This window comes from Quercus robur, chromosome 2 (genome assembly GCF_932294415.1).
Source record: "Quercus robur chromosome 2, dhQueRobu3.1, whole genome shotgun sequence".
In the NCBI taxonomy this organism is placed as follows: Eukaryota; Viridiplantae; Streptophyta; class Magnoliopsida; order Fagales; family Fagaceae; genus Quercus; species Quercus robur.
In genome coordinates this window covers 38,249,591-38,321,679 of record NC_065535.1, presented here as the reverse complement: position 1 = coordinate 38,321,679, position 72,089 = coordinate 38,249,591, and the positions used below count along the sequence as shown (strand labels likewise).

At 34.0% G+C, this 72,089-nt stretch overlaps 5 protein-coding genes across 5 annotated transcripts; 1 reads left to right on the top strand and 4 right to left on the bottom strand.

Annotated features, from left to right (window-relative positions):
* Positions 1 to 17,558: 17,558 nt before the first annotated feature.
* LOC126698670 (uncharacterized) lies at positions 17,559 to 17,867 on the bottom strand. The gene has a single exon (XM_050396053.1). The coding sequence runs from the start codon at positions 17,865 to 17,867 to the stop codon at positions 17,559 to 17,561; it is 309 nt and encodes a 102-aa protein (XP_050252010.1).
* Positions 17,868 to 22,341: 4,474 nt separating this feature from the next.
* LOC126698662 (pectinesterase inhibitor-like) lies at positions 22,342 to 22,869 on the bottom strand. The gene has a single exon (XM_050396044.1). It carries the CDS (start codon positions 22,867 to 22,869, stop codon positions 22,342 to 22,344), a length of 528 nt encoding a protein of 175 aa, XP_050252001.1.
* Positions 22,870 to 29,237: 6,368 nt separating this feature from the next.
* Positions 29,238 to 29,780, bottom strand: LOC126698655 (pectinesterase inhibitor-like). The gene has a single exon (XM_050396036.1). It carries the CDS (start codon positions 29,778 to 29,780, stop codon positions 29,238 to 29,240), a length of 543 nt encoding a protein of 180 aa, XP_050251993.1.
* Positions 29,781 to 35,704: 5,924 nt separating this feature from the next.
* On the top strand, positions 35,705 to 36,433 carry LOC126698639 (uncharacterized). The gene has a single exon (XM_050396014.1). It carries the CDS (start codon positions 35,705 to 35,707, stop codon positions 36,431 to 36,433), a length of 729 nt encoding a protein of 242 aa, XP_050251971.1.
* A 9,038-nt stretch (positions 36,434 to 45,471) lies between these two features.
* On the bottom strand, positions 45,472 to 63,217 carry LOC126713608 (protein S-acyltransferase 8). Its single transcript, XM_050413399.1, has 5 exons — positions 62,775 to 63,217; positions 51,108 to 51,293; positions 48,290 to 48,598; positions 47,935 to 48,168; positions 45,472 to 46,321 (listed from the first exon to the last, which is right to left on the bottom strand). The coding sequence occupies exons 1-5, from the start codon at positions 62,811 to 62,813 to the stop codon at positions 45,809 to 45,811; spliced, it is 1,281 nt and encodes a 426-aa protein (XP_050269356.1). The 5' UTR covers positions 62,814 to 63,217; the 3' UTR covers positions 45,472 to 45,808.
* Positions 63,218 to 72,089: the final 8,872 nt, after the last annotated feature.

The window sequence follows — 72,089 nt, the reverse complement described above, 5'->3', positions numbered from 1 at the left end:
TTCATAGTTAGATTCTTGATATGTCCCATCAGGGGCTTTGAGTAGACTTAAACCCAACATTTTCCATGTGACGAAGTGACTTCTATGAGAGAGATTTAAAAAAATCCAAATTCCCTACCTGATCGGGATTTGAACTTTTTTTATTAAAAGTGTACCAGTTTATACAACAGTTTTAGAAATACTGGCGGAAAAAATTATAAAAATACATAAAATGTTATTTAAAAATTATTTAAAATTAAAAATATATATTTAAATTTACGTACCAAATAAGACCATAATTTCTATAACAACTTTGACATTTCTAGACTCTGACCAAAAAGGGAAGAGGAATTACCGAATAACAAGAGAAAAGGACTAACATCTTTTTTTTCTTTTTTTGTAAATAGGACTAACATCTTTGACATTTATATATTTATAGATTTGGACATCAAATTTGTTACAAGAGGGCCACTCCTTTACTTAACAGTTGTTCTAACTACCATGTAAACAAATTTAATTTAATAGGAACAAATGGTTCAAGAGTTCCCATCACCATTGCATCCTACATGGAGAACTTTTATTTTGGACTAAGAGATATACAACATTCTACTCACGTGAGCAGAATGAGTGGGATATTGTATACCTTGGTGATATAAAGGTGAGTTTGGCATCAGCTTATAAACTTAGATTTTAACTTTTAATTTTTATGTATAACTTTTTAAAACTTTACCTTTTTTTTTTTCTTATTTTCTCACTTTTTCAAAAAATTTCAAGGTACAAATATACTTTAATGCACTTTGGCAAAAAGTTTTCAACAAAAAGCTAAATAACTTATTCTCAAACAGACACAAAATATCATCTCCTCCATAATCTCATTAACCCGAACCTTTCAATTCTCACCCATGAAATAAACACAATGTTCATTTTTCACCAATAGGCCTGGGAGCTAGTAGGATTTAGTCGAAGCTCACAGAGGGGCAATGACTCACATATGAGATGGAGATTGCTGGATATAAATGTGTAAGTAAAGTCTTGCATTGAATAATGATAAGAATAATTAGTGGTTAATATAATATAGTTGAACTCATACTCATTAGGTTTAGATCTTTTGGGTTAAGTGTGTCTTTATAAATTATATTAACTACTCAATAAGTATTAAGTGCTTGTGGAGTGTGGGAGGCAAGGGCCGAGATTCAAGTTTTCAAGAGGAAGCTTCACACATATATACACTTAAATTAAGTTAGAGTAAAATTTCTATCTTGTATAAAAAAAAAAACTATTCAAGGAGTTTTCCTAAAGTGTTTATCTTCACAACAACAAACTTTCACGCCATTCTCTCCTCACCCCAATTTGATCCCTCCCTCCACATGTAACCTTCAAATTGGTGGATGGGTGCCAGTCAAGTTATCCAATGTACATTGCCACCAAAAATCCCCGCCAACCCACCCACACAACCAAATTATCGAATGCCCATTACAAAATCATCACAAAACTTGTAAGACTTTAAATTGAAATTTCAATTTTCAAACTCCCATTACCCATCACAATTAAAAAGAATACGTTAAAATATATATATATATATATATATATATTAACTAGATCAAATTTAATCTCGTCTCATGACAAGGCCTCATATCAACTCGACAAATCAATAAACTTTGATGAAATTGTTAAAGAGAGAAAAATTACAAATCAACATTAAGAGAGAGATGAGAAAAGAATGATAATTCACTTAACAGAAAAATGGAGATAGAACCACTGCACACCCTTGGTGCGATGGTCACTCCACAAAATATAAGTGCTTGTAGGATGTGGGAGAGTAAGGACCAAGATTCAAGTCTCCAGGAGATAGTTTCACATATATGTGCACTTAAATTAGGCTAGAGTAGAATTTCCATCTTGTAAAGAAAAAAAAAATAGTATAAAGAAATCTAAACTACCAATAATATTAAGTTACAATCCATACCTAAGCATTTGTATGTAGTATCGGCCTGGTTAGGTTAAACAATAAACAGGTGTGAAATTTCCTCACTCGACACCCGACCAACCGTAAAAATAAAGTACTTAATTTCAACACTCATTCGCTAAAGGTTTCGTTTGAGAGTTCATAAAGGAATGAAATTGAATAATCATAAAGGAATAAAAAGGAATTGAATGTATTTAAGTAAAGGGAAAAAGAAATGAATGAATTAAGTAGTCTTGTTTGTATGTTTTAAAATAAATAAATAAAAATGAATGAAAGGTAAGTAACCTTATTTGGAAGTAATATGAGGCAAATGAATGAAATCATTTTATGAAAATATTACCATAAGAGCCCTATTTTAAAATAAATTGCTGAATATATGAGGGTATTTTGAAAGTTTTAGTAAAAAAATTCATTAAATTTAATTTCATTCTCTTCAATTCCTCCCAATTTTAGGGGGAATAAAAATTTGAGGTTTTGAGGGAATAGAGAAGAATGAATGTTCCATCATACTAATTTTATTCTCTCCCACTTAAAATCTCAAACAAGGACCTCCATTAAAACTCCCTAACAAGGGATGTGAAGAATATTCTAAAATTATTCATTTCATTATTTTCCATTTCATTTCTTTCTCTCCTCCCAAACAAGTTGTAATGTTTCGAAGTCAACTATTTGTTTTTGGATTAAATAAAACAGGTTATTGAACACTCCTAGCTTTAATAATTTTGTTCATTTCCTATTTAGGATCCCAATTTTCTCTTCCTCTCATTATTTTACCCAACATTGTTTACTCTTCATTCTTAAACAACCATTACATTTATAAAAAAAAAAAAAAACTTATTATCTTGGGTAAATTACAAATTAAACCCCTAAAGTTTTGGGTTCTTTGGATTTTACACTCCAAAGTTTTTAAAATTTGATTTTACACTCTGAAGTTTGGTTTCATTAGCAATTCATCCCCCACGATTCGTTTCTACTATTAAATGACACGTCATTATGCTAATGTGTTTTATTTTGCCAAATCAACCCCAAAACTACATCGTTTCAGTGATGACCAAGAGAAAGTTGACACAATCAAAACTATGTTGTTTCGACCTAAATTTAAAACACAAATCTCTAACTTAAACGACACCGTTTCAGGCCAAACTCTAAAATATAAAACATAACCCATGGAAGGAACAGTGAGGGAACAAATCAAACCCCATAAAGCAACAGTGAACCAAAACCTCTCTAACCTAAACTCCTCGTCTCTTGACTGATTGACAGTACCCGCCACTTAAGAATGTTCCATTTCTTCACATCACAATGGATGGTAGTCATAGTATGCTTCAACCCAGTATGAAGGTAGTGCAGCCCGTTGACCATGAACTCATAGAATAAGATCATCTTTGATCTTGATACATTATCCGGTGAGAGGGACGAGGTTAAAGTGGCGTAGCTAACAAAGCAATATAACCTCGATCCTTAACTCGTCAACTCCATCGCTTGACACACGCTTTATTGCAATGTTTATGGTACGGTTATAGTCATCAATAATAAAGCCCTTATATATTTTGCTAAATCCCCTTTTATCGCATTTTAACCATAACTAACACACAATAAAAAGAAAAAGAAAAAAGAAAAGAAAAGAAACATAGGCAGAAAATACTCCAATAATTTACACAAAAAACCCCCCCAAAAATTTGTCAAAGATAGAAAGAGCAAACCCAATCATAGCTATGAATCCCTAACAAATCCAAATCCAACAATGACAAGAAAAAGCAAAATCCAAAAATAGGGAGAAATAGAGCTGGAGATAAGAGAAAGAGTTCTCATTGTGGTTGTTGATCTAGTCGAGCCGATAGTTTTGAGGTGTGGGTTCATGATGGGTGTTTGCCCTGTGAGCTGGGAGGGAGCAGCCTACATGGGGTTTTGATTTGGGATTTAGAACTTAGGCTAAAACGGTGTAATTTTAGACTTTGAGTTTTGTGTTTTAACATTGGATAAAATGATACTGTTTTGACCATGCCAAGTATGCGTTTATTTTTCATTGAAACAGTGTAGTTTTGGGGCTAATGTGTAGACATGGCAAATAGACGGGTCGGGTTGGGTTGACCTGTATTTTTCATATGATTTTTTTTTTGTTAATAAATAAAACAACATGTATTTGCCATTTGAAAAGTCATGCAACAAATTACTTAATGTAAAATGCATTACTTTGAATTCACCACTTACATTAAGAATGAATTCAATTAAACTTATTAATACTTATTCAATAATTTTTAAATGATACAAATCCCAACATTACTAACTAAAACAAAATAACACAAAAATAAGTAAAACAAATACACAAGTTTTATTTTTACACAATATCAACAAAATATAAAACAAAATTACAAATAATTTATTGGATAACTCATTTGACAAAGAATAAAAATATATAAGAAATTTACAATCTTGAAAATTAATTTTATAATCTATTATCAATTGTGGTTGACACTCTATTTCAATTTGAGAATATACATTTAAGTTTGATTGTTTACTTATTTATACATGATCTCTTTTATGAATATTATATCATTGTTAAGTAACACACACTTTAGGAAATATTATAATTTATTTTGAAAAGTTGTTTATTTGGACATAAATTGTTAGAAAATAGATCTAAACATTCATAATTTATACTAATTTAATACTTTGGCTTCACTTTTTTCACACTTATAAATGTTTCTCACACATGTCTACAATTTTAAATCTATATTTTTAACTCTATTGTAACTAAATTATCTTGGCATGTACTTTTCTATTTGATATTTAAAAATCTTTACTCATTATAGAATGCTCAACCATTCATCTTTCAGTTCATTTGCATGTAGTTATGTAAATGTCTCAATTGTTTTCTTAAAACTCACAATAAACAATTAAACCAATATTATCTTTATTTATTTATTTTTTTTACTAAAAAAAAAGTTTTAAAAAATGGTTCGGGTCTCGGGTCGGGTTGACTTACAAAAAATACGGGTTGGGTCACAGGTCAACCCGCTTTTTGCTTAGGATTGGGTCGGGTTTGAAAATTCTGACCCGTTTTGCCATGTTTGCTAATGTGGCAAAAATAAAATATGTCTACACTGTGATGTGTCAATTAACAGTAGAAATTATCTGAGAATTGCGGATTGCTAACAGAACAAAACTTTAGGGTGTAAAACCAAATTTCTAATATTTTAGAATGTAAAATCCAAACAATCTCAAACTTCACCGGTATAATTTACAATTTACCCTATTATCTTTTTTTATTTTTTGATATAAGATAGAATTTCTATTCTAGCCTAATCTAAGTGTATATGTGTATGAAGTTTTTTATTGAAAACTTGAACCTCAACTCTTGCCTCCACATCTTACAAACATTTATACATGTGGAGTGAATAGTTGTTGGGCCACAATATTTCTTGCTTTCATTTGTAGCTTTCCTTTTTTTTTCTTTTTTTTTTTGCTGAATCACTAGCTTTCCTTGTGTTTCGTGAAACATGCATTTTCCCTATTTGGTAATAAATAAGTAAACGTTTTCTGAAAACAAAAAACGTGCTTTATACTATTTAGATTGCTTTATATTTTTGGTGAGCTCTTCCCGTTCATATTGTCGTCCTTTCGAGGCCCTTAATACATATGCATATATTCCTATATTTTTATAAGTTACTTTTTAGATTGCTTTATATTTTTGGTAAGCTCTTCCCGTTCATATTGGCGTCCTTTCGAGGCCCTTAATACATATGCATATAATCCTATATTTTTATAAGTTCCAACTATATGAAGACAATTGGATCAAGTCCAAAACCATCAACTACAATATTTTTTTTTTTTTGCTGAATACTACAATATTTTATTTTGAAAAGAAGTTAACTGGAAAATCGCATCGACAACCATTTCTGCATACCAATACCTGGATTACTATGAGCGTATTTGGATACTGTTCATTTCGTTAAAATTGAAAAATTATTGTTAAAAATATTGTAAATAAAGATAAAAGTTAGTTAAAATAGTATAGTAAAGTTTATAAATAATACCAAAAAGCACAGTAAAATCAATAAATAATAGTAAAAATAAGTTGAATAGTGAAATAATTTTCATTTTTCATTTTAACCCGAATGCACACTAATACTATTATTATTAAATTCATGTCTGTCCCTATTGCTTTAAAAAATAATAATAATAATACTAATAACAAAAAATTTAATAAAATATTTAATTGTATTTTTTTGGGTTACTTGAGATTGAAGTTCACGTTTTATTCACTTTCATCATTCTGTTGATCTTTCTGTTTTAAGAAAAAGAAAAAGAAAAGATCTATTCAGTACTTAATGAGATCATGCCCACGTGTGGCACACTTGACGAAGAACCCATTCCAAACGTGGACCCCACGTTCGACATGTGGCGCCGCCAGTCATACATGGTAATTGGCAGATGATGCAATGCATTAAAATCAAATCAAATAAAAAATAACCCAATAATCCTATGTTCTAGTAAATTTCACAATGCCCATAAAAAAAAAAAAAAAAAAAGTAAATTTCACAATATTTGAGATCCTTATATATGCGATAATTATTTATTTTTACTGTACATTATAATTTGTGTATATATATACAAAAATATTCAACAACAATAATAATAAAATGATACATAAATAGTCATCATTTTTTAAGCTTAGTATTATACAGGAGTTATTTTTCTTTAAAAAAAAAAATTAGATACATAATATAAAATTAAATAATAATTAAAAATCATTTAGACTCAATTTGTATTCTAAGACTTAACATTTCTCATTATAAATTTTAGTCAAAAGGGTTTTTTTGGAAATGGCTGTGTGTAGATAAAAGTGTTGAGAAAGAAGAAAAAAATAAATAGCCGAAAATGCGGAAGCGTCCACATCAGGGGATAGGAATTGGGCACAGACGTGTCAGGTTTGAAGAGCACGAGTTGATTCTTGAATGTTCAGTTCATACAATAACGATAATTACGGACGCGTGCTCTAATTTGTTTTCCCTACTTGCTTTTTTATTTTATTTTATATATATATATATATATTAAATAAATTAAATTAAATTAATGTGTTTTTGAGGTTGGGAAATGGGAATGGTGGTGGGACCGTGGGAGGCATTACTTGCTTACCTACCCATTTTTTTGGGTAAAGAGCAAGAGCATAGTGGAAGGAACTGGATTCTCTTACAGTTCTCTGCCACCTCAATTCTTGTCTTTTCCTTCATAAAAAAAATTAAAAAAAAAATAAAACACCAAAATCAAATTTCAAGTTGGTCTTCTCGAACGCTAGTATTCCACATCCAAATCCAATTCATTGCGTCAACATCCATTAAGCTTAGTTTTCACTTTTCAGGCTATCTTACACTACTATTATTGTTTTTTGGTTCATTATCTACAGCTCATTTTATTGCTAAGATTGTTGTTAGGTTTAAAAGCCAATTTTCTTGTAATAAGCATGAAGCCTCTAAAGTCATCCCGAATGCTTGCAAGGCTGATTGCATTATTGTAAGCACTTCTGTTTGATTTAATGAAGTTTGCAGGTTATTAAAAAAAAAAAAAAAGGAATCTAAAGCAACAAATAAATATTCATGTGTAATAATTATTTGATTACATCTTTAATATATATAGAATAATTATTTCTTAGTAACAATTATTCTTTAAATTGAGGAAAATTATTATTTTTTAAATTACTATATTAGCTATTCCTTAATATATGTAACAAATTTTAAAATTAATATATTTTTAAAATATATAAACCTCCATATGTGTTATTACAACTTTTTTATTCCTAATAATAAAGATTACTATTATAGATTCTAAAAAAAAAAAAAAAAAAGCTTTTATACTAACTTAATCTCCATTTAGTGTTTTAAATGTACCCTTAGTTTCCTTGTAAAAGAAAACAAGTAATACCACTAAATTATAACGCTCTTAGCTGAAAGAATTGTAGTTAAAACAGTGGGGATCAATAATTTAATTCTCATCAAAAGTGAAAATTTTCAACAATGAGATGTTATGAACGAAGAAGGGCCTATTCCGGTATTTGTCAATTTGTTCTTGGAATTATTGAAGTGCAAATGCCTCACTGTACAGTCAAAAACTCAAAATTGTGAAAAGCAAAAGCAGCCAAAGTTTTTGGGGAAAAGAGCATTCACATCAACCAGTTTTTAGTCAAATTTAGTCTAAAAATTCCTTTTTGTTAGGTTAGCTAACCTACTATCTATAAACAATTACAATAGTTTCAGTCCTCCACTAATACTCAGATACAGTAAGAACTATTTCTTAGGTTCGTTTTTTAAAATTTTATCATTTAAATTTTTTTTTATGTGATAGAAGTGTATTTTTTAATTAAATGGCTATATAACTAAATTTTAAGAAAAAAAATCTAAAGAACAACACTTAAAGTACTCTACATAAATTTTGTCCTTATTCTTTTACTATTCTACTTTAATATTGTAGCATTTTCTTTCTCCTTAATCATATTTTCTTTCGGCATTTGCCAATTTGTTCTTGGAATTATTGAAGTGCAAATGCCTCACTGCACAGTAAAAAACTCAAAATTGTGAAAAGCAAAAGCAGCCAAAGTTTTTGGGGAAAAGAGCATTCACATAAACCAGTTTTTAGTCAAATTTAGTCTAAAAATTCCTTTTTGTTAGGTTAGCTAACCTACTATCTATAAACAATTACAATAGTTTTAGTCCTCTACTAATACTCATATTACTATTTATTAGGCTCACCTTTTAAGATTTTGTTATGTAATTTTTTTTTTATACGGTAGAAGTATATTTTTTAGTTAAATGGCCATATGACTAAATTTTAAGAAAAAAATCCAAAAAATAATATTTAAAATACTCTACATAAATTTTGTCCTTATTCTTTCACTATTCTACTTTAATATTGTAGCATTTTCTTTCTCCTTAATCATATTTTCTTTCGGTATTTGCCAATTTGTTCTTGGAATTATTGAAGTGCAAATGCCTCACTGCACAGTCAAAAACTCAAAATTGTGAAAAGCAAAAGCAGCCAAAGTTTTTGGGGATAAGAGCATTCACATCAACCTCAATGAGTTTTTAGTTAAATTTAGTCTAAAAATTCCCTTTTGTTAGGTTAGCTAACCTACTATCTATAAACAATTACAATAGTTTTAGCATTCGAGTAAGACTTAGATACAGTACTTAGGTGCTGTTCCTTAGGTCCTTTTTTTAAGATTCTATTATGTGAATTTTTTCTCATGAGATGAAAGATAGTTGAAATAGTACAGTGAAACCCATAAATAGTACCAAAAAGTGTAATGAGACTTATAAATAATAGCAAAAATAATCTGAATAATAAAAAAGTTGACTTTTTAACTCAATACCAAACACACACTAAACGTGGCTTTAGCTAGGCTAACAAGAACGCTTTAATACCATTCATTTGTTCCGGATGTTCAAGGGTTAGTTCATGTCCTGAAATTATAGGACAGATAGGACTAGGAGGCTAGTAACCGAAACTCTGAGGTCACTTTTTCATAATGTTCCTCAGGAAATGACCCAAACCAAACTTGGTTGATCATGCATTAGCTTTACAGGATGGTTGCCCATGAAAAGACAGGTCCACAAATTGGTTTTGCACCTGCCACCAAATTGAAATGAACGGGTACAATTTGGGCTTAAACAAGCGGTCCGCTGAATTTTGATTTCAATTCTCTTTTGTTTTATTTTAGAGTACTATTCATCATTGTTTAGTTTTTTTTTGTTTTTTTTATCAGTATTACTACTATTCATCATCCTTAATATTTAAGAATAAAATTTAACTCTAAACATGTTTGGAACTTTATGTTCAAACCATCAATAAGAAGATAACATTTATCTTTGTCATATACAATACACATAAATTAACACATTTTATTTCCTTATTAATAATTGGAACCCAAGGTTCTAAGACTCCAAACATATTTGGAGTCAAACCTTTTCCAATACTTAATAGTATATTCTTTGATACCGGTACATAACTAGACAAATGCCAAACTCCTTGGTGAGCAAAAATGTTCTTTTCAAGATCATGATTTATGGAGTCTGAGAAGTGACATTCAGACCTTCGCATAATTTCTTTAAAGTCAAGCCTCCATGTCCCAAACAAAATGTGATAGAATACTATGGACCTTAGTCTATGGAGTATGGACCCCCTTCTTGGTGAAGCTCATGCCGCCCTTTCGGCTCTCAAGATGTCAACATTCCATTGTATCCCATTCGTCCATATTGAAGAGGATTCCCTTAGTATGATAGAAGTCCTTCAAAATCCTTCTATTCATACCTAGGAATTCCTTTCCCCATTTTTAACTTCTATTTTAGCATCCTTGAACCCCCACTCTTGTTGAGATTTTTGTTTTGTAAATAGAGACCTTAATTTCATAGCCCATAATCTTGCTACTTAGGTTGCTTTTTGTATGTGAGATGGGCCCATAGAGATATCTTCCCTACTGCTTGGGTTTCTTGCCCGGTTTCTATATATATATATATATATATATGAGATGAGTTCAAGTTACACTGATGAAGAAGAAATTCAAAGGTAAATTCTCCTGTAGGTGTCTTCCACGAGAGAGAGAGAGAGAGAGAGAGATGATGAAGAAATTGAACATTAGGCTGGATAAATTTTTTATTATTATTTAAAGATAAATATGGGAGAAAGTTAATGCGGTTTGATTACTTATTTCTAGGACAGTTATGATATGACACAAGTATTTTTCCACCCTTAGATTTTAATAAAGATCAATGATCAAGAAAACGTGTAACTCTTGTAAGGTTAAAAAGAACAAAAACATCTCACCCAAAGCTTCTCCAAATACAAACAACAAAACAACTTTACAAATTCCCAAAAATCAGCCATATAAAAAAAAAATATATATATATATATATATATTCATTGTAAAATAGGAATCCTCTTCCATGTAAATAAGACTCCTCCAAATTTTTAAAAAATAAAAAAAGGTAAATTAATTTTTACTAAATCTTAGAGATTTTTATATTTTTCATTTAAATTTTAAACTTTCAAACTGTTTCTTTTAAATCACAATTTTTCTAAAAAAAAGTTTCATTTAAACCTTCTATCACAATTTGAATGTTTCTTGTTAATGTATATAGGTTCATTGGGCTCTAGGCCCAATTTTATTGTCTTACATTACAAACATATTAATATAGCACACATACTTGAACTAGAATCATGTCTTGCACTGCAGTTATATACCGGGGCAGAGCTAAAGGGAAATTGCCCCCTTGATTACCCCCCAAAAAAACGTCTTAAATATAGGCATTGAGTTTGCCCCTGAAAAATTAGTTTGTCCCATCCCAAATAGATGGTTTGATACAATGATATATTGATTCCGAAAAAAATAAAAGAAAAGATCCGTTTAGCAAGAAAAAAACTAAAAACTAAAAACTAAAAAGATAAATATGATATATTATTATTTTTTAAATCAAACAAACAAATAGATAAATTATATATGAGGGACTCACAATTTTTTTTTGAATAATTTAAAAAAAGATAAGTAGAATATTTTTTTATAAAAAAAAAAAAAATCAAACAAACAAATAGATAAATGACCAACTCAAGGCATTCTTTTTGGTTAAAAAATTAATAAACTCATTGAACTGTAGGTCTTTAATAATAATTGAAATTCAATTTTCTTGTATCATGACATTTTTAAGGTTTAAATCAAATTCATATTTCTCATTGTACTATAACTCAAAGTAGTTGACCCATATTTTGAAGTTAAAATAACTATAGAGACACATGCACATACACACTCTCTCACGGCAATAAATCTCTATTGCCTCTATCCCTCCACTTGTATTTTTTTTTTTTTTTTTTTGTCAATCTCCCAACATTTGCATAATTTCAAATTTTGAGTTTTTGCTATAAACTTAAATTTTAAATAATAAGAAGAACAGATTAAGAAATTTTAAATTTATATATATTTAAAAATAAATCAAGGCAATGAATCGATATAAAATTTTCCATGTATATTACTATACTTTTATCACTTTTTACTTTGATTCATTATTTATTTTATTTTTTGGGAAAACAAATTAAATATTTAAACTTTAATACTTAAATTAATCTCTTAAATTGATTGTTATTAGCTATGATTTGAGTTTTTTTTTTTTTTTTTATATTGATAATATGAAATATAAGCATGGGTTTGGATCCAAATCAAATATTTATATATGTACTTGAAGTTTATTAAGATTTTGAAGAAATCTAAGCATAAGCATGGGTCTAGATCCAGTTCTATGTATAAAAAATAATTTATATTGACGAATACATTATTAAATAATTGTTTATTGATATTTTTTGGATTAGTTTTGCTTTCAAGATTGTCTTTGAATCTTGTCCTCCTGAACTAAAATCCAATCTTTGCCACTACTCACAATGCATTCTATATAAAGACAATCATGTAAAGTTTATTTCTATGAAATATTAGTATTTCTAACATTATAGCAATTAAAGACAATGCATCACATTAAAATAATGTTACTTTATCAGAGAGAGAGAGAGAGAGAGATGAAAACTAGGAGAGAAGAATAAAAAATAGAAAAGAATAAAATGCATAAGCAAGAGTCATCATGTGTTTTTAGATGATATTGTAGTAATATGTAAAAATGTGAACACTGATACATAACCAAATATAGGTATATTTTTGGTGATTTTGTGCTACAGTATCATCTAAAATGAATTTATATACATGTTTCAGCCACCACAACAAGGAATCTTGAACACCATAGACCATGGCCACTATCAACACCGTCGTCTACTGTGCTTCAATCATCTAATCGCCACCACCAAACAATAGATCTCTTGTTGATCAACCCAACCACATAAAAAATCGCAGTCATTAGATGTCGAATGTGCCCTCACATGCCACCTGAAGATTCTTATGGTCGTCCATGCGCCACATCTATTTTGCGCTAACGTCAATTGCCACATGTCACTCAATGGCTGAGCCATGTCAGTAACATGTCATTCGATCCAAACTGAACCGGGCAGCCATTGGATTTCTAGGTGTGATTGATCACCCATTGTCTAATTAATTTTAATTACTTAATTAACTAAAGGTCATCCTAAGGGCTCTTAAACTAAATAAGGTAGGTGAAGTCTCAAACTAAAGAACTTAAACTCGAAAGCTTGATTTCATGCGGTGAATGTGTTAAGCATGATAAAATGACTATCCAAATGATGATACCTCATTTTGATTTAATCTCAACAATTTACATTTTGGAAAATAACTAAGATATTTGGCTTTTTTTTTTTTTTTTTTTGGTGTGTGTGTGGGGGAAAAAAGGGTTTATTTGCAATCAACATATGGGTATACTATATAGATAACTATGTGAAATTATTTACATATAAGTAAGCATGTGAATAAATATATATAACATGGGAGATTTTATATATATATATATATATTTATAAATAGGATGAATAACTTCTTACTACACGTAAAATAATATACGCATGCCTAACATGTAAATGTTAAATATTACTACGTTAGAATGCTATATATACATAGCTTACTATGTGAATATTTTTTAGAATACTAAGTATTTTAACACACACAGAAAGAGATTAGAAAGTCTTAAAGAAACTAACAGTAGTGTATTTCTAAAAAACCTAACTCTTAGAAACATAATAACAAAATATATAACAAGCGAAAACAATAAGCTTTAAAGGTAAAGAGATTACCATTTGCCCTTAAAAGCATTTTTAATCTACGAAAAACATTCTCCTAGGGGGTATTTAAGAGGCTAATGGAGGTTTACTTTAGTGCTGGAAAATATTTAAAAATGAGGACTTTGGAATCCTAGACGATGTTAAAACAGATGATGGAGGATGATAGTTGATTATTATTAGTTAATGTTGATGATGAAATAAATGGGGGAAAGGGGAAATATTTAAAGGAAATGGGCTGGGTTGGGCCTGCTGGCTTGCTCATTTCTAGAAGCTTAGAGGTCATTCCGGTCCCATTTTTTTCCCTTTCTCTGGTTCTATCTTTGAGCAATTATTTGAGAGCCTTTCGAACTCAAATTTTTGCGTTCTTGCTGTCATCATCAGAAAGGTCTTGCAATCTAATTTCCAAGGGTACCTGCATTATTCTATTTAGAGTAGCGGATGCGAAGATATTTCAGGTGGAAGAAAGGTGGTTAATGTGTGGGTTTGGATAGCAATTAATCCGGCGTTTGCGTTTTCAAAGCGCGTTTTCACCTTTTTTTTTTTTTTTTTTTTCTCCCGCATTTGTTGACTTTGAGAGACAATATTTACTGTTTATGAACCGTGTATACACTGTTTATGCACGGTGCATATAAGTGTATACACGGTGCATATACTGTTTATACGTTAAAAAATATTAAAATGGGTCACACGATACTATTCATACATTTAAAAATTATTTTGCTACAGTGTTTTCAGTTTCAACAAAAATAAGCTCAATCCAAACAGATCCATGTGCAGAAATTTGCAAAGATGACATTTTGCCTATCCTGTGCATGCGATATCTCTCAATCTGAAGATAATATTTTCAAGCTGTTTGTTCTGTGAAATAGATAATTGATCTTTGTTATGTGAAATAGATAATTGATCTTTGTTCATGAAAGTTCAAGATATTTACATCAATCATGCCTGAAATGAAACAGTTTTTTGAGCGAATCACCCCTAAAAACCACTTTTTGACCTGAAAAAACAGATTTTGTGCAATTTGTCCTAAAGGTTACTTTATGGTCTTGTCGACCTCCATTCTTTATTGTCCCAATCTTTTGATGATGTGAGTTGGAGGCCCTGGAAAGGGGTGTTTAAATCGTGTTTTTGCATAAAATTTGCACTTAATATTTTTGGTAAGTTCTTTTTATTCTAAGTGGAGATTTTGCTATCCAAATATACCAAATTGAAGTTCGACATGAGATCTTTTAATTATAAATTTATAATTCAGCCGAGATTAAATTATAATAAAATTTTACAAAAATGGATGTCTTTTTATAAAAGATTTAATGTGTTTGCGATATCTTATCCATTTCAACTCTGGCTAGTGATTGTGAATTGTCATTTTAAAGAACATTTCATAATCTTTAACATGAGCAGAAATTTGTCACGATCAAACAGTTGGACTTTTGGTCAAATCTTGATTAAACCTTGATTCCGGTTGGTTAGACTTGGTTAAAAATTAGACAAATGGTTTTAAATGGAGGATTATGTCAAAGTAAAGTGGAATTTGGAGGTTTGATGAATTTCGGTTTAATTTGATTAATTTTTCATATACTCGGCCAAACTTGGTCAAAATTGATAATTTTGGGATTTTAGGCTTTGGAACCATCAAAATAATTTATCCAATGTCCGATCGGGGCAAATTAATCTATTTCATATAATTCTTTTTTTTTTTTTCATGTGAAAATATAATTTTTGAAATTTTAAGGCTTAAATTGACATTTTGGCATACAAATTGATGCCAGACAAAAGTGGTATCAACAATTAGTAAGCCCACTCTTAAGCCCCAATCTTTCAATTATATTTGAGGATTTGATAAGATGTATTAAGAAATTACACTCTCATATTATTTAATTTAAATTTTAAAGTATTTCTTATAAAAAAAACTTATGAACATGGGAGTAGTGCATGTAAAGAGGCTTATGTTAGTTTGGGGAATTGCTTATTTTTAATAGCTTATTTTGCATAATTTTTATCAATAAATATAGTTTTTGGGGTGTTACAAAAATGCTAAAAACTAGTTTAAAAAAAAAAAAAAAAAAAAAAAAAACCTAAGAGCTAGATTATTTGAAAAAAGAAAAAGAAAAAAAAAAAAGAGACAAAAAGCAAAAAGCTAAACACTATTCAACAAATTTCCAAATGCACACTTATTTGGCTTCCTACTCAAGAATAATTCAAATTAGATTTGTAATCTCAAACCTAGGACTGACATTGGGTTGGGTCAAGTTTAGACTTGACTCACAACTCGATCCTATAGAGATGACTTGAAATCCCGTTAACCCGAAATTGTACAGCTGGGTCGAGTTAGGTCTCGGACAGGTAAATCGACCTCAATTAGGTCTCTGTTTGAGTGTATACATATATTTTTTAGGGTGTAATTCATATTCTTTTCTACATGTCCTATTTTTCTAATTGCATTTCTAACAGGAAAACTTCTAGTCTCAAATTTGCATAGTATGTATTTTCCATAAAAGTTTGACATTAATATTAGTGTATAAATCTGTTGAGTCAAATGGTTCATTATGTTTTCTTTCCTTCTTGAATGTAGTTTTTATTTATTTATTTATTTTTATTTTTGGAAAATGTTTTGAATGTAGTTGACATAATATATTTATTACTTATATATCCATTTTGGGGATTTGAATCTTAAAAATCAATTTGAAAAATATAGGGTTTTAATTTTAATGAGTTTTTTTGAAAGGGAAATGCTAACGAGTGCTCTTAGGACATTGATTAAGAATCCAGTTAAAGAAAGTTTTTATAGAAAAAGAAAAAAAAAACAATTAATGTTTTGATAGCTTTTTTCATTTTCCATAAAAGTGAGGTAAAAAATTTCTTAAAATGGATTATTAATGAGTGCCCTTAGATCCCTTGCATTTCTCTTAATAACTGAGCTAGTTAACATCTACTTTAGCCAGTTAATATTTGCAATTTTAACGTGACCAGTTCCTCACCCGAATGCACTCCTGTATGATTTATTAGCAATATGATTTGTACTATTTTAAGTTTGAAAAAGTTGTTTGTTTCTTGTTCCTTTCGCTGGACTAGTAGGCTTTGTAACCTTGCTGCTCATAAAGCAGCTAGGATGTATCTTTTGTCTAAGTCTTTTTGCTTTCATCATCACAGCCTGCTTGAAACTCTCTTAGGGGTTCGTACGGCAGATGACTATCTTTGTTAGTCTTTTCCTCTTTCAATAAAAATTGAATTAAAAAAAAAAAAAAAATTCTTCCACTTGATTTCAAAATTTTCTTATTTGAGATTAACATACGGTGATAAAAATATTTAATATTTATTCCCGATTAATTTACTAAACAAGTTGATAAAAGTATGAATTTTTTATTCCTCCTTTAATTAAAAAAATTAATTAATTCAATGTAAAAAAAAAAATCAAAGTTATCTAAAAAAGCAATTGAACTAATTAAAACTTCAATTTTGGTATAAAAAAAAAATAGCATTTATAATACCCATTAGGATAAGTTTAAATTGTTAGAATATATTTAGATTGCTCGATTCTCATTAACTAGGTTTGATTTGCATGTTGGCAATCTAGTTTAGCAAAATTCATACCAAATTCAAAACATTTAAAATCAAGGTTTAATAAAGAAAAACATAACTAAAAATGAAATTTTAATTTTCATAAGATTTTGGTTTAAGAAAATTTCAAGAGATTTTTTTTTTCTGTTTTTACATAAGAAAATTGTAAAATAAATTCAATACATCATGAGCTAGTACAGTCTGAATCATATAAAAGGGAAAATGCTAATTAAAATGAAAAGCAAAAAGTAAAACATTCTAATTTCAACCAAATTCTTCCAAACGCACACTTATTTGATTGCATTGCATTGCATCACGTACGTGCACACCTAGCTTATAACTAAAGATCATTTGTAACCTCAAACCCAATGCTACTGTACAACCTCACGTAGTTGTTTCTAGTGGAAATGGATGGAACTTGAACCCCAGCAGAGGCCAACGCATTCTCACAAATATTGGCACCGTCGGCAGCGACTTTAGCGTCATAGTTGGCAGTCAAAGTATCCTCGTCTAATTCTCCAAGTGCACTTCGGAATGATCCAACCACTGCGCCGTACCAAAAAGAGCATTGTTTAATGGGTTCAGTGTGGTTTTTGTTGAGCAAATCATAAATGTAAGCTTTGCTTTTGGTTGAATTGGCTACAGCCATTCTGTGCGCTGGCAGATTATTTTTTGCGAACATGCAGAAATTTGCAAAGATGACATCTTGCCTATCTTGTGCATGCGATATCTCTCAATCTGAAGATAATATTTTCAAGTTGTTTGTTCTGTGAAATAGATAATTGATCTTTATTCATGAAAGTTCAAGATTTTTTACATCAATCATGCCTGAAATGAAACAGTTTTTTGAGCGAATCACCCCTAAAAACCACTTTTTGACCTGAAAAAACAGATTTTGTGCAATTTGTTCCAACTTTGTGAGGTTACTTTATGGTCTTGTCGACCTCCATTCTTTATTGTCCCAATCTTTTGATGATGTGAGTTGGAGGCCCTGGAAAGGGGTGATAAAATCGTGTTTTTGCATAAAATTTGCACTTTAATATTTTTGGTAAGTTCTTTTTATTCTAAGTGGAGATTTTGCTATCCAAATATACCAAATTGAAGTTCGACATGAGATCGTTTAATTATAAATTTATAATTCAGCCGAGATTAAACTATAATAAAACTTTACAAAAAAAGAAACGATATGTCTATAATATTTTTACAACATTTTTACAACAAATCCTAAGTGGCAAGTTATTATTAGTTGTTATTGTTGAGGCAAAAAAGTAATCTTAGCGTTAGTTTGAAATTTGAACCAATAACAACTAACCACCTGTAATTTGTTGTAAAAATGTTGTAGATGTAGCATCTCTCTTACAAAAATGTATGTCTTTTTATAAAGGCGAAACTACAGTATTGGTCCCTGAAATCCAATTAGTCCCTCAAGTTTGAAGCGAGCAAAATTGGTTCCTCAAGTTTTAAAACTGAGTTATATTAGTCCTTTTACTGACTGCCGTTAGTGATGTTACTTATGTGGCTAACGGAACAATAACTTGACATTTTTTTTAATGATGTGGCAGTTTTTAATTAAAAAAATTACGAATTGTTTGGTACTGATTGGGTCTTAGTATTATGTTGGTGCCAACTTGTTAAAACTTACAAGTAAGTTAAAGATTAAAAAATAAATAAATAAACTGCTTGCAAAGCTGCTCACATTTTTCATACAAGTTTTGAAAAATATTGGTTGACATTTACGGGAAGCCCCCAGCGAGTGTCCCACCCTTGTGGCTTTTAAAACATATTTACTGGTTTAGTTTTTTTTTTTTTAAATGTTTATTGAAATCCAATTTATGTGGTGTCTGTGTCTTCCTTTTACTTGATTTGATTTCCTTAATAAATTTTTCTTGTTGATGTATATGGAATGGCCCCTCTTCATGAACTGCGGTAATTAATCTGACATTTTAAACAAATTTCCAATGTCTAGGAAGTGAAGAGGATGGAAGTAAACTACCTACAATATCATCCAATCCAGATGGCCTACTGTGTTGCTCAACAGCTTATATGTTTGAACTACTCCGGCCAAGGTGAGGATTCAATTCGACATGCATTGCAGGATCTAAAAGAGCAATATATTGACGGAAGGATCTAGAGTTTGGTGTAAAGCACAATTCTGTATTTTGGTACCTACTTGTTACTGAAAGAACAATGTAATAGGTTTGCTATCTGGACCGGAGATGTATCGCCAAACTTTTGTAGAATAATCATTACGTCTGTGTTAACAGAAAGCCAGAATGTGCAGGTTCAAGTTTTAATTAAAAAAATTTATAATTTTTTAAATGATGCGGCTAGGGTTTGGTTTTCTCCACTCTCTACCCTTCTCTCTCTTGTTTGGTACTAGGTTGTGAATCAAATTGTTTATTACATATTTTTTTGATGGGGAGATTATTTCTTACATATAAATTTATTTTGTAATTTTTTAATTAAAAAAATGTTACATCATTAAAAAAATGCCAAGTCATTGTTTAGTTAGTCACGTAAGTAACATCACTAACAGTAGTTAATAAAAGGACTAATACAACTCAGTTTTAAAACTTAAGGGACCAATTGTGCTCGCTTCAAACTTGAGGGACCAATTGCGCACACAGAGTGAACTTGAGGGACCAACATTGTAGTTTCTCCTTTTATAAAAGATTTAATGTGTTTGCGACATCTTATCCATTTCAACTCTGATTAGTGTTTGTGAATTTTCATTTTAAAGAACATTTCATAATCTTTAACATGAGTAGAAATTTGTCACGATCAAATGGTTGGACTTTGGTCAAATCTTGATTAAACCTTGATTCCGATTGATTAGACTTAGTTAAAAATTAGACAAATGGTTTTAAATGGAGGATTATGTCAAAGTAAAGTGGAATTTGGAGGTTTGATGAATTTTGGTTTAATTTGATTAATTTTTCATATATTCGGCCAAACTTGGTCAAAATTGATAATTTTGGGATTTTAGGCTTTGGAACCATCAAAATAATTTATCCAACATTTGATCGGGGCAAATTAATCTATTTCATATAATTCCTTTTTTTTTTTTTCATGTGAAAATATAATTTTTGAAATTTTAAGGCTCAAATTGACATTTTGGCATACAAATCGATGCCAGACAAAAGTGGTATCAACAATTAGTAAGCCCACTCCTAAGCCCCAATCTTTCAATTATATTTGAGGATTTGATAAGATGTATTAAGAAATTACACTCTCATATTATTTAATTTAAATTTTAAAGTATTTCTTATAAAAAAAACTTTTGAACATGGGAGTAGTGCATATAAAGAGGCTTATGTTAGTTTGGAGAATTGCTTATTTTTAATAGCTTATTTTGCATAGTGTTTATCAATAAATATAGTTTTTGGTAATTTTTATGTTAAATGTGTTACAAAAATGCTAAAAACTAGTTTAAAAAAAAAAAAAAAAAACTAAGAGCTAGATTATTTGAAAAAAAAAAAAAAGGGACAAAAAGCAAAAAGCTAAACACTATTCAACAAATTTCCAAATGCACACTTATTTCATTGTATCACCTTATAAATGGCTTCCTACTCAAGAATAATTCAAATTAGATTTGTAATCTCAAACCTAGGACTGAGATTGGGTTGGGTCAGGTTTAGACTTGACTCACAACCCGATCCTATAGAGATGACTTGAAATCCCGTTAATCCGAAACTGCATGTTTTAGTGTATATATATATATATATATATATTTTTTTTTTAGGGTGTAGTTCATATTCTTTTCTACGTGTCCTACTTTTCTAATTGCATTTCTAACAGGAAAACTTCCAGTCTCAAATTTGCATAGTATGTATTTTCCATAAAAGTTTGACATTAATATTAGTGTATAAATCTGTCGAGTCAAATGGTTCATTATGTTTTCTTTCCTTCTTGAATGTAGGTTTTTTTTTTTTTGGAAAATGTCTTGAATGTAGTTGACATAATATATTTATTCCTTATATATCCATTTTGGGAATTTGAATCTTAAAAATCAATTTGAAAAATATAGGGTTTTAATTTTAATGAGTTTTTTGAAATACGATATTTTTCCAAATAAATTTAGATCCCTTGCATATCTCTTAATCACTGAGCTAGTTAACATCTACTTTAGCCAGTTAATATTTGCAATTTTAATGTGACCAGTTCCTCACCCGAATGCACTCCTGTATGATTTATTAGTAATATGATTTGTAATATTTTAAGTTTGAAAAAGTTGTTTGTTTCTTGTTCCTTTCGCTGGACTAGTAGGCTTTGTAACCTTGCTGCTCATAAAGCAGCTAGGATGTATCTTTTGTCTAAGTCTTTTTGCTTTCTTCATCACAGCCTGCTTGAATCTCTCTTAGAGGTTCGTACGGCAGATGACTGTCTTTGTTAGTCTTTTCCTCTTTCAATAAAAATTGAAATTTTTCAAAAAAAAAAAAAAATGATTCTTCCACTTGATTTCAAAATTTTCTTATTGGAGATTAACATACGGTGAGCTCTAAGACAAACCAAATCTCGCCAACTCCACCCAACAAAATATTTATTCCCTATTAATTTACTAAACAAGTTGATAAAAGTATGAATTTTTTATTCCTCCTTTAATTAAAAAAATTAATTAATTCAATGTACCAAAAAAAAAAAATCAAAGTTATCTAAAAAAGCAATTGAACTAATTAAAACTTCACTTTTGGTATAAAAAAAAATTAGCATATATAATACCCATTAGGATAAGTTTAAATTGTTAGAATATATTTAGATTGCTCGATTCTCATTAACTAGGTTTGATTTGCATGTTGGCAATCTAGTTTAGCAAAATTCATACCAAATTCAAAACATTTAAAATCAAGGTTTAATAAAGAAAAACATAACTAAAAATGAAATTTTAATTTTCATAAGATTTTGGTTTAAGAAAATTTCAAGAGATTTTTTTTCTGTTTTTACATAAGAAAATTGTAAAATAAATTCAATACATCATGGGCTAGTACAGTCTGAATCATATAAAAGGGAAAATGCTAAAATGAAAAGCAAAAAGTAAAACATTTTAATTTCAACCAAATTCTTCCAAACGCACGCTTATTTGATTGCATTGCATTGCATCACGTACGTGCACACCTAGCTTATAACTAAAGATCATTTGTAACCTCAAACCCAATGCTACTGTACAACCTCACGTAGTTGTTTCTAGTGGAAATGGATGGAACTTGAACCCCAGCAGAGGCCAACGCATTCTCACAAATATTGGCACCGTCGGCAGCGACTTTAGCGTCATAGTTGGCAGTCAAAGTATCCTCGTCTAATTCTCCAAGTGCACTTCGGAATGATCCAACCACTGCGCCGTACCAAAAAGAGCATTGTTTAATGGGTTCAGTGTGGTTTTTGTTGAGCAAATCATAAATGTAAGCTTTGCTTTTGGTTGAATTGGCTACAGCCATTTGAAGAGCAATCTTTGCGAGATCTTTCAATTCGGATGTCGTTGCAGTTCGAGGATCAGATTCCAAAGCATTTATGCAGTCGCCATTGTTTATAGTTTTGTTGCAAACACCTTCAACTAATTTATTAGTTGATGCATTTGTTGGTAATGGAGAATGGAGAAACAAGAAGAGCAAGGAAAAGGTTAAAGCCACAAGAAGATGATGGCCTTGGAAATCCATGTAGTATTATTATTATTAGTAGTAGTGGTAGTAGTAAATAGTAATAGTTTACAAAGGGATTTATAATGAAAGAAATAAACCGTCTGCTTTTGGAAAGCTATATTTACGTTCGATTATATAAGGCCTCACGCCATCCACGCACTTGACAACTGTATTAATATCATAAGTATCACATATTAATTAAAACGATTCCTGTTTCTGTCGTTGCCTAGATGGATGGAGATGGAGTATTTCTTTTCTTTTTGTTAGTTAAATAAGGTTGGCATGGTTTTTAGTTTCTAAACCCAAAAAAAAAAAAAAAAAAAAAAAAAAAAGTTTCAATGGGCACACTTTTCTTTTCTTTTTTGGATAGGATATGCCCATTTTTGTTGTCTTGCACTACACATATATTTATTTGTACAGCACAAATATTTGTATTACAATCGTGTCTTGCACCGGGCGGAACTAAAAGGGAAACCGCCCCCCCTTAACCTCCCAAATAAACTCCTTAAATACAGGCATTAAATTTGCCCTAAAAAATTAGTTTGTCCCCTTCTAAATAGATGGTAAGATAAAATCAATTATTGTTTCCAAAAAAAGAAAAGAAAAGAAAAGAAAAGATCCGCATGTCCCCTTCCAAATAGATGGTTAATTAGATAAAATCAAATATTGATTCCAAAAAAAGAAAAGAAAAGATCCGTATGGTAAGGGGAAAAAAAAAAGAGATAAGTATGTGTGGGGTCCAATAGTTTAGGGGCCCGGCTCGCTCGCTTATGGGGAGTCCACAGGCCCCAAACTAAAGGAGGCCAGGGTCCAAGTCCAAAAACAGGAAGCCCAAAGTGGCCCGAAGATACAGCCGAAGACAGCTTAGTCCTCGGCAGACCCAAAGTCTCATGGATTAGAGTGGGATACAAGCTAACTTGAAAGATCAGAAAATATCTTGGGGAAGTTGTCCTTAATACCCTTCACTGATATGACACTGCACCTAACAGAGCCGGATTCTTAGGCTTTATTGATCATCTCCAACAATTTCGGGATTAGATTGATGGGACAGATATCTGTCCTGGAAAGGTCGACCCTACACGTGGACGAGGGACAACGAACGTAGGCTAGTATAAAAGAAAACGTTAGGTAACGAAGTAAGGGGGCGGATCCTGATCTCACTTCCTGGGAAAAACTTCAGGAATGAGAATGCCCAGACAATATATGCGCACCACCACGGAAAACCCACCGTCGGGTAACCGGAGAAAAACATTAGTGCTCCTCGGACATAATCCGAGGAGCCCAATCCCTCAATTTATAAAGTTATAGGGCTAGGATATCCAGACTAAAACCTTTTCTTGTCTAGGTTTATCTAAAGTCCGGCCTGTACTAACGCCCCGTGACCCAACGTTAGCCTTTCACGCCCACTCTCTACAAATATTATTGTGGGGGATCTTTCACGCGCGAGCCCAACGTCGTTGTTGGGCCGTTTGAGAGTCGTGTCCCTACAATTGGCGCCGTCTGTGGGAAGCCAAGTACATAAAAGAAAAAGCGTAAGTTTTAAATAAAACCCAGGCTTTGCGAAGTCCTCGGACTCAGGCCTTTTGGGAAATCAACTGCTCGGATGGAGAAGTTTCTCGACTCAAATACGGGAAAAAGTTAAGGCCAGTGTGTTAAGAAGATGGCGAAACGAACTGATGATCGTTAGCCTAAGGAAATTGTTCATTGGGAAGGCGACATGTCCTCGGATAACTACTTCTTACACCTTATCAAACACTTAGTCCCCATCGCGATTAATTTTAAGGTAAGTCTCGTTCCTCACTGGTCGGATTGTTATGTTGAATAATAATTTTGTTAAAGTTATTGTGGCGTCTTTTTATTAGCGAGTGTTTTGGCCTTAGTTATCATTGCTTCAAATGCTATACTATGGTGCTGAGCAGTGCTTGCAAATTTATTAGAACGTATAAACAAAACATACGAAATAGAATAACAATAACTTTTATTAATATGAAAAATTATTACAACGTACAAGGAAGGGCTTAAACAAGCCTATACAAAAAAAATGAACTGCTAAGGCAGTAATAACATCCGTAATACAGATAAGTAAACCGTCAGATATCCTTTAAACTCGTCTTCAAAGTCTCTCTAAAATCTCTGCCTCAGTACTGCTCATATCAGGAGAAGAACCTTATATAGAAAAGATGAAAGAGAAGGAAGAAGAATTGGAACACATGGAAGCACTTCAGCAAGCTCTTGTCGCTGAGGAGTGCAAAGGAAAAAGAAGATGGAGGACATGAGCAGGAAGGAGGAGAAGAAGAGGGAAGAGATGAAGAAAATAGAAAGGAGCAAAAGAGGGAGAAGGGGAATCAAAGGATGGCGCCAGTGAACAAAGAGAGGAAGAAGCAAGGGCATTTAGTCCCTGCCTCAATCCTAACTCTTAGCACACTGGAGCCATATTAGGTGTGCTCATGAGAGAGCAGATGGAGATGACAAGGGAGGTTTTCGACTCAGTCACACCGGAAGTGGGGTGTGACGAGTCCCTGCTTCGGATTTTGGCTAAAAGAATGGGGAGGCAAATCTTGAGTCTCCGCCATCCTTGCCCCGACCGAGCCATCTCAAGTTTTGTTAGGACATGGCGTTTCTGGGAAAGGAAGGGTTTGTTCATGGCTGATTACTATGGGGGATGTATTATCGGATAGGGAATAACCCGATTGAAGAAGTGAACTCTGAGAAGGGCCTGAGGGATTCAGATATGAGAAAATCACCTTCTGTCTTCTTTCTTTATATAGGGGACGAAGAAAAGGGTATATAACGCGTTCAGATCCCCAGGGAAATCTGCAGAGAAGAATGCGCCGTTTCGTTCCCCCACGCCATCAGTAACCGTTAGATCTGGGAGGTCTCGTAAATGGGAAGATATTAAAGACACGCTGCAGATAACCAAACGTCATAATGGCAACGTACGCAAATTCAGGAAAACGGCTCATAGACCGGTACATTCCTCGGGGAGGTGAAGAGTCGCCAACGTTGATCAAGGGCTGAACTAAATGAACTGCAATGAAGGCTTGATATTATCAAAACCCACCTTTCCAACCATGACGTTGGACAGCAGGGTTTTGAGGGGCTAATGTGGGGCCCAATAGTTTAGGGGCCCGGCTCGCTCGCTTATGGGGAGTCCACAGGCCCCAAACTAAAGGAGGCCAGGGTCCAAGTCCAAAAACAGGAAGCCCAAAGTGGCCCGAAAATACAGCCGAGGACAGCTTAGTCCTCGGCAGACCTAAAGTCTCATGGATTAGAGTGGGATACAAGCTAACTTGAAAGATCAGAAAATATCTTGGGGAAGTTGTCCTTAATACCCTTCACTGATATGACATTGCACCTAACAGAGCCGGATTCTTAGACTTTATTGATCATCTCCAACAATTTCGGGATTAGATTGATGGGACAGATATCTGTCCTGGAAAGGTCGACCTTACACGTGGACGAGGGACAACGAACGTAGGCTAGTATAAAAGAAAACGTTAGGTAACGAAGTAAGGGGGCGGATCCTGATCTCACTTCCTGGGAAAAACTTCAGGAATGAGAATGCCCAGACAATATATGCGCACCACCACGGAAAACCCACCGTCGGGTAACCGGAGAAAAACATTAGTGCTCCTCGGACATGATCCGAGGAGCCCAATCCCTCAATTTATAAAGTTATAGGGCTAGGATATCCAGACTAAAGCCTTTTCTTGTCTAGGTTTATCTAAAGTCCGGCCTGTACTAACGCCCCGTGACCCAACGTTAGCCTTTCACGCCCACTCTCTACAAATATTATTGTGGGGGATCTTTCACGCGCGAGCCCAACGTCGTTGTTGGGCCGTTTGAGAGTCGTGTCCCTACAGTATGATATATTGCTTTTTAAAAAAATCAAACAAACAAATAGATTAATCATAAATGAGGGAATCACAGAAATTTTTTTGAATATAAAAATATTAAGTAGAATATATGTGGATTTTTTTATTAAAAAAAAAATCAACCAAACAAATACATAAATGAGGAACTCAAAGCATTATTTTTGGATAAAAAATTAATAGACTCGAGCAAGTTTTGGTCTTTAATAACAATTGAAATTCAATGTTCTTATATCATGACATTTTTTTTTTAAATTTAAATCAAATTTATCTTTCCCCTCAAAGAAAAAAATCAAATTATCTTTCTTATTTCCACTATAACAGTATAACTCAAACTCAAAGTAGCTGACCCATTTTTTAAAGTTAAAATAATTATTAAAATAAAACACATACGACAATGAGGGCCTGCTTGTAAATATTGTTTGAACAACAGTTTTCATTATTTAAACAATATAACACATATTTCTACAACACTTTTTTCACCCACATTTATTTCCACAACACTTAAACAATATTACTAGAAATCTCTTACCAAACAGGCCTTAAATCTCTATATATTGCCTCTATCCCTCCACTAGTATTTTTCTGTCAATCTCCAAACTTTAACATTGTAAGGACTCGATTTGTAACGACCCAAAATGATATTGGGTTCGCACGTAAAAAAGGCCCAAACAATATCATTTGTAGAGCGTGGGCTTGAAAGGCTAGGTCTGGGTCACCGGACGGTAGTTAAGGTTGGCTTCGGTCAGTGAATCTCGTCCGAGGATTATGGGGAGCTCTATGCTCTTCTTATTCTCCTTGTTTCTAGGACACCATGGCTGGGAGGACGGATTGTCCCCCCCCCCCCCCTTTCTCGCACTGCGTCTCTTATCCTTTTATACGAGTATTTATCCTCTCACCAGCGTCCACGTATAAGCTCAATTTCCTAGGACTTAAGACTTGTCCTGTCAGCCCATACCTAGAGTGGTTGGGGGTGGTTGTAAAAGCTGAAGAGTATGGCTCTGTCAGGTGCAGAATATTGAATGGCAGTAATAGCAGCTTTCCCTTTGTCCTTGGTCGTTATACTATCCAGCGTCTCCTTCTCTATTGACATAGATATTTTAGATTTTTTTCCAAATTGTTCCTATACCGTTTTTGCCCTTTCTTCCAGAGGGACCTCAGATATGCCGAGGACAAAATCATCCTTGGCTGTGTCTCAAGACCATTTGGACTTTTATTACCCATCCTCGGCTATACCCTTCCTCGGCTCGGGCCTTAGGCCCCAATGTAAAAATGGGCCAGGGCCACAAATTATTGGACCCCACAAACATAATTTCAAACACTAAATTTTTTATATAAACTCAAATTTTAAATAATAAAAATATAGGTTTGGCTTACCTCTAGTATTTTTTTTAACTGGACATATTCTTTTGTTTTAAATATACAATAGCAAGTGATAGTTTCTTATTAAAATAAAATGAGATTCCAGTTAAAAAAAATACTAAAGGTAAACCAAACCTTAAAAAGAATAGATTAAGAAAGTTGAAATTTTTATTTTTTTATGAAAGCAATCAAGACAATGGCGCGGTATACTATTTTCCATTTATATTACTACCACTTTTTACATTGATTTTTTTTTGGGGGGGGGGGGGGGAGAACAAATTACATATTTGAAAATTTACTATACTTTTACCATCTTTTACTAAGATTAATCTCTTCAATTGATTGTTATTAGCTATGATTTGAATTATTTATTACTTTGATAATATGAGATATATATTTACACACACACTAGACTCTTTGCATGTGCTTTGTACATGCTCAAAGGCTCTTCTACTTTTTTCTAAAAGGACAACTTTTCATTCCTTATAATTTAGGGTTGATGCATCTTCCAATCACAAAAATACTTAGAGATGTATGAGATTTATGTGTTTTTTGATGTGTTTATATTTTGTGCTGCATCTCATCACACTCCTTAGGGATTTTGGTGATTGAAAAATGCATCAACCCCGAATTTTAATGAATGGAAAGTTTTGTCCATTAGAAGAAAAAAATACAAGATTTTTTTTACCATTCGCAATACGCTTGCAAAGAAGCTAGTCTTATCTTCTTCATATTATAACTCACTCCATCTTTTTCAAACTCCTATTCCCCACAATTTTATTTCAGTTTCTTTAAATTGAAATAGAATTTTTCCATATAAAAATAAAACTTTTGGATTTGTAAGGCTTAATTTGACATTTTAGTATGCAAATTGAGGTCGAACAAAAATGGTATTGACAATTAGTAGGTCGAACAAAAACGGTATCGACAATTAGCAAGCCCACTCCCAAGTCCCAACCTTTCAATTATATTGGAAGACTTGGTCGTTGTAATAAGAAATTCAACTCTCATATTATTTAATTTGAATTTAAAAATATTAAAAAATAAAAATAAAAAATAAAAAACCTGTGAGACAAAAAGCAAAAAGTTAAAAAATTTTCAACAAATTCCCAAATGCATCACCTTAGATGGCTTCCTACTCAAAGAATAATTTCAAAGCAGATTTGTAATCACAAACGCAATGCTACTATATAACTTGGCGTAATTGTTTCTAGTCGAAATGGATGGAATTTGAACCTTTCCCAAAGCCAAGGCATTCTCACAACTATCAGCATCGTCACCAGCGATTTTGGAGTCATAGTTAGCACTCAAAACATCCTCGTCTAATTCTCGAAGTGCACTTCGGAATGATCCAACCACTGCTTCGAACCAAAAAGAGCATTGTTTAATGGGTTCAGTGTGGTTTTTGGTGAGCAATGCATCAATATAAGCTTTGCTTTCTGTAGCATTGGCTACAGCTAATTCAAGAGCAATCTTAGCAAGATCTTTCAACCGGGATGCCTTTACAGCTCGAGGATCAGATTCCAAAGCTTTTAAGCAGTTGGCATTGTCTATAGTATTCTTGCAAACACTTTCAATTAATTTAGTTGATGATGATGATGATGCATTTGTTTGTAACGGAGAATGGAAAAACAAGAAGAGTAAGTAAAAGTAAAAGGTTAAAGTTACTACTAGAACATGACCTTGGAAGTCCATATTGGTCATGTAATAGGTTGATGATGATGGGTGAAGAAGAAGACTCAAAATCAAATTATTTTTATAGGGAAAGAAACCATTCCTTTTTTTTGGAAAGGTATTTACCTTCTGTTATACATGGCAACATGAATAAGGCCTCACGCCATTTACGCACTAGACAACTGTATCTCCTCAAAAAAAAAAAAAAGACAACTGTATTAAAATAAATATCACAAATCATTTTAAAAATTTTCCAAATTTAAAAATGAAGCCGCAAGTCAAGCTGTTTATTGTAAGGAAATTACTCCAACAGTCCAACTCATTACATGATGGCCAAATGATTATTTACATCCTTCTCAAAAAAAGAAAAAAAAGATTATTTACACGTTTTTTTTAGTCAGATTTAATGAGTTCTCTATGTGGCTAGTTAGTTTATATATATATATATATATATATATGGGTAAATTACATATTTGGTCCTTATCCTTTAGGCTAAATGTCAATTTGGTCCCTAACCTTTTAAATATGTTAGTTTAGTCATTAACTTTATAGTATTGTGTCAAAATAATTCTTATTAAGTGATGGATGGAAAATGTTGACATGACTAACAGTCAAAATAAAATATTATTTTCATGTAACATAAATTGTCACGTATTTTGCCACCTCAACATAAACTTTAAAAAAATATTAGGTGAGAGTGAGGTGGATTTTTATTAGATTAATTGAACCCAAAATAATTTTTTATCACTCTCCATTATGGCATTATCATTTATCCCATGCCTACACTCTTCTTCTAAGCAGACTAAGCCAGACTTGTCTTTCAATCCTCCTGCAAAGGCGAAGAGCTTTCAAAATTGATTGCTTGAGATCCATATCTAGGGCTTGAAAAGTTTAAGAGAGATGCTATGTCTACAACATTTTTACAATAAATCACAGGTGGTTAGTTATTATTGGTTCAAATTTCAAACTAATGCTAAGATTACTTTTTTGTCCTAACAATAACAACTAATAACAACTTGCCACTTAGGATTTGTTGTAAAAATATTATAAAAATGTTGTAGACATATAATTTCTCAAAGTTTAAATATCACAAAGAAAATAAAATTCCCAAATAAAGCTTTTATTCTCTAGTCAAGAATCATAACACCTCTCCATTCAAGAATGTAATGCCAGATTTTCATTAAAACCAAAATTGACACATTTAAAATGTCAGGGACCAAAATTGACATTTAGCGTAAAAGTTAGGGACCAAATATGTAATTTACCTTATATATTTGTAGTATTGAATTATGGGTAGGTTAGAACTTAGTACAAATAGGATTCTCCATTTTAGATAGTTTTATCAAGTGCCTTATTGTTGGTTAGATAAGATTTCCCCAAACTGGTTATCTATAATAAAAACTAGTACCATTTTTGGGTGGGGGTTACCTTTTTTAGATTCATTAAGCCTCTAGTTGTCGTTTATTTAGATTCATTAAACAGCAGGTTCTTGTTTAGATTCATAAATTCTCTGGTTCTTATTTAAGGGTTTGTTTTACCTCCAATACTTTTTTAACTAGATAACTCCTTTTGTTTTAAATATTTAATTGCAAGTGGTAGTAAGTTTTAATCTCCAGCCCTTTTTTTCTCTACCACGTCGCTCTCTCTAGAGACCGTGATACGTAGAACTCTGGTTATCTTCCTCGGAATGATATTTTCCTCCCTCTGTTAACACTGTTAACAGTAGGGCTTGTTGGTTTTCTTTCTTGGGATCTGGGAAACACTCTTTTCTCTCTCTTTTCTTTTCAAAGCACTCAAAACACATCCGATATGGAAGATATTATTAGCGAATGGGAAAAGCTGTCCCTAACTGCTGAGGAAGGGGCCAAACTCAGTCTAACAAAATCAAAGAATCTGAAGCGTAAGGAGTATGTTTTAGCAACAAAGCTCCTGACCAGACGTGCCATCAACGTGGACGTCATTGGATGAACCTTTAAACCACTGTGGAGAGCTCATAACGAGTTCAAGATCAGGGAAGTGGACGACCATGTTCTGCTTTTTATATTTGAGTTGGAATCTGATGCTGAAAGAGTTCTAGCGCAGCGGCCATGGTCCTTTGACAAGCACTTAGTGCTATTCCAGTGCTACGATTATAAGACCCTAGCGAAAAACCTGCGTTTCACAAAGGTCAATTTTTGGGTGCAAATACATGGGTTACCGATGAGACTATTGGACCCAGAGACAGCAATAGAACTGGGTGAATCCCTTGGAGCGGTGTCAGAGGCGGAGAACCCAAAAGAGTTGGTGGGAAATGACTTTGTCCGTGTTAAGGTGGAGGTCGATATCTCAAAACCGCTATGTTGAGGTCGTAAAATAGATATAGGAGAAGATAATGATCGGTGGGTGTTCTTCAAATATGAAAAACTCCCTAATTTTTGTTACTGGTGTGGCATGGTGTCCTATGATGAGAAGGATTGTGAGAAATGGCTCACGGGTAGAGGTTCCGAACCAGTGGGAGTTCAGGGGTATGGTGCATGGCTCAGGGCGGCTCCATACAACCTAGGAAAGTCATCCTTTACAACGGTTTCAAGAATGGGTGATGGGCTTGGAGGTTCAAAAGCCAATAACTCCATGGAGCAAACAGCGAAGTCAGGGAAGCAGCCACCGACGGACACTCAAAGCGCTGATCGGACTCAGGCCTTCACAAAGCCACAACAGAATGTTGACTCCCAACATGTTTCAAATATGGATATGGCGAAAAACAGGGATGTTTCTCAGTAGATTTTACGCAAGAATTCCTCCCAGAATATTCAGGTAATCAATGACATTCCTAATATATTTCCGTCTCCCCATCCAAAAGATTTTGAAGACCAAATTGAAGAGATTGATACGGCTCTAAATAAGTTTGAATCCCATGATTATAGCACACCAAATATGACAGCTGGCTGCTCAATAGTTACAGCCCCTAGTGGAGAAAATTTAGGCGGTAATGTGAATAGGGGGGGTCAATGGGGAATATCAGAATGTGGTACACGTGGAAAATCAACCCTTAACTAATATATCTGATACAGTTGAACTCAGAAAGTGGAAGAAGTTGGCACGTAATATTCATAAGACAAAGGCAGATACACAACTCCCAGTAGCAGTAAAACGGGGAAGGGAAGAAGATGATGCAATCCAACTCGAGTTACCTTACAAAAAATATCAGGTTTCAAGAGTGGATGGACAGGACATTTCAATGGCGGAGGCTGTTCAACAGCCCCACCAAGCACCATGAGTATTATTGTATGGAACTGTCGTGGGCTTGGGAACCTGCGGACAGTGAAGGAGCTTGAAGTGATGATTCGGGCTAAAGATCCCTCCATCATGTTTTTAGCCGAAACATGGGTGGATGAAACTAGGCTACAAGAGATTAAAAGTAAGATAGAATTTGACAATTTATTTTTTGTGGAAAGAAATAATAGAGGGGGCGGTCTTGCTCTATATTGGAGGAACTCTATTGATGTACATGTAGATACATTTTCCAGGAATCATATTGACTCTATTATTAACAAAGGAAAGGAGGATGAATGGCGCTTCATAGGTTTCTATGGAGAGCCAGTAGCCCATAAACGATATGAGTCATGGAATAAGCTCCGACAACTTCAGAAAAAATTTAATCTCCCTTGGTTGTGTGCCGGGGATTTTAATGAAATTCTAGGGAGCTCTGAGAAGCTTGGAGGAAGTAATAGAAATCAAGCACAGATGCAGCTTTTTCGAGATGTGGTGGATGAATGTGGTTTTATTGACCTTGGATTCTCAGGTCATCGGTTTACATGGCAGAAGCACTTCACTACAGGTCAATCTATATAGGAGCGACTTGATCGGGCTTTAGCAATTAACGATTGGCTGTTAAGATTTGCAGGTACAAAGGTCCAACATCTAACCGCAGACTCATCGGATCACAGTCCACTCTGGATTAATACCATGGGACTTGACTTTCACACAACACCAAAACTCTTCAGATTTGAAGAAATGTGGTTGTCCGACCGGGGGTGTTCTGAAATAGTTGAGGCAATTTGGGATGCTAGAGGCATGGAGGATCCAACATTTAGAACAGTGCACAAGATAGAGAAGTGTGGAAAGGAGCTGCTGAAATGGAACAAGGAACACTTCGGCAATGTCCAAGCTTTGCTGAAACAGAGAAGAAAGGAATTGATTCATGCAGAGAAGGAGGCCATGCGGACTGGTCAAAATTTTCGGCTCTTAGAGTTGAAAAAGGAGATAGAAAGCTTGGTGGACAAAGAACAAAGATAGAAGGCCCAATGTGTGAGGAAGCCACCAATTCTATCCAAAAGGTGATTAGTACTGACATGAACCACCAATTATCTTCAGACTTTACAGATTGGGAGGTACAAAAGGCTATCAATGAAATGGCCCCACTAAAAGCCCCTGGACCCGATGGCATGCCGCCATTGTTCTACCAGCACTTTTGGAGTACCCTTGGTAATGATGTATCACAATCTATTTTGCATTTTCTTAATTCCGCTACTTTACCTGAACATCTTAATCATACTTTTATTTCCCTCATTCCAAAAAATAAATCCCCTGAGCATGCTTCAGATTTTAGACCCATAAGCCTTTGCAATGTGCTCTACAAGATTTTCTCAAAAGTCTTGGCAAATAGACTCAAAAAAATGCTACCAAATATTATTACTGAAAATCAGAGTGCTTTTACTAAAAGTAGACTTATATCTGATAATATTTTGGTTGCTTTTGAGTCTCTCCATAGCATGCAAAAACATTGTGGAAAGGAGAATTACATGGCTATTAAATTAGACATGAGTAAAGCCTATGATAGGGTGGAGTGGCCCTACCTTGAATCTGTGATGAGAAGGCTGGGTTTCATTGAAAAATGGATTAATTTGATGATGTTATGTGTCAAGACAGTGTCCTACTCTATTCTTGTGAATGGAGAACCTAAAGGGTTGATTAAACCTTCCAGAGGGATACGCCAAGGAGACCCACTTTCACCATTCCTTTTCCTGTTGTGTACGGAGGGTTTACATGGCCTCATTACCAAGGCAGCTGCACAGGGTGATATTAAGGGTTATTCTCTTTGTAGAAACAGCCCTAGACTAACCCATCTCCTTTTTGCAGATGATAGTCTATTGTTTTGCAGGGCCACAATTCAGGAATGCCAGCAGATCATGAACATCCTTGAAGTATATGGCAAATGCTCGGGTCAACAAATCAACAAAAATAAAACTACCATCTTCTTCAGCAAGTCCACTTCTGAAGAGACCAAGAATCAAATCAAAATTGCACTGGACGTACCTGAGATTGTGCAATATGAGAAGTATTTGGGGCTACCATCACTAATAGGGAGACATAAGAAAGCCAGCTTTAACTTCATAAAAGAAAGGGTGTGGAGAAAACTTCAGGGGTGGAAGGAGAAATTGTTGTCTCAGGCAGGAAAGAAGATCCTTATCAAGGCAGTGGTTCAAGCGATACCGACCTACACAATGAGTTGCTTCAAACTCCCTTTGGAACTTTGTGCAGATATCGAGAGCCTCACTAGAAAATTTTGGTGGGGGCAAAAAGGAGATAGAAGAAAAGTTCATTGGGTGAAGTGGGACACTCTCTGTAAACCAAAGATAGAGGGGGGCATGAGCTTCAAGGACCTAGCTAATTTCAATGATGCACTCTTGGCAAAGCAAGCATGGAGATTACTACACCAAAAAGACTCTTTATTCTATAGAGTCTTCAAAGCGAGGTTCTTTCCCCATTGTTTCATCTTAGAAGCTCCTAGCTCGAACAATGGTTCCTATGCATGAAGGAGTATCCTAAAAGGAAGGGACTTATTGCTGAAGGGGGTTAGATGGAGGGTGGGGTGTGGAGAAGATATAAGTGTGTGGAATGATGCATGGTTGCCATCACCAACACAGACTCGGGTCAGCTTACATGTTGTACATGGCTTTGAAGACATGAAACTCTCAGAACTCATCGATCCGGTCACTCATAAATGGGATCAGAACCTACTGCATGGACTTTTTACTCCTCACGAGGCAGAGCTCATTGCAAGCATCCCTCTATGTTTGACTAAGGTGAAAGATGTCATGGTTTGGCCCTTTACTCCTTCAGGCTGCTACACTGTGAAGTCTGGTTCGAAGTTCTTAGTTGCGGAGCAAACTAGAAGCCAACAACGAAGTCCTAATCCTAATGATAACGGGCTGTGGAAGATGATTTGGGGTCTTTCAATGCCACCCAAGGTACGTAACTTCCTGTGGAGGGCTTGCCAAAACACCCTTCCGGCCAAGTACAACCTCAGACGACGGTACATATTGACAAAGGATACATGTGATCTATGTAAGGTGGAGGTGGAAGACATATACCACGCACTATGGGGTTGTAACCAACTATCACAGGTGTGGGACTCCATCCCTTCTTTTGCTTTTAGACACTCAAAATCCTTCCCCTCAATCCGAGAAGTGTTGAAGTTCACGTATGAAGAACAAAAAAAATTTGAGTTAATGGCTTCGATTATGTGGACCATTTGGCACCATAGAAACCAAATTGACGCAAGTGATCCATGCAGCTTCACAGGCTCTCGCCACATTCCAAGACTCTGTTTCTGGCACCCCAAAACAGAGCTGACACAGCTCACAAATGCAGAGCAGGTGGTCTCCTCCTCCGATGGGAATGATCAAGGTTAATTTCGACGGGGCCTTATTCAGGGATATAAGGAAAGCTGGCATCGAAGTGATAGTTCGAGACAGTAACGGGCAAGCCATAGCCACTCTGTCCGAACAAGCTAGCTTTCCCTTTTCCCTGAAGATAGCAGAAGCAATGGCTGCAGCCAGAGCATTATCTTTCGTACAAGGACTTGGCTTTACTTCATTCATCTTGGAAGGAGATTCAGCTAATGTAATAAATACCCTGAAGTCGGAAGAGATGTCCTTGTCAACCTATGGTCACATACTTAGCTCAGCAAAGTCCCTGTTGGTGGTTAGTAGTTATGTATCTTTTTCCCATGTTCGCCGTTCTAGTAACATTGTAGCGCATAACCTAGCTAAACATGCTAGACTTGTTAGAGGTTTTTCGGTGTGGACTGAGAATGCTCCTCCACATCCAGATTATGTATTTCTGACCGATCATGGTTAACTCTTCTCAATAAAGTTGATGTCTTCTTTCTCAAAAAAAAAAAAAAAAAGTTTTAATCTCCACATTTTATTTAGTTAGTGGATGATGTGGTAGTTTTTTATTAAAATAAAAAGAGATTTCAGTTAAAAAAGTACTAGAGGTAAGCCAAACTCCTTATTTAAGATGTTTATTGAAAATGGAATTTATTATGTCCACAATATTTTTACAAGAAATCATATGTAGTAAGTTATTATTTGTTCTAATTTGAATCTACAACTCAAATTACTTTTTTGCCCATCCACAACAATTAATAACCTGCCACTTAGGATTTGTAGTAAAAGTATTGTGAAAATATTATAGACGTATATCATTTCTCTTATTAAATTTTTATCCAAAATAATACTTCTATATCTATTTTTATTTTTTTAGGGAAAAAAATGCATGGCTTCATTCATATTTTTTGAATTATACTTCAATCCATGTATAAAAATTTTGTTATCAAAATTTCCACAACAAAGCCTAGGTGGCAATATGTTTAATCGTATGTAAAAAGATGATGCCAGTAGTGGACTTAAATGAGAACCAATAACAACTTGTCAACTAGTCTTTGTTGTGAAATTATTGAGAAAAATATTGTGTTCGTAGTACTATAAAAAAATTTTAATTGCAAATTGTGTGGGCCCATGTGTGTGGTGGTAGCAGGACCCGGCTCAACAAATTTTGGGACTAAAGGCGAAATCTTTAAATTGTGCCCTTTTTATATTTAAATATTTATTTAATTTTTAATGTAACCTTTTATTTAAATCTAATTTCCTTGTTTTTTGAGACGCAAAATTGAAGTTTTTGTGTTCAAGTTCTCCGATTTATGATATAAAATACTTTTGAACAAATGAAACATGATTTGTAATAGAAATTTATAATTTAACTAAAATAAAACTTAAAAGTATATATCAATAGAAACTTTTTTTTTTTTTTTTGGGGGTCAAAAACAATATTGCCACTTTTCTAAATGACACAATCATGTCATATTCTAAATATTCACGAGTAAAAATTTATTTATCACATAAGTTAATAAATAAATATTAATACAAAGTAATTATTCTAAATTAATTTCACGTAAATATTTAGATTTGATTAAAATATATATTATTTAAGAAAAAAATAGGATAACTTATGAAAGTATATATTTATCCTTTTTTTTCTTAAATAATATATGTAGGGGCTAGGGCTCAAAATAATGTATTAGGCCTTGGGCCTTGTCCGAGGACACTAACAAGTCTGAGGAGGAGAAGATGACTTAAATGATCCACATTACAAGTCTCACCAGTGGGGGAAGGTCCGAGGAGGAACTCCTCCTCAGACACGACAAACGTAAACTAAGAGTGTACTCTAGTAATTGGAATGCGCCCTATGAACATGTGAGAGGGAAGAAAACTCAAAATATCTAAGGAAAAGCTGTCACCACCACATTAAATGCACTGCAGCTACTTTTTTGGCCGCATTAATGTAGAGAGGACCCCTGAACAGTGCTGCCTTGGCTGCCACAACTCACAAAGGACTGAAAGGGGTGTCTGATGGGATTCAAGTGGGGATCTAGATGATCAACAAGTGTAAGGTCCAGATGATCAGAAATGAGCTATATAATATGGAAGAGCCCCCATGAGGAGGGGCCGAAAAAAAAAAAAAAAAAAAAAAAAAAAAAAAAAAAAAAAAAAAAAAAAAAAAGGAATACTGTAGCATACTAAACTATCTTAATATTCAGTATACGATAAATTTTGGCCTCCTTGGACTAACATCCAGTGGCACTGATGTCTTTTATTTGTGCTTGTCTCTTAACTCCATACTAGCCGTTGCCTAACTCATTAAGATCTAGTTTTTTGACCCATACTCTACAAAATTCATTGTATTGGACTTATTATACCAGGGTTCCATACATTTGGGCTTGGGCTCCAAATCTTGCCCCTACAATATATATTTTAATCATATCTAAATATTTGCATAAAATTAATTTAGAATACTTACTTTGTATTAGTTCAGTACAAATGGGAATCGGGCAAAGTCAAAAAATAATTAAATTATTAAAAAAAAAGGTACAACAAAGCAACAAGGAAATTGTGTGGGCTGATTATTTGATGTGATAAGTTCTATTTAAAAATGATGCGATGCCTAATCAAAAGATTCATAGAAGCAGTTGTAAACCGGTGGAAAAAAGAATAAAGAATAAAAGTTGAAAAAGAATATAAGAAAATGCTAAAGATTATATGTTTTATTATATAAGACTAACAAATTGATGTGATAATAAACGTGATTGGTGAGCTTCAACCACATTATAAATGAATATTTAACTTACCAATTGTGATTGGTGACATATAAGTTTATAAGCTATAAAAGTTGAAGTAGGCATAACACTACTTAAAAAGATAAGATGTAAATGTGTTTATTAACAATGCCTTAAATGCTTTCTATTAGCCAATACTGGGGGCTTAAAAAAAAGGGGGTGAAACAGCCTTAATTAAAAAATTAATATAAATAAATCAATATTATGTTAACTAATAGAGGGGGGCCTTCAACGATTTTCTAAGTTGTCTATATAGTTGAACCGACCTTGGATGGTAGGCTAATTTGAGAATTTTGTACTGTTTTGTTATGTCTATCACTTCATTGTGTCTATTCTTTTAACCACATTATACCACAAGGAAGGTGTTGATATTTTTCTGAATTTGAGAGATCTTTGAAATATCATATATTATATTATATAATAAAAATTGGGTTTGAAAGTCATGTTAAGTGTGACAAATTTCAATCATAATATACCAGTGGCGGAGCCAGGATTTCAAGTCAGGAGGGGCAAGATTTAAAGACAAGATTGAAGGTAAAATTAATCTAAGAAATATTAATCGATACTAATAACAAGATAAATAAACAACTATATGCCAAAGTCATTGTCATACATAATCTAATATAAAATTTTACTTTAATTCATTTTTTTTCATTTCTAGTTAAATTTAATCAATTGCAAAATCTATTTCAACACAAGCTCGTTTAGAATTTGACCTGGACATATTACTATGAAGTATATATATGTTCCTCAATGCCATAAATGCTTTTAAAATCTTATGTAGACATTTGAGTTTATAGCAAAAACTCAGGTTTTTTTTTTTTTTTTTTAGATCAGCAAAAACCTCAGGTTGAGACTGAAAATGGTTGATTACAAGAGAAAAAAAATTGTAAATAAGAGGCTGACTGGTGAGGTTCTACAGTTTGGTATCACTATATTTTTTTTCCCAGTCCTATTCAACGAAGTTGTGTGCAAAACCAATGTACTTGTAGGCGGGGTACCTATTATTTAATAAAAGTGCTGCTTTAGTGCTTTGTGGGTGTAAAATTGTCTTCTTGTTGACTAAAAGGTTGCTTCTGTCAGGAGGGGCAAATAACCTTTTATTATGTTTATTAATAGTATACTACTAAAACATAGAAATTTTTTGAGAAGGTCAGGGGGGGCAGCTGCCCCCCCTCGACCCCCCCTCTCTCCGCCCCTGTAATATACCACCTTTATTGTCAATAATTCTTCTTCTCTTATAACCTAACTAACTTTTGAACTAATATTATTTTTATAATAATTTCACCTTTTATATTAGAGTTTAACTAAAACTCTACTTGAAACTAGAGTACTATGTTTATTTCAATGGAAAACCTCATGAGAATATAATTTTTCACATTTTCTTATGTTTGGTAGTATCAAAAAAATGGGTATGGTTTTTAGAGATTATTTTTCTCTAAAATTTTCCAGAAAACAATTTTATTTCACACTAAGCTAAATAAGGAAAGTCAAGAAATAGTTTTCCAACTCATTTTTAGAATCGCTACCAAACATAGTATAATGAGATATATTTTATAAATAAAAAAAATAAAAAATAAAAACATTTTGAAAAATGGCTCATTTTTCAAAATACATTAACGTCAAAACAAACGGATCAAGTTTAACTAAAACTATACCCTCTTTTACACTTACCACTCTAAACTACACTTTATCCGCTAGACTATACCACATTTTACATTTATCCCCTTAAACTATGAGAGTGCGCACTCCCCCCTAAACTATCACCCGTGTAATACGTTGAACATCATCCCATAAATAGTAGTTTAGGAAAGTAGGTGTGTATTTTCTTAGTTTATGAGAGTAAATGGAAAAAGGGTATATTTTAAGGGGTTAAAAGTGTGCATTCTTATAATTTAGGTAGGTCAGTGTAAAAGAGAGTATAGACTAGAGGGTAAGTGTGTATTCTCGTAGTTTAGGGAGAATATGTGTAAAATGAGGTATAGTTTAAGGGGTTGTGTGGGTTCCTTTTTCTTGGAAAGTACCTAAGTCCATTGATGACAAGGGATCTCGGGCCTCCAAGGATGGATGGTTGGACTGGGTAAGGTTCTCCACAGCCTATTGGGGTCGTTATATGAACCGGTTTGGGCACAAGTCACATAAAACTCCTCAAGGCAAAAAATGTGATTCCTCCTAAGCAATAAAATACCATTATAAGTGTTTTAATGTCATAAAATGACCCTTTACTTTTACGAAATAAGTAAAATAATTATTCATAATATTCACAATGAGAAGGAGATTGAAATAAAATATTTAAAACTTATCTTTTATTGTGTGAACATTTAAAAGAGTTCTTTCACTTGGTTCCTTGAGCATGATGTAGTGGTACCCCGAGCATGGCGTCGTGGTTCCCAAGGGTACTAGGCCTGTAATCCATGGAACCCAGAATGCTGATTCTTTGAACTATAAGATCTTTTTCCACACTTATTATGTAATGGAGTTTTGCCCTTTCCCTTTACCTAGAACGCATTATACAATACACAAATCTTCAAATAATTGTTAGTTTTCTTAGATTAAGATATACATTCTAATACATATACATATATGTAAATAAATTTCATGAGAATGATTTAGTTACGAGGATCCTGGCCCCAATTCTCATAGACCTAGTGTTTTTGCACAAGACTTGTGGGATTTGGAACTCAAGTCCAAGTAGGTTTGCTTGGGCATTGCCTTCCAAGATAGTTAGGTAAGGAGGATTTTGTGGGAGAGAGTGATATCTGATATATGCATGTTTTGGCATATGTTTCTTTGGAGGCTAAGTGATATTTTGAATGATCTCAAGGATATGAGACGAATTCCTCCACCTTAGCTCTCTTATTTTGTTAATTTTTCTCTCCTTTGTTGGGCTATTAAAGCTCTAAGAGTCATCCTTTTGAACCTTTGAACTCTCCCTTTTTCCCTCCATTTGAATCCCCATCCTCCCCCCCCCCCCCCCCCCCCCACTCTGCTATGCCTTAGTGTTCCTTTTATAGTGGACATAGTTTGATACCTCGAGCAAGGACGTCCCTGGTCTATTGGGTAAAATCATGTCCTTTGGAACCTGAAAAAATGCATTGGGCAAAAGTTTAGCTTATTTAGGCAATTATAACTTAAAAGGGGCATTTGGCTTTAACTATAAATGAAAGATTCATTCTTGGAAAGTCAAAGGAGTGGGTGGCCTTCTCAATACAATGGATGACATTTTTAGTTGAAAATGACAATTGGGAGGAAATTGTGGGGAGGTGTCATGCACATGGGGAAACTGAGTTTTACATTGATTCATGCATTCCAAGAAAATATATGAACCAAGGGAAACCTTCGGGATCCTCCTTTCACCAAAAATCATTCCCTTACCAACCAAACCACTTTTCCCTTACTATCCACTCGGGATCCCACAGACTTGGACCATGGGCTATAAAGATAATACCTAGTTTTGCTGGATTTTTAATAGCTTTTTGCTGGAAATCTAAACATACATCTTGGTTTTACCATGTATTAGCCAAGGTCCTCTTCTCAAGGCTTCAAAAGGACACATCAAGGTCCTAGGGCCTTTGATGTTCTTCTTGCTACATATCCTCTGGCCTAACCAAGTCTAGGTCCTCTTCTTTTCTTTTTTATTATTATTATTATTATTTCTTTCTTTTTCCTTCTTTTTCGAACTTTGGGCCTTCTTTTGTTAAGGCCCATGGTATTTCCTTACTTTTCATGGAATGGGCTTTCTTGTCAAATTTTGGTCATCAACAAGGGTTCAAGTGTAATTTCTCCATTTTTTTTAAATAACATATAACATAACCAGTTCTCAAGAATAATATTACCTAATGAGTATTATACATGAACTATAAAGATTAATTTTCACGAAATATTTTCATACGAACTTATAATGTATATTTTCATATGAACTTTGTTAATGCCCATTTTGGCAAAATGGCCCAATGGCAGAAGAAGCCCAATAATATGAAAAAAGGGTGAGGAAATAAAATAGCAAAATAAAAACTAGTGAGTCCAAATGGTAGGAATAATGGTCCACGAGCCCACAAAATAACAAAGTGGCTCCAAAGAAAGCAAACGGGCCAAGGAAGCCCCAAAGAATGAAGTAGCAAGCTCATGAGAATTATGAGAAATAGAAAGAAAGCAAATAAAATGGGCTGGAGGAGTCCAAAGAAAGGAATTGGTAAATGGGATTGATTTGAAGGCCAATAAACCCAAAGGAAAATGATGTGGCAATTGGGCCAGGGGAGCCCAAAGAATTTAGCAAGAACCCATGGGAATGTAAAAAAAAGAAAGGAAAAGGAAAGACCGAAATGGGCCGAGAATGCCCCAACGAATAAAATGGGCCAAGGATGCCCAAGGAATAAGATGGGCCGGGGAAGCCTAAGATGTTGTGTAAACTGGTCTAGCAAGAGTGTTAGGCAGTAAAAAAAATGGACTAAAGGGAGGAGTAACCCAAGGAATTGGGATGGCAAGTACTTTGGCCCACGGGCCCAAAAGAAGTCCAACAAAAAAAGTTGAATGATATCATGGCAAAAACAACGCAATGGCATGACAAGAGCACCAGCCAGCTCACGAACAAGGGATGAAAGGAAACATGGGCCGGATTAAAGAAGAAGAAACTCACACCCAAGAAATGTCTAGCCCAAGGAAGGAATAAGACACAGAGAATGAAGACCCAATGACTCATCCACGCCACAAGAGTTAAACAAGCAACAGAACGTGCAGGAGAGTGATAGGAGTGAAAAGCATGCACCAGTAGGCTACCCACTTCCGTCCCTCTCAATAGCCCATTCTTTAGCTAGTTAAGAATCTGAGATTAAGCCACTTAGGTCCATTCTCCAAAGTGAGTAATTTCCATGGCAAAATTCCCCTATGAGATTACCCACATTAGAGATTGGTTCCCTTCGTGGATTTGAATCTGCCAAGGAGCCAAGTTTAGCAAACTAATCCCCTTCCTTCTTTTGTTATGATTGATCAGGGACTAATGCTATTTTCTTGTTATTAGTTCACTCCTGTCATAATTACATTATCGTATTTTCCTTTCATGAAATTGTTTAAGCATTATCGTCATCAGTAGTGCATGCTTTAGTTAAAACATTTTAATTATCCTGTTGTATTATGTTTCTTCCGCTATAACCTTTTTTTTTTCTTTTTTTCTTTTTTTTTTTTTACAGTATCTCCTACCATGGGCACGTGACTCCACCAAGATTCCTACTAGAGATTCTAATTTGCACACAAACTAACCTAAGGTGAATTTCAATTAAGTCTGTCCTAGCTCTCCTACCCCAAAATCATTGGGTCGTAGTACGGCAAGAGGAATCTAGCCCAATACATAAAAAGACCCACCACAAAGTTATAATGTATTTGCACATCATGCGACACATCCATTTATTATGCCTAAAAGATGATTTTCTAGATAAAGTATTAAATAACGTTCGATTCACATGAAATTTGAAATGTTTGTTAATATTTGTTAACAACATAAAGAATATATAATTTAACTGTGAGATTTTAAAATTTTTAATTTATTTATTTGATAATGTAACATTACTTAAAATTACACTATAACTTAATTATGGCCTAATATTTTTTAGTAAATGTTTTTCATCCATAATAATAATAATAATAATAATAATAATGAGCAAAAGAGTCCCAAGACTTATAAAAATGCCTATTAGTGGCAGAATCCCACAATAACCATTAGTTGACGGGTTTTTTTTATTTATTATTTATTTTTTATTTTTATGGGGACATTTTCTACGTTGATGATGCCCCAAGCGTTCTAGACTTCTAGCTCCGGGAGCTTCATAGTGTAATGAGGTGTTCAAAGGTCACCATTCAAACACAACTCGATCTTCACTCTGAATATTCCATCACATCACTTTTTATACAAACAAAATCATATTGTTTGTTAAATATTCCGAGCACATAGCACAAGAAAATTCAAGTGACTGACTACAACGTTTAAAAAATTCCATTAAAAGAACCCAAAAAAATTAACTGCATTGTAAATCTTTCAAAAATCCCCTTCGCTCCACTCCACCTGTGTGTGTGCGTGCGAGTTTGTGAACAATTTTTTTGCGGCCTGTTAATACTAGGACCATACCGGCGTAGATATCACTTCTCCGTAAACCCTGGTCCAATCCAATTTTTAAAACCATGAATCTCCCACCGTTAAATTTTTCAGTGAAAATTCAAGAATGGCCGGCTTATCTATTGAACAGCTAAATTGGGAGTATAGCTTTGAAGGCAGTGGGTTAATTTACACAAAGAATAAAGCCAGCACTAGCAATTGGATCCAAAGTAGCAGTATATAATAACAATATATAACAAAAGAATAAAACGGGAAATTGGCAAAAGACACTAATCTCCTGATCTCTCAGACAATTACACACATTTCTATGCTATCTAAAAAAATAGAAGAGCTATAGCTAGCATCTCATTAAAAGGAAGTAATATAAGTTTTATACCTGAAAGATGAGTAAATTGAACTCCCCTTGGCATAATTGCATCAATGTCACCGTCCTCCCAGACAAGGGAAAGAACATCATCAAAGTAATCACCCATCACGCTAAGAACAAATAAACAAATTTCCCTATCACTGACGTGCTTCCTTTGGAGTGACATAACTTCTGCTTTCAGTGACATTGGAGTTGGCAAAGACATCTGGTGCAATTTCCCAGCTCCCACTCCTTCTTCCCCAACTTGAGTGGCGAGCATCAGCTCGAATGGTGGGGGCACGATGATCCGAACCCAAAACAGAATCAGCATCTGAGGTATTATGGGGAGGTCCATTGCTACCTCTGCTGCGTATGTCCTCATCAATTTCATCAATATTACGACGCTGAGAGATCTTCAATAGGTCTTCACCAATCTCTAGATCATCTTCTACCTTCGGACGTGGATCAGCACCTAAATCATCCACTGATACTCCTTCCCGAGGGGCAGGCGAAGGGGGAGGCCTTTGTACCTCTTCTTGAACAAAAGCCCGGAAGTTGTTCCTTGAGGGCTTCACCTTTGTGCAAAATACCTCAAGAAAATTATCCAAACAACCCCGGTCATAAACATTGATCCTATTGTCAGCTCTGTACCGGAAATTTTCATAGGTTGTCTGAAAAAAGACAAGTTGTATTAATCTAGCTGATAAGGAAAGAAATTTACATGGTAAACAAAGCTGGCGATCTTTCATTTTCAGGGAAATAATAATGATCAAAAAGCTAAAACGCTGTAAAACCCTATGCAGCTTTTCCTGTACCGTGGCCTACATACAAAGAAGCATGAATACATACATGAACATTATACTACACAACACAGTGACATGGTTATCCTTGAAAAACTAGGAAATGACATGGCAGAGACATGGAAACTAATATATATATATATATATATATAAAACCAAAGTAAGAATTAATGATAGGATCTTTTGACAAAACTTAAAACATTTCAAAGGATGAGGACCATTATGAAACATTAGGCAAAGGTTAAGAACTAAATGTGTAATTAAACCCTTAAAAAAAACAAATAAATTGCTAGAGTCAAAAGAATGGAGACAGAAATTTCAGGGACCATTAGCTAACGTTGTTTTTTAGATCTTTGTTCGATTGGTCTTGTGTAAGGCTTTACCTATAATAATGCCTTTTTTTTTTTCTTTTTTCTTTTTTTCTTTTTTTTCTTTTTTTATAAGTAACAAAAATTATTCCATTTTTTTTTTTTTATATAAGTAACAAAAATCTAACTCATAATTTGAATTTATAGATTTGCTACACTTTTGTGGCAAGAACCTTGTAGCTCCAACTAGTTGGCACCTCTTGGTGTTTCCCACGGAGAAATCCAAAGTTTAAATTCCCCTCTTCCCCTGTTGTAACTATCTAATTATCAAAAGATTTGCTACACTTTTGTCATTATACCTCCTACTTAGTAATTAATGCTTCAAGTGCATTATCATGTAAATGAAGTAGTCTTTTCCCCCGATAATATATTATTACTTATCACCAAAAAAAAAAAAAAAAAAAAAAAAAGAGGACCACTACCCATTCACATAAAATACTAAAAAAGAGAGTAAAAGTGATTAAGGAACAAAGACTGAAGAGTGAGAGTGCCGATAAGCTTTGAGCGATGCCAATCTGAATAGACAGTGCTGGACAGACGATCTAAAAGCCAATCTACGTGGCTCGAGTTCTGAACTGTCAATTGGGGAGGGAGGGAGTGGGGAAAGAGAGATTTGGGACTGGAGATTGAAAAAAGAGCTTGATCAATGGTCAATCTAAATTGCAATTTGAGAGAGTTTGATGTTTTCCTTTTTTTTTTTCCAATTTTTTTGGTCATTGTGTCACATAACCCATCCTATTAAGCAAACTCAATATTAGGAACCTCTCCCACAAGCACCAATTCAGACTTGTCAAAGCTTATTTTCAATCCCGACACCGTCTCAAACTAGAGAAGCACCAAGCAAACAATCAAAAGTTGATCAAGATCAGGATCACAAAGAATCAGAGTTTCATCAGCAAAGAGAAAATGAGACATAATAAAAGTGTCACGTAACCCATCCTATTAAGCCAATCCAGAATCAGACCACATGGCAGTGGCTATCCCATTCATACTAAACCAGTCCTAATATAAAACTAGAATGGACAGCAAAACATCAAGCTAGGAGCACAAATATACAAAAAGAGATGTCAGTAAAAAATAAAGCTAGAACCACAAATTTACAAAAAGAGAACTGACCTGGTTTGTGCCTATAAGGTACAAATGGAAGCCAGTTAGTCCCCCAACAAACCACAGAGAGATGAAACAATAGGCCATTAGTATCACAGATGCAGGAGATTCTTTCATTGCTTTCCAAACTGTGCCCTGATCATCATCCATCAGAACCTTGATGTACAGAGCTGAAATGGCAAAGACGTAGATGCAAAGAAGAGTTGCTGAAGAAACAAACATAAAGAAGTAACGATAGTTGCGCTGCACATAGACAGAGGTAAGACATAATATTAATGGCAACACAAAAGGAACCCAGAAACAGTAACAGGGAAAGTACATATGTCATAACAATAGATTTTTATTTCCATGGTAAACAACATACCAATCCAATGCATTGGCCCACCCAAGGGCAATGGTGGTCAAAACGCTCCACACAATTGTTGCAAATGGAGCAATGGGAGCAACGAGGAGGTCGATATAACATGCAAGTATCACAATACTTCACCCTCACAGGATGGCCATTGACTGTTTCTTCTTTTGTTCGAGGGAATTGAAGGCTTGGCGTTTGTCGTCCCCCCACAACATCAACCGACACTGAAGAGTCATAACGAAACTCTTCCTCTGGTGGATGTGAATTACGTGGAATTATACCCGGATCCCGGGCTGAAGTAAGAAAAAGAAGCACCAAGACCTATCAACATCAACTAAGGGATTAAAATAATGTCAAACCTAGGAGATCAAAATGAAGGAATTACTATAGGAACCCATCCAGAAGATATTTCATAACCAACAATAATAATAAAATGAAAAACATTTCAGGGGGTGAGGCCATCGCTATAACTCTTCAAGCTGTAAATTCAATTGGAACGTATCTATCTTTTTTTTTTTTTTTGATAAGTAAAGAGTTTAATTAAATATCTTATTATGAAAAACTTAAACTTGTATGCGTATCCTTCCCCCCCACTTTTTTTCTCTCTTTGCCTATTTTCTTTTCTTTCTCCCCATAAATATGCAAGTAGAAGGTTAGAAACCAGTAAAATATGGTTTCAACTCAACTATTATGCTTACATTCCAAGATATAGGTGGGAACAACAGATTTTGCTATTTTTGCATTAAAATTTACAGGGAAAATACTTCGCAAGAAAAAAACTAAGGAGAGAAAGAACAGATATAAAAGCTTGAGAAACTTAAACACAATGGCTTATGAAAACCATGCATGATCACGTAATCAACCACATGATGCGTGTCTACTAAGGGTAGTGCTTGAGATCTCATACTTTGGGTTTGGGATTTAGATGTCAGAAACTGTCTCATAATCCTATTTTAACTTAGTTTGGGTCTTTTTGGTGTGGAAGTATAGTTTATTTGTACCAAAGAAGCAGTTTGATAGTCCTTGTCAAAGGTTGAAAGTTAAGTTAAAAGAGTTTTTTTTGTTTGGGTGAGAACACCACTAGGTGTAGTGATGTTTTGGGTTAGTGAAAGTGTCAAGTACGTAAGAATTTGGTGTTTGTTTTAGGTGTCTTGGATTTGGATTAATTTGTGTTTGTGATAGGTTTTGAACTTTTGTAACTACAGTTTGAGAGTATATTGAGCATGGTTGCAAGTCATACTATTGATACTTAAGGTTAGTTGGCATTGCTCATGAATGTAAACATGTAAACAATGTTTCCTTTTTAAAAAGAAAAAAAGTTAAATTTTGTTGAAAATAAAGAAAATCAATGCACCCCATCCACATGGGTAGTACACTAAGGCAGCTACAAAGCACGTAAGAAAATAAACCCAATCATACATGGGGTGGCCATCCAATCATACATAGTACATAAGAAAATAAATTTCAAATCCAACAATGTGTTCAACCTCTTCAAATATATGTCGGCTGCATTCTCTCCAAATGGTCCACATGATGCATAAAGCAACTGCTCCCCATAAATCAGCACTTTGGTGACTACCAAGGCTCCCTTTCCAACAAGTCAACAAATCCCACACCCTTTCATGAATATCCCAGTGAAATACAAACAAACAAAACACCAGTGACCAAAGATGACATGCAAACTCACAATGAAGGAGCACATGATATATGAACTCCCCACTTTTCTTGTACATGCAACACAACTCTACAATACAAATATTTCATGTCCAAAGATTACCCATTGTGAAAATCTTACTCTGGCAGCTGCCCACATGAAAAAAGCTACTGTGTGAACCTTCACCCTCCAAATACTTTTCTAGGGAAAGAAATGTGGAAGGCCATTAGAAAGAGCCTAATAATGGGGTTTCACTGCAAAAATGATGCTCCTAGTAGGTCCAGCATATGCAGTCTTCTCCATCTCTTCTAGTTTGGAGTACAGAAAATTCAAAACGAATGCAATAGCACCATCTCCGAACCCATTGGAAGTAGAAAATCTCTCCCAGTCCCACCCGTTACAGTTGTCTCCATAGGCCCACACCTTAAGGTCCATTAGTCATCATGGACACCCAACCACCCCATTCTATCCCATATTTAGTATCTACTCCTGTTCTCCATAGTGTCCATTTCTATGGTACAGTGCCAAAGCCACATCCCCATCAAAGCATGGTTAAATCATTCAAAGTTTCTAATGCCCAGGCCCTCATATTGAAGTGGTTCGCAAACCATCTTCCAATTAACCAAATGAAACTTAAAACTCCTCTCCTAAACCACTCAAGAGAAAGTCCCGTTGTATTTTCTCAAAACTATTAGCAATGCTAACAGTAAGAAGAGATAAAGAAAGAAAATAAGTTGGTAGACTTGTGACCTGTGAGATTAAGGTGATTCTGCCCCCTTTTGATAAATATATCTTTTTCCAACATGCTAATCTCCTTTCCATCTTCTCCAAGATTGGATTCCATATGTTTAATCTCTTGTTCATAGAATCCACTTCCACTAACCCCAATTCCAACAAACTGGTATCAAAACTTCCATTGTTACAACAAATTTAATATGTTCTAACTTCTAACGAGAAGTAACATATGCTAACCTAATAGACAAACATCTAGGGGAAGCCCTAACCCAAAAATAATGGGATTTGTCATGTAGTCTCAGTCAAAATATTAGAATGAAAATCTAAGACTTTAGGTGCTGGGTAATGACGACAAAAGGAAGGATAAATACCAAAGCATATGATCACATGATAATAAGTAGATATTGAGTGCCAAGTAAATAAGAGATTAAGAGGACTTACAAAGATAGTAAAGACAATTGCTACCACCAGAATTGCATATCCCACATTATTATTTAAAAACTCATGCCGAAGATGCCTTGCAACAAATACGCAAAAGATGACAATAGGGACAATAATCAGCAATAATGTAACAAGCAGTGATCTAGCATCTGGCCCAAATATCAACCTCCCACGAAGGAAGAATTTCTGCAAAAAGAGGGATGATAAAAGAGTGAAATGCAAAATAGACTGAAAGCATAATGCAACAGGATGTTGAGAGAGAGAGAGAGAGAGACTGAAAAGGAAATATCATCTCTGTTATCACAATTCAATTAAAACCAGTGTCAATATGGTAGACAAGGTTTTTTTTTGTGATAAATAAGAAAAATTTATTAAGAAAGACTACATCATGAGCAAAGGACATGAAACCAAAAACGACATAGAAAAAAAGAAAGTAGTAATTCCATTGCCACTTAACCATTTACCATATCATTCAAAGACACACGTGGTATAGGTCTTTCCCCCAACCCCCCTAAAAGGAAAAAACAAATTCTTGTGTAACCTCTTAGCCTAGCTATTGAAGATTAATCACATATATAATGGGAATGGCAAGATAGAAAAATTGCTAATAGTTAAACAAAACTGTTAAAAACAGTAACAAACCAAGCCAGGCTCAAGATGGATCATCAGACATCAAAATTAACCTCGTGAAAAGAAGTGCTGCTTGTATGGGTTAGGATCACTTTGCCAGGAACTTAGAACCACGTACATTTCACGAATTCATGGTTATGTTTTTTTTTTTAATAATAAAGAGGCATAAAACCTTGGTTTAAGAGGAAACCATTTCTTAATTTCAAACCCTTTTGGCTTTTAAATGACTGAAGACCAGAAATTCAGAATTCCTTAGAGAAATAAATTACTGGTTCATTGGGATAAAGGAATTTAAAGAGAAGGATTTGGATTTCAATCTTTAGTTTAAATAACTAGAATAGGGTATAAAATAACACAAACAAAAAATCTCTTGATGAAATTTAAGGAGGACTTGAGCTTTATTAATATGCGTATTTCAAATAATTACGTGTAAGATGTCATTTCAAATCCATCATATCACAAGTGTTTTTGTTTGAGTAAAGTTTCCAAGTTTCACATCATCATGTGTTGTTAAACTTATGTTAAGCATTTTATAATAGTAATTATTCTTTGAATCCCTGGATTTTAAATCCTAAAATCCAAACACAAGCTACAGTAAAAGGACATGAAATAAATTACTTACAGAGAAAAAAAATTAAAAGATAGACATGGAATATAAATTTTATTAGGAATAGTTACGATATGAAAACTTCTTTTCCACCAATTATTGTCGCAATCAATTGACTGCTAACACTCACAATGCTGTGAGAATGCATCGATCATCATAGTTTAGCAAATCTGCCCAATTAATCGTTGATAATGATTGATATATGTCCCTCCAGAGTCATATCTGATATTTAACCCGCAATTTACTCTACTATTTATATGTACTTTTCCAAATGCATATTATTAATCTATTGGATAGATGATTTTGCAGTGCTGTTAAAAGCTCAAGGTGCACTTGTCCGCAATGCCTCATGGAACCTAGGCACACAGCAAATGCGCAAAGCAAAGGTGCACGGCTGAATGAAGGCACATTTTTTAAATGTGATGTGTAATGATTTCCAAAAGAAATGTTCAAAATATACAATCAAAATAGTGATTATTTAGCTTATTAGTTGAAATAGTTAGCACATTGTCTAACACAAAAGTCAAAGGACCCAAATTCTTGATATCCTGTGTAGGACATTAAATTTCTTAAAATCTCTACAAATCGATTTGAACAAAATTATTGATGGACAGGTGAAATAAGATATAAAGATAACAGCAGTTAGTATTATCATTGTAGGAAGGTAAACAGATATATAGCATGTAGAGTAGAGAAAGCTTATTTGCAAGTATATTCTCCCATACCATAGTAATGTAAAGTAATTAAACGATTAGCTTTTTACACTTTTAAACTCACCCATATCATAGCAAAGGGGATAATTTTATTAACGCACATGGTCAAAGAAAGTCTTGGCAGGTATGTGTTGTAACAATCAGATGGTCATAGATGATAGTTTAATCTGCTTTCTTTCATGTTTCTTCTTCTTTTCTTTGTTTTTTTTTCTTTTTTCTTCTTTCTTATTCTTCACTTCTTTTTTTCTTTTGCTATCATTTCATGAGCCTTGGTTTTGGCAGTGTTCATCCCACTTCCCATGTAGATTTGTTGATTATTTGAACTTAAAGTGTAATTCTTTCTAGAAATTCTATGCATACTGCTTTTATGCTTTGATTTCCTCTTCTTCTAATAAAATTGTTCTTTACTTGTAAAAAAACACAAGATATTATTGGCCATCTTCAAAAGCAATGTTGTCTCTTTGAGGCAGTTTTATAACTCACATTTACTTTTTTTTTTAGGTAATCAGAAATTTATTATTAATGAGAAAAAAAAAAAAAAAAAAAGTACAAGTTGTTCATGATGATGAACAACAAGAAAAAAAGAACAAACAGCACAGCAAAACAAGAAATCTGGAAACTAAGCTAAGGGAAGACATAAACTCAGAGAGAGAAGAACAATCAGTAAAACCCCAACAACGAGACCACTCCAAAAGACTACGTTGGCATAAAACCTTTAACTCGTCCAACGTCTTCTCATTATCCTCAAAGGAACGACGATTTCGTTCCAACCACAAAATTCACATTAAGCACCCTAAAACCAAATTCCAAATGTCCGAATTATGTTTCCCAAGCCACTAATAACAAACCCGCCACTGATCCTGGCATAACCCAATGAATACCAAAGGCCTAAAGCATAAAAATCCAAAGGGAATGAGTAACAAGGCAATGAAGAATAAGATGGTCTACTGACTCCCCATCACAACACATACAACACCAAGTAGCCAACGAGTGACCCCTAAGCATTAGATTGTTTAAAGTGAGGATCCAACCATGAGCAGCTGTCCACAAAAAGAATGCCACTCGCCTAGGAATCTTTGGTTTCCAAACACCCTTCCAAGGAAACAAAGAATCCGAAGCACCCCGAATTGCATGGTAATAAGACCGGATGTCAAAATTACCATCACCCTTTAACCGCCAACAAAGAGTATTACTCCTATCACCCAAAGGAATACGAGTTTGGATAAGTTGGAGTAGGGAATAAGATGCAGCTAGCTCCCAATCTTCAAAAGCTCTATAGAACCTTAAATCCCATACTCTAACAGTACCCCCTTCTGGCATCCACAAAACCTCAGAGATACAAGCATCCTTGACTGCTGAGCACACATAGAGATCAAGATAGAGATCTTTTAGAGTATTATCACTAATCCACCTATCATGCCAAAAGCGGATACAAGTGCCTTCACCCACTACGAAAGACAGATGCTTAGAGAAGCTCTCCCACCCTTCATTAATGCTTCTCCATAGGCCACACCCATGAGTCCTGCACACTTTAGAACACCACCCCCCCTTGACCCTCACCATATTTTGTGGAGATAACTCGCCACCAAAGATGGGTATCTTCATGCCTATATCTCCACAACCATTTCCCTAATAAAGTTTGATTAAATGACACCACACTTCTAATCCCCAAACCACCCATCTCGACGGGTAAACACACCTTTTCCCAAGCCACCAAAGGATATTTGAAACTCCCCTCAAAAGAACCCCAAAGAAAGTTCCTCTGAATACTTTCCAATCTAGCAGCCACAAATTTAGGAATAGTAAAAAGAGATAAAAAGTATGTTGGGAGGCTTGAGAGAGTACTCTTAAGTAACATGAACCTACCACCCTTAGATAAATAGAGACGCTTCCACCCAGATAGCTTCTTCTCCACTTTCTCCAAAATAGGATTCCAAATCAAAGCTGTCTTAAAAGAAGTTACCAATGGCATCCCCAAATATTTCATAGGCAAACTACCCACTCTATATTGAAGAATATTAGCCATTGCGTCTAGATTATTCACCTCCCCAACAAGGACTATCTCACTTTTCCAACATTGACCTTCAAACCCATAAAAGCCTGAAAACAAGACAACACCAACCTTATGGACAGTAGCTGTTCCCTAGAGGCATCACAAAATAAGATAGTGTCATCAGCAAATAGCAGATGGGAGATACGCACCCCAACAGAGTTCACAGAGCCCACCTGAAAACCCGGAATAAGATTACACTCCTCTGACTTCTTCAAAAGTCTACTCAAAACCTCCATTATCAAAAGAAACAGAAGTGGGGATAATGGATCCCTTTGTCTCAATCCTCGAGAACTACCAAAAAAAACCTTCAGGGGAATCATTTACCAAGACAGAAAAACAGACAGAAGTAACACAAGCCTTAATCCACCCCCTCCATTTCACCCCAAAACCCATCCGGCCCAACAAATAAAACAAGGCCTCCCAGTTCACATGGTCATATGCTTTTTCAATGTCAAGCTTGCTAACCACACCCGGTAATTTGCTCTTCAACTTGCTATCCTGACATTCATTTGCAATAAGCACTGAATCTAGAATCTGCCTTCCGCCAACAAACAAATTTTGAGACTCAGAGATAAGATTATCCAAAACCGCCCTCAACCTATTAGCCAACACCTTGGATAGCAGCTTGTACACACTACCCACCGAACTGATGGGGCGAAAGTCCTTAATGGAAACAGCATTACACTTCTTGGGAATAAGAGTGAGAAACGAAGCATTTAAAGACCGTTCAAACATAGAGTGCCGATGAAAATAGTCAAAGAAATCCATGAAATCCTTTTCCACAACACTCCAACATTTGTGGAAAAAAACCATAGTGAAACCAAAACCCAAAAAAAAGGATAAGGAAAACCAGAACCCAAAAAAAAAAAAGGACAAAAACTTCTGTTTTGGAAATGGATAAGGAAAACCAGTTGTCAGCAAGGTATACAAAATAAAGCAAACAATGCAAAATTTAAATTTTAAACCAACCCAGGTGTAGGAGCATATTCACTATGTTGCACGGACACAGACACGGACACGGACACGAGGATACGGCAATTTTTGAAAAATAAGGACGCGACACGGCGGTTAAATAATTAATTAAATTTTATATTTAGGAATATTTTTTAATGTTTTTAGACATAAAATACGTTTATGTCTAGAATTTAAATTATAAAAGAAATATAAATAAGTAAACTAACACAAAAATAGTACAATAATACACATAAAATATTTAGAGTACAGATCAAAAGTTTAAATATGTAATGTTCAAATACTAATACTAATACTAAAAATAATAGTCAAAATAATAATATAAATTATTTTCTTTTGGACCAATGGCATATCAAAGACATCATGACTGACATATGGTACTCAATAGTTAAAATTTGAAATTGAATGTTTGAAACTGGCTTTCACGTGGGGTTGGCAGAAGACCCACAAAACAAAGAGGAAATATAAAAAAAATATTAGAAAAGTTAAAATGAACGAAAAAGAAAAAGAAAACGTAAATGAAGCAGAAGAAGAAGAAGAAGAAGGCATCTGGGTGAGAGAGCAAAGAAGAAGAAGAAGAAAAAGAAGCTCGCCGATCGGCCCGATCTAACTCCGGCAAGCGACGGAGGGCAGCGGCAGCAGCAGCGGGCAGAGGTCAGAGGTCAGACATCTGTGATTTTTTTTTTTTTTTCACTGCTAGCGTGTTGGAGCTGCGTCGGCGCTGCGTCAGCACCGTGTTGGAGAAGCAAAAAAAAAAAAAAAAAAAAAAAAAAAGACACTCGCCGGACACCGGAATCCAGCGAGTCGTACCCGTTCTGGTGTCCGACACCGACACGACGCTAAAAATGGCGTGTCCGTGCAACCTAGCATATTCATCTTTAATAAACGCACACAACAGCCAAAAAATGACTGATTTGTAAGAGAACAAAAGGAACCAGAGATAATTTAAACCTTCCATTAGTGGAGATAATCTAACTACCATACCCTTTAGAGCGGCTAAAAAGGCAAGATTGTTACTCCTGTCCCCATGCAGAATATCCTTAGGCTATAAAGTTGTCCAGTAGCAGATCATTCCAAATTGAACATGCTTGCATCTCAGGAAATCAACAATATCCTAATTTCCATTCTACAAGAGAACAGATACTGAGAATCATGGAAAGCAGAAACTGTTGCACTCATCCCACCATTAAGAATATTAAATTGCAAGCCATCTAGAGTCCTCACTGGAAATTTTGATCATGCAGAAGGCATATGCAGTGTCACACGAATTTAAAATGGTACAAATAAATTTTACGATTAATAATAGAACTCTTGTGAGTCTAGGAATTTATCCATTTCATATGATCATTGATAGAAGATTTCATTTAAAAAATACACTTTTATGTTTGATGTGGAATCTTTGGCAAAGGAGGAACTGTCAGAATTTTGAAGGGGTTGAGCATCCTCTACATTACAGTAAGCCTGCCTCTTCAGACATATACTTCCCTTATGGGAATGTTCTACCCTACTATTTCTCTTTCAGATTTTTTAGACTTCTTTTTTGCAAACACTAGTGCATACCGATTTCTAGCTATCCCAAAGTTCAGTTCTCTAGGGGTTTAAGTATACTTCCTGGGTAAATAAATGCATCACCTTTCTGCTTCATATTTAAATTTTTACCCATCCAGGAAAAACACTATTTATTACTCCTTTACTTTTATTCAAATTCCCATGCCAAAACCTTTATTTATCCCAATTGATTATACAACAGTAGGGAGTACCAATCACATTCTGACATCTAGGAAACTTCAAAGAGATGGTCATTTAACAAAATATCGTTCTGGAACCCCTGCAAATTAAGGGCATTTTGGTAGTTTGATTGAGTCTAGAATTTTCTAGGAGATCTTATCATAGGTTTTCTTTTCTTTGAGTCCAAGTTAGTCTTCTATTTGTTATTACCTTACTAGGTTGTTAGTTTACGAGTCAAACTAGTGCTGATTCATAAAAATATAGTGTTTTTACTATTGAAGCATCTTGGCTTTATTGTTCGTTTTCTTCCTTACTCTTTTCTCTTTTCTTCGTGGTACTATTCACGAAAACCATTCATACAGCAATGAAAACTATAAATTTCTCACTTTTCCTTCTCCTTACAAATACAACCCCAAGTCAAGCACTTCCAATTACCAATCAAAATCCTAAAACTCCATTTACTTTCTCTATAAAATTACCATAAAAAAAAACTCATCACCCAAGCCAAGTTTGAGCCTTAAGCTTTTCTTTAACAACTCTAAATCCTATATCTATAAATCCTCCTAAACCTTAACCCACCACCACAAGCACAGATCAACAAATTCCCCAATTTGTTCTACGTCAATGTCAAAATGCAAATTGTGACATGTGCTGAAGGCTAAAAGATTTGAGGAGAAGATTAAACAATGGTGGAGCAATTACAATATTCAAGGTAACGTAGTTTCATTTTGGCAAAAAAATTCAAGCTGTTAAAGCAAGATCTGATTAAATGGAATAAGGTTTTTGGTAGGGTTAAGGAAAGCAAACAATTCTTCATTAAATTTATTAATAAATCTGATCAACTGGAGAAATAATTCGACTTTCTGGGTTATGAATTTTATTCGGGCTGTTCAGGATTGGGAGTTGGAATCTCTATCGATTTTTTTGGACACTCTATACTCTGGTAAGGCGGCTGGTGTTGGCATGGATAAGCTTTGCTGGAAGCCATCTTGTCAGAAGGATTTTGAGGTTTGATCTAATCATAAATCGTTAACTCCATTGCGAGGTAACAGATTCCCTTGGAGAAGTATATGGAAGCCGAAAGTCCCATCTAAAGTGTCTTTTTTCATATGGGTGGCTTCCTAGGGGAACATTCTGACAGTGGAGAATTTGAGAAAGTGTAAGATAATTTTGGTAAGTTGGTGTTGTATGCGTAAGAGGGCCGAGGAGACAGTGAGGCATTTGTTGTTGCACTTTACTATGGCTAGAGAATTGTGGGACATGGTTTTCACCCTCTTCAGAATTCAGTGGGTGATGCCAAGAAGGGTTGTTGATCTATTAGATTGTTGGCAACGCCGTTTTGAGCATCATCAGTGCATTGAAATCTGGAAGGCTATTACTCACTGTTTGATGTGGTGTATTTGAAGGGAAAGAAATACAAGAAGGTTTGATGGGAGTGAGCAGAACATGTTGGAGCTAAAAGCTCTTTTTATGAAGACGCTTCCTGAGTGGATGACAGCTCCAGGGATGTTTTCCTTTTCTAATTTATCTAAGCTTATTGATATCTGTAATTTTAAAATTTAGCTTATTATGTCGCTAGTATATATCCAGTGTACTTGCTTTCTTAATTATTAATAAAGTTCTATTATCTATCATTAAACAATTTTTTTTTAATTAAAAACATGAAAAAAAATTGAATGAATAATAATAAATAGGATTGAATCCAACAACACAAGAACTCAATAGTCAACTCAAGTCATAAAGAGTTAGCAGATCTTAGATAAGAACATCTAAGAACTGCTATGCATAAAATATAACTAATACTCTCTACTTCTTCCATTGTACTCTGCCATACACCCATTCCAACTGCTAGAATTGTTGGCATATCTTAGCCTAACTCTTGTGCCAACTATTCTAGACACAATAGCACAATCCATAGATTCCATACCATGCAGCTTCATTTTTCTTACACCACATACTTCATCAGATTGTAAAAGTTAATTAATGCAGCCAACAAAGAGCTCAAGAAAATACAAAATCATATACCAATATATTCTAGGTTGTTGGTCTAGTTTCAATGTGTGAACTTCTTGACATCTTTCTTAGGCTACTTTAATAGTTATTGAGTCTTAGCATTAAGTTTCCGTAGGTTGGAAAATTGTTGGTTAAGTTCTACTAAACTAGGGGTAGTTTGGTAATTTCCAGATTTTCTGGAACAGGCCTTAATGGGCAGTTCCAAAGGCCCAATGGTGTGGGCACCAGATGCAGGCCACCAATCACATGGTTGGACAATAGAGGCCCACCACCCACTGAGCCTGAGCACGATAAATTGATTAGACTATATTTAAATTTTCCATAATTATACTTAATGTGATTGATTACTAGCTAATTATTTCATGAAATTGAGCATGGATTATAGCCTTTACTTAAAGGCTCCAGATAAATTTTTTGACAATGTGAATTTGATGAATGAAAATTGATGATGTTTAATTTAGTTTGATGGTCACTCTAGGTCTAGGTGATGAAGCCTAAGGTTGTTCTGTTTTTCCTTTGTTTCTTACTCTTGCAACCCCCATGCTGCATCACCCACGAATTTTATTTTTAAGCCCATTTTCTATTTGGTTTATGAGTTATGACAACTACCAAGCCTTGGGTACCATAATTGTGGAATCGGCTATGGGACCTCAAAAAACTATCAGTCCATTTTCTATTTTGTTTAGAAGATCTTAATTACTTTTCTTTGTTAATTAGAAGTCCTAATCTAACAAAAATCAGACAGCTTATTTCAAGCTTTGAAGGTGCAATTTTCTTCTCCTACTGAAGTGTGATAGACCCTTAAATATCAAACCCCATTCAATAATCCTTCAAGAACTAATCAAGAATCCCAATTTAGTGCTGATTTAAATCCTACATCAAAAATGGTATCAAAACCACCTAAAGCTTGCGTCCAAAGCACACTAAGCAAACATGAACAGACTATGATTTGGTAGCTATAATCTAAGTAGGGACCCCAATCCATCAGCCTTAACTGCCACATTGCATGCCATGTATCCTAGCATAGTTCGGTTTAATTCTTGCCCAATAAAAATTGCAATGACTTTCAGTAGAAATATTGTCATTCTGAGTTGTAAAATACCTGCCCAAGCCTATCCTAATTTAAAATTTTAATATAAAGTAAGAAGTATAACAACCTGTGCAGAAGTAGAAATTTACTCTAGCATACTTAGCACCAACAAATACAATTGGATAAACAAACAAATTACTTACTTAACTATATGGTTTTATAATTGAACATCTTTGTAAATGCAAAAATAAGCAAACATATGTCTTACTGAGAGACAAAGTAAACATTTTTTAATAATTATTTTAAAAAATTGCAACTTCATTAGTTGCAACTCCAGATAACAACTATTTGACTTTAGAATAATAAACATAATACTTAAAATATGGCTTCCAATTCATTTCCTTCATTTTTTAAACAACCAATCAAAGAGTATATGACATAAGGGCTGCATTTTCTCCGTATATTGGGAGCCAATACTCCTCCAATGATGTTGGAGACCGGATGAGATGGAAGTTGAAGCCTAATGGGGATTTTGACATCCGGTCATATTATAACAAGTTGCAAGATTCTCCCTTAGTTGTCTTTCCTTGGAAAGGTATATGGAGAATAAAGGTCCCTAGGCGAGTTTCTTTTTTTCGTTTGGTGTGTAACTTGGAATAAGATCCTAACGGGTGATAACTTGAGATTGAGGGGATTGGATTTTGTGGACAGGTGCATTATGTGCCGATACTGTGGGGAGATGGTAGACCACTTATTTCTTCATTGTTAGATGGCTTATCGGTTGTGGAGCTTCGTTTTTATAACTTTTGGATTAACTTTTAGATGGCTTATCTCTTTCTCTTTTGTAATTAATTTGTTGCTTGGTTTTCTTTTATGTTTTTTCTTTGTTTTCTTCTTCTTGTAATTTTTGGGTTTGCTCTATGCTTTTCTTGCATAAAAAAATGGTATATGACATAATTGTGTAATTTGACCACAAAACCCCACTTGAGCCCATATCACATTGTACGCAAAATCAACAAAAGAAAATCAGTCAAAAAATAAGTATCTTCAATGATTTTCATGTTCAACAACCTCTTTCTCCAAACCAACACTAGCATCTCCAATAGTTTGATAATAATGTGTAACAACAACAAGAAAACCTTGATCCCAAATTTTAGGATCAACTATGGATCCTCAATAGATTAGCCGTGGTCAGCCATTTGTATTCTTTTCCATCATTCTATTTTTTTTTGGAGTCATACTCAATTACTTCCTTAATTAACATGTCCTTTTTTATGACTTCTACTAATGTTTTTTTTTTTTGTCTTTTTCTACCTTCTTCCGTTCCCTCAACTAGAATTAACTCATATAACTCACGGGTACATCAATCTCTCTCTTTTGAACATGACCAAACCAACTTTTCATCAAATAGGAGGTCACCTGTAAATTTAAGCGACTTTCCTCATTTTGAATCCTATCTTTCCTCATGTTTCAAATTATCTGTCTTAGCATTGTCAATCAGCTACACTCATTTTATACGAGAAGGTGTATGAAATATTAAAAATAAAATATTGATGAATTATAGTTCTAAGTTCTTGTCCATTATTAGCACAACACAACTCAAGACCCAGATAGCAAAAACCCCACTCAGATAAGAATAAGACATCGAGTTCATCGTTTCATAAATCCAGAAACCCAAAAAAAAAAAAAAAAAAAGCCTAACAATTTATAAATAAAGCAAACAAACAAACAAACAAAACAGGGAAATTAAGTCAAAATAACCTAAAAACCTAATTGGCAGACGGATAACCAAACAAATCACAAAATCATTCAAAACCCACAATTTTTTCAGATTCATTCAAACAATAGCCCAGCAAATCTAGAGCAAAAATAGAAGCATGCACCAGTTTTTCAAATTTAGAAGTAAAAAAATTGGGCTTACATTACTTCCTTTCCAGGCTTCGTACACGCGCTTTGCCATGAGTGAATCGCACAAAGCTCTGTACTTACTTAGTTACTTTACTTACTTTTTCACTCACGCAGGAACGGAGTCAAAGACTTGGAACTTGTGGCTGTTCATTTCACTCTCATTTGAAGACTCTATCTCTCTCTCCCACACACACACACAAACCCCAAATGAAAATCCACACTGATTTTTTATTTTGATTTTGATTTTGGGGGCGCACTCACTCACACACTATTATTAAGGGTTTTGAAGAGAGAGAGAGAGGCGTTGATAATTGAAATCTGGTTTGAGTGTGGAATTTTGTTTTGCAAATGTGTTTTTTTCTCTTTTCTTTTTTCGTGAAAGTAGTGGGAATCTTTATTAGTATTTGTAAATTGTAGGCGAAAAAGGAAAATCTTAGTATAATACACCACGGAAATTCCATGGACCAGTTTACTTCTTCTTTTCCTCACGTCACTTTAAACAAAGTGGAGATTTTGATTGAATCAGTAAAATTCTCCCAAATGGTCTAATTTACCCCCGAGTTCACTTTTGTTTTCTTGCCACGTCATCAAAATTGAGGACGTGGCAACATCAGATTGGTTCTCGGCTGGTAGCACACTTTCTTTCTGGGTATAATAGGGGAATAATCAATGAATGATTTTTGGTCTAACATAGACCACAGTTCCAAAAAATAAAATAAAAAAGAAGCCACCCTTCCTTTTTATTTTAAATTTCCAGGTGGAAAAAGAAAATTAACAGGCCAGCCTAGCTCGACTGTGGGACTCTCTGCGGGATTCTTTTGAAAGATACCTCAACTAGGCATTCGTTCTACAGGTACAGATGGTGTTTTGCTGCCTGCGTGCAAGCAAATATTATTCCTTTTGTCTATTGTCTATACTACTAGTTTCAATGTTATGTTTTGTATATTAATTAATCACTTCCAGATAGTTCAACCCATTCATGCTCTTTTCTCCAAAAAAAAAAAAAAAAACCATTCATGCTTTCCTAATTGCTAGCAATATGAGGATAAATTTCTATATAAAAGAGTAACCACTTTCTTTTTATGACTTCCTCCTAGCTAACAACAAAAAAAGAAATTTATTAGCTTGTATCTCTTTTTCTTTAAAAATGCATTTTGCCATTTTAGGAAGGTGTTGTTTTTGGCATCACAATCATACATGTTACTAATTTAGGCCCATATGATTTATATCTTATTATCTCATTCATCAAAAAAAAAAAAAAAAAAAAATCTTATTATCTCGAGGGTGCAAAACTCTACACCTAATGCAGTCTGCCTTATTGCGGCTAATATTCATTCTAGCTTCAGCTTGTTCTAGGTTTGGTTTCTCAAAAAAAAAAAAAAAAAAAAAAACTTGTTCTAGGCTTGTTTCCCCTCAGTCACACATTATCCGAACCAGATTTTCATGACAAAAATCTAGCAGGGTTTTGACAAAAATCTAGCAGCATTCCATGAAGCGCATAGCATACACAAGCAAAGAGACTTTGTGTCCGGGTAGACATGGCTAATTAACGGTGACCATGGTCTAAGATTTGGTAATGACCCCTTAAGAGCACTAGCATCAAATTAAAAAAAAAAAAAAAAAAAATGTTATTTTTACGCATCTAAAAGTTATTACTTTTTTTTTTTAACACATCATTTTACAATACACTCTATATATCATTTGTTTTATTCTATAATTCAATACATTAAAATAATATATACAACACATTAAAATTATATTAACTCAACCAACCACAGCTACCACAACCAATAGCCACCACCCAGTGGGCAACGGCCACCAACCAACCACTACTGCCACAACCAGCAACAACCACTCAAAACTACCATAATAAAACTTTTAAAATCAACCCACCACCCACAGCCCACCACCACCACCCACAACTCACTAGCTGCCACCACCACCCAAAACTTCCAAAATAAAACCCTAAAACAAAAACAAAAACAAAAACAAATTGAGATGAACCCGTGGGTGAGATTTGCCTTGAGACAGACTCTACGGCAACTGGCGAGATTGAACATGGCTAGGGGAGATTGGCAGTGGTGGTGTCTGAGGGTGAGAGAGGAATAGAAGTGAGAAAGAGAAAAGTTGAGAGGCAACGGGAGAGAGAGAGAGAGAGAGAGAGAGAGAGAGAGAGAGAACATTGTGTAGGAGAGAAGGAGAATAAAAAAAATTTATAGCATTTCATTCATACCATTCCAAATTTGGAACAGTGCTGTTCACCTATTCTAAAAAATTTTGGAATTTGAAATATGTATTGTAGGAGCTTTTTTGGTGTCTAATGTGCCAAATGCCAAATATTTGGCATTTGGCACACTTGATGCTAGTGCTCTAATTTTGGAATGTCTCCCCCTATATCCACCACTTGTCTTGTGAGTATGATCCTAATCGAAAAGAGATGTACAATACCTTAGGTTTTTTCACAATATATATGTTTGTCATAAGAAGAATTGTATATTTACTTTAATAGACCCATAACCCCTTGCATGGGTCTGTGGCTTAAGCCAAGTTTACTCAGAAAGGATCTAGTGTCCTAATATTCAAGCCTAGAGGGTTTAAATTTTAAGCCTCTCGGATCAATGTTGCACTTGTTTTTTAACATAAATTGAAAGATAAATGAGTAATTTACAACATAAGGGCATTTCAAACATTCTATGGATAATAGTTTAATTAAGAATAAAAAGTCTTAACAATCAAAATGATTTATTATGTATGATAATCAAACCACATCAAATTTCAATAGACAACATGATATTGTTTCATAACTTAGGACCAAATGAATGATGTGTTGGAAAAATACATGTTTGTATCGCATACAAAACATACGCAGCGGAAAATTCACGGATCTACTTCATTCGCAATTGATAACATATACTATGTAAATTTCAGAATATAAGAACAAGAAAATGTACTTTGGTGTGGTGAAATTCAAAACCAAAGATTAGAAGTACTCAGAAACACTTTTAATCTTCACTCCAATTCCACTTGTGCCCAAGAAGTGTGGTTTCTTAATCAGTTTATATGTATATGTTCAAGAGAGAATTAGAGAGTGTCCTACACTTACATATAAAACCATTTCATTCTCTCACTAAACTCTGTATGTTTCTCTCCTTATAACTGATTATCTGATTGGGTTAGCCTTTTGGGCCATTCTAATTGGGTTTTAGTATGTGACTTGGAGTGGAACCAAAAGAGAACAAATAAGACACTAACTCCAACGGGCCTTGGGCTATTCTGTCTACTCTTGACAAGTTCAAAATTACCATTAATTATATTTAATATTACTATATAAATATAATTGCACTCTACGCCTTCTTAATAAATTATATTCTAAGACTTTATTATACATGCAATTCCTTCATAAAATATTTGTAGTAATATAAAGTTATGAATGCAAACTGCTACTTTGAAAATTACTACATATTAATCCTTGAGTACCCGGTTTAATCCTTTAAGTTATTCATCATATATATATGAAATTCAATTTCATAAATATATAGTTTAGTAACTTCTTATTAAAGTAGTTAGGTCTAACACTCTGAATAACCAAACCCATTAAATTTATCTTAAGGGAATATTTTATATTTCCATTAAGAGATTATGAATTTCATCTTGAGAATATATGTTTCATCAATACTAAATGTGGCTGCTCAACATACTAAGGTTTTGATCGTAGCTTTAGATCTCACTCCTGATATATTAAAGTAACTTACACTTCATGATCAAGTCCATTATTCTCTCAGGATTAAGAGTTCATGTAAATAGAACTCGTGAGATTTGTATTCATTTGACAGTCGTTAGGAGAATAATAAATCTCACAGCGATCCAATTCAATATGTTTTAACTCTTAAAACATATAAACATACCAACTAGAAGTTTCCACTTTCATGATTAAGACAAATCATCTTAGTTGATATGTTATAATTTTAGCAAATGAAATGCCCAACTTCATCACCGACTACAAACTAAAATTCTAAGTTTACAAAGAACTTATGACTTATATCTTCTGTGACTAAATCATATACTATGCATCTCATAGACTAAATAATAATGTCAAAATATTCATGTTACCATTATTTTAGATAATAATAAAACAACTTTATTAATTACAATATTAAGTCATACATAATGTTATACATAGTATCATACAATAGGATTTAAGAGCACTAATCTTAACAATCTCCCACTTGCCCTAAAGACTAATGTGCACTAATCTAACTCTCATACCCTTCAAATGTGACTTAAAGGTCCTTTGGGGCAAGGCTTTGGTAAAGTGATCTGCTAGATTATTTGCATTATCAATTTTTGCTGCTACTACTACATCTTCTCGAGCAACAATGTCTCGAATGATGTAGTTCTTTTTTTCAATGTGCTTTTCTTTCTTGTAATTCCTTGGATCTTTGAATTGCGCAACCGCTCCATTATCAAAACGATGTGATAGGAACTTGCTCTATTCTCACAACACCAAATCGGGAAGGAATTTTTTGAGCCAAATAGCTTCCTTTGCTGCTTCACAAGCAGTAACATATTTAACTTCCATGGTGGAGTCAGCAATACAAGAGCTTAACACTCCTACAACTTATGGCTCCACTTCCCAAGATGAACACACAACCTAAAGTAGACTTTCTGAAATCAAGATCTAATTGAAAAATTTGAATCTGTATAACCAATGAGAATCAAATCCTCACACTGGTAAATAAGTATATAATCTCTTGTTCTCCGTAGATGCTTGAGAATATGCTTTACAGCTTGCTAATGTTTTGGTCCTGAATTTGATTGATATCGGCTGACCATGCCAACTGAATAACAAATATCTGGTCTAGTACAAAGCATGACATACATGAGACTTCCAACTATAGAAGCATAAGGAACTTGTCTCATCATATTTTCTTCCTCAAGAATCTTAGGCCTTTGGTCATCAGATAGAGGAACTCCATGTCTAAAAGGAAGTAATCATTTCTTTGAGTTTTACATGCTAAACCATTCTAGAATCTTATCTATATATCCAGCCTATGACAAACCTAGCATCTTATTCTTGCGATCTCACCAAAGCTTGATCCCTAGAATAAAGTTAGCTTCACCCAAGTCCTTCATATCAAATTGGCTTAACAACCGAACCTTTACTAATGACATTACCCCTACATCATTTCCAATGAGTAGAATATCATCAACATAAAACACTAGGAACATTACTACTTTATCTTGATGTCTTTTGTACACATATGGTTTATCAATATTTTGTTCAAAACCAAATGATTTGATTGCTTGATCAAATCTGATGTTTCATGACCTAGATGCTTGCTTAAGTCCATAAATGGATCTTTTTAACTTGCATACCATATGCTCTTGGTTCTTTGCTATGAAACCTTCCAATTGCATCATGTAGATTTCTTCTTCAAGATTGCCATTTAGAAAAAACAGTCTTGACATCTATTTGCCAAATCTCATAATCATAATAAGTAGTAATGGATAAGAGAATTCTGATAAATTTAAGTATTGCTACTGGTGAAAAGGTTTCTTCATAATCAATACCTTCTTTTTATGTATATCCTTTCACTACTAGCCTTACTTTAAAGGTTTCAAACTTTCCATATATCCCTTTCTTCCTCTTGTAAACCCATTTGCAACTAACAAGTTTAATGTCGTTAGGCGCCTTTATAAGATCCCAAACTTATTGAAATACATTGAATCTAATTCAGATTTCATAACTTTGACCCAATGATGTGTATCTATATCATTCATTGCCTCTTCATAAGTGTAAGGATCAGTTTCAACCTTTCCTAAGATAACTCCATAAGTTTCTCCCAAACTTATGAATCTTATAGGTGGCCTAACAATCCTTCCACTACGATGAGACTCCTGTGTACTAGTCATCTCGTGAGTAAAATCTTGTGGTGTATCTGATAAAACCACATCATTCATAGTTTCATCCATTGGTTGTTCAATTACAAGTTCATTCATTTCAGCCAAAACAACTCTACTTCTAGGAGTAAAATTTTCATATAGTCATTTTCCAAAAATTTAGCATTTGTACTAACAAAAACTTTGTTATCATTTCGACTATAGAATAAATAACCTCTAGTTTCTTTTGGATAACCCACAAGCAAACATACTTCTAATTTTGGTTCCAATTTATCAGGCTTCCCTTTTAACACATGTGCTAGACAACCCTAAATGTAGAGGTATTTCGTACTTGGCTTACGCCCAATCCACAATTCCATGAGTGTTTTGGGAACAGATTTTGATGGAATTAAATTCAAAAGATGCATTGCTGTATTTAAGGCATACCTTTAAAAAGAAATTGGTAAAGTTGAATAACTCATCATGGACCTATTCATTTCCAAAAGAGTCATATTCCTTCTTTCTACTACACCATTTTGTTGGGGAGTTCCAGCTGTAGTCAATTGGGATACAATCTCATTTTGAGTTAAGTAATCATTGAAATCCCCAAGAAGGTATTCACCACCTCAATCAGATTGAATGGCTTTTATGCATTTACCCAATTGATTCTCAACTTCAGCCCTAAACTCTTTAAATTTTTCAAAAGTTTCGGACTTCTGTTTCATTAGGTACACATAACCATATCTTGAGTAATCATCCGTAAAAGTGATGAAGTACTCATAATCTCATTTTGCTTGGGTTGACATAGGACCACATACATCCATATGAACTAATTCAAGCAACTTTTAGGCTCTTCTTCCTTTTGCATTAAAAGGTCATTTGGTCATTTTACCCTCCATACAAGATTCACAAACTAAAAATCCATCAAAGTCCAATGGCTTTAAGAGTCCATATTTGATCAGTCTTTGAATTCTGTTTGGATTAATATGACCTAAATGCAAGTGTCAAAGATATGCATCATTAGTAGAAAGAAACTTTCTCTTTAATGATTTTACATGAGAGTTATTATCTAATTCAGAATTATATAATTGGGATACAATCTCATTTTGAGTTAAGTAATCATTGAAATCCCCAAGAAGGTATTCACCACCTCAATCAGATTGAATGGCCTTTATGCATTTACCCAATTGATTCTCAACTTCAGCCCTAAACTCTTTAAATTTTTCAAAAGTTTCGGACTTCTATTTCATTAGGTACACATAACCATATCTTGAGTAATCATCTGTAAAAGTGATGAAGTACTCATAATCTCATTTTGCTTGGGTTGACATAGGACCACATACATCCATATGAACTAATTCAAGCAACTCTTAGGCTCTTCTTCCTTTTGCATTAAAAGGTCATTTGGTCATTTTACCCTCCATACAAGATTCACAAACTAAAAATCCATCAAAGTCCAATGGCTTTAAGAGTCCATATTTGATTAGTTTTTGAATTCTGTTTGGATTAATATGACCTAAATGCAAGTGTCAAAGATATGCATCATTAGTAGAAAGAAACTTTCTCTTTAATGATTTTACATGAGAGTTATTATCTAATTCAAAATTATATAATTCATGCTTATCAGGAGTTAAAATATAAAAACCATTCACAATATTACTAGAATAGATAAACACTTTATCTTTCTTTATTAAAACATTATCTTTTAGGATAACACAATATCCATGCTTACCTAAATAAGTTACAGAAATTAAATTCCTATGAACATTAGGTACATATAAACAGTCTTCCAATATTAAAACTTTAGAATCAAAACATAAATTAAACACTCCAACAGCCACAACTGAAATCCTGCGCCCATCGGCCAGAGTAAGAAACAATTCCTCTTCATTCAGCTTTCTGGTCTCCTAAAACCCCTGCAAAGAATTGCAAATATGATTAGTATAACTTGAGTCCACACACCAAGAATCCGTGAGATTTTGTACTAAACATATTTCATGAATGAATAAACATTTCATACCCTTATTCTTGACAGCTCTAAATATTGGACAATTTCTCTACCAATGACCTTTCTCACCACAATGGAAACACTTTCTTTTGGCGTACTCCTTTTTCTTTCCCTTGTTGGCAACTCCTAAGGCTATTTGTTTACCATCTTGCTTGGTGAAGTCTTTCTTCTTCTTCTTCGTTTTACTCTTGCCTTTCGACTTAAGTTGAGAAGTAGAAGCTTCAGCCATATTAGCATCAACACTAGATGTACCAAGAATACCTTCCGCTGCTACCAATTCATTCATTAATTCAGACAATGAATAAATATTTTTGTTCATATTATAATTAAGTCTAAATTCCTTTAATGATTCTGGTAGTGACTGGAGTATCATATCCACTTGAGATTCTCCATCAATATCGGCATCTAAAACTTCTAGTGTATTCAGATTAGAGATCATCTTAAGACAATACTCCCTAACTGAAGTGCCTTCAGCCATTTTGGCATTATAAATTTGCCTTATGGTTTCTTGCCTTGCGAAACAGCCTTACTCACCAAACATCTCCTTCAGATTTAATATTATGTTCGAAACTAGTCCTACATCTTGCATTTGATGCTGTAGAACATTTGAGATATATGCTAGGATATAGCACTTGGCCATTTCATTAGATTTCTGCCAACGATCATATCGCTATTTTTCCTCATAATGAGCATCTAATGATGGAAAGTTAGGACATAGTTGAGTAAGCACATATTTGTGCCCTTCAGTAGTATAAACAATGTCCAAATTTCTTTTCCAGTCAACATAGTTGGATCTAATCAGTTTGTTTTCATTAAGAATAGCAATAAGTGGGCTAAATGATGCAATGATTAAATCTAAAAACAATAAACATGAATATAATAAGTAAACTGGACATTATCAATTTAGCATATACACATATAGTATGAAACCTTAATAAAACCATAATATAAAATATGCAACGACAACCTAATCCTATGTTTAAAATTCCTTGGTAGCAAGTAAATTATAAACACTATGACTAATTGAGAACTATTCTCATTATTAGTGCTATCATGATAACTCTTATCAAACATTAATAATATGCCTTATTTCCTTTAGTCTCTAAGTAATAATGACATAGTTTTGTAGGGAGGTTAATATTAAACTTAGTCTAGTGTACACCATTGCCTGAAATCTATGTGAGTCATTAAGTAACTCCATGGTAGGGTGGTCGTTCTTAATGTAAAAACACATATCATCCGTCATTAAGAAGTTTAATCTATAGTACCATGAATTAAACACCCTCCGAATGCAAGAAGGCATATACGCTAGGGCAAGGTGCTTAATCACACTACTATAAACCAACAATGGAGGCCATGAGATCTAGCCCTTGTATCTCTCTCCCACTAGATGTTTTAAAAATAAAGGTTTTTAATTAGAAATCATGTGTAATCTAATCA

What these genes read in the sequence shown, in the direction of transcription:
- LOC126698639 (XM_050396014.1), top strand. Translation starts at nt 35,705, where the DNA reads ATGAAACTCTCAGAACTCATCGATCCGGTCACTCATAAATGGGATCAG.
- LOC126698670 (XM_050396053.1), bottom strand. Translation starts at nt 17,867, where the DNA reads ATGGCTGTAGCCAATTCAACCAAAAGCAAAGCTTACATTTATGATTTG.
- LOC126698662 (XM_050396044.1), bottom strand. Translation starts at nt 22,869, where the DNA reads ATGGATTTCCAAGGCCATCATCTTCTTGTGGCTTTAACCTTTTCCTTG.
- LOC126698655 (XM_050396036.1), bottom strand. Translation starts at nt 29,780, where the DNA reads ATGGACTTCCAAGGTCATGTTCTAGTAGTAACTTTAACCTTTTACTTT.
- LOC126713608 (XM_050413399.1), bottom strand. Translation starts at nt 62,813, where the DNA reads ATGGCAAAGCGCGTGTACGAAGCCTGGAAAGGAAGTAAT. An exon ending in AAGCCTGGAAAGGAAGTAAT is followed by an intron (nt 51,294 to 62,774) that starts GTAAGCCCAATT and finishes CTCTTTTTGCAG; the next exon opens with AAATTCTTCCTTCGTGGGAG. An exon ending in CAATTGTCTTTACTATCTTT is followed by an intron (nt 48,599 to 51,107) that starts GTAAGTCCTCTT and finishes TGATGTTGATAG; the next exon opens with GTCTTGGTGCTTCTTTTTCT.